Below are 72,089 nucleotides of genomic sequence, written 5' to 3' on the forward strand. Positions count from 1 at the left end.
AGGCTACTATGATAGAAATGAGCAAATTTGGGTGCCTAAACGTAAAATGTGTCCTTCCCTATCGACAACAAACCCATATGAGTCAAACAGTGTAACGCTAAATCCAATGGCAGACCGTGGGAAGGGAAAGATCACAGAATGCTACACACCTAGTCCAGAGCTAGTTTGGGCTCCAAGGCAAAACCAATTTATTCCACCTCGCTCAGGAAGGGAGGAGTTCCATGAAGCTTCTAGCTCCTCATGTAATACATCCATAGAGGTAAAAACTTCTACACAGCCTCCATCTATAGTAATGGACCTCCATGAAGCTACAAAAGAATCCACACCTCCCAGTGTTCAAGAATCACCTGATGAACCACTTCAAGTTCGATCCTGGGAGAGTACCTTACCACCCTTGCAACTTGACGAGGCACCTAGGCTAATAGAAAACTACTGGCAAAAATCCTCACCTATTACCAACTGGAAAAATTGGTTTCAAAGGGTGACGACATCATTTCAAACGATATGATCTACCCAAGGAAGGGGGGAGTGTTTGTGGACATCCATCATTCACTTGCTTCCCTCTCAACCTTTCTCCCTGACCTCTTAATCTCCGATCTTATGGAATGTATATATAAAGCCTTATACTCACAAAAACAAGATAAAAAAGTAAAAGAGCAAGAGCCATAACACAAATCATAAAAACAAATTATGCACAAGAACAAGACCCTTGTAATATTTGCACTCTAACCATCATCTATTTGCATGTACAGATATGGCTAGTACGCTAGAGTCATCCACTCTTGCCTTTGGTGAGAGGTACCCTCGTTACTTTTTACAAATATTTCACATGGTCTTTCCAGTGCTTGCATGTGAATGGGATTTGATAGGTACGCTAGCATGTGAGAGGAATTTTGAGGAGTTAGAATGGCTGATACGTCTCTTGACCACGTCTGATCTATACTTAGTAGAGAGCGTTTCTCCCATTGCACAAGCCTACCCTTTTGACCAAGATGACTATAGGCGTCTAGTGACCTTCTTAGTAAACATGGGCACCTATGATGAAGAAGAAAATTTACACGACTACACGGATGGCACATATGGTCTCATGGATGATGACTTTGTTTATCTCAATGACAAAGATAGGGGTTTACCTTAGGGTTTCCCCCCAACCTCTACAATATCCTATTCCCTTGACTCTCTAGGGGGAGTGCAAATAATTAGTTTAGGGTTCCTTATGTTTTTTGTTGTGTTCAATAAGTGTTGGTACCTTTTTCCACTAATGTGCCTTCTGGAGGTATTCCTTTTGTTTCCTAGTGTGTACAGGAGCGTGTTGCTATTGGTAGGATTTGGACCTTCATGGAATCTTTATCTCGACTCACTCTTCAAATCAAGCGCGACCATCGACACAAACAGGTGTTTCTTGTCCATTAGCATTGCCCCTTATCTTTTTTGCATCTATGATTGTCAGCTTTAATTGTGATTGGTAGCCTAATATTCACCGCATTTGCTTAGTATCAAACATTTAATTCAATGTAATTTTTTGTCATAATCACATGTCTAGTTTTAAAAATCAAGCAGTCCGACAAACTAGTTTAACCAAGTTAGGTGTTAGAAATCTTCTCTTAATACCATGGGGAATGCCTTCCTAATAATTAATGGTTACTTAGGTTCTTAATCCGATTTAGGCAGCATTGTGTGAAATGTACTAGGGATTTCTAGTGGGCTTGACCCTATTGACCTTTAGCTTAAGTATTATAAAGGGATTTTATTGGTGTGATGAGCCTCGGGAGGTGTATCAGTGTTATATGACCCCCCAAAGTTACAAAATTAAAATGCTGAAAATGAACAAACAAAAAATCAAAGTGCCACACTGTAAAATCTTAAGCTGGAAGAGAAATCTCAGCTTGATTTGGTACTTCACTCACATGTATTGCCTATGGTACTAGAGCCCTAGAGGTTCCCAGTATGGGCGCTTTTACTTGAAAAGCAAAAAACCCAAGGCATACAAAATAAGCACACACATCAAAATTGATTCACTGTGAAAAGACTTTGGGGGGTCAAAGAAAAAGTAATCAGTCAGGCGATGATTTTATGAAAAATTACTTTTATGGTAGCTTAACTACAAGGTCTTCTAGATATAGCCTCTAGTCAGCCCTCGAACATGAATACTTGGCTCTCGCGATTAAACAACTTAATTGACCACAGATAATTAAGAAGCTTACCCATGGTATTAATATTCGATCTCTAGTGCCTTTCGACCGTCAAATTAGCGACCCCAGACTTGTTTAATTTTTTACCTTTACATCTGTTTATGCATTTGATTACATTACATTTAATGTTCATTGCTGACAAATTGTTTGAAATTCTTTTACCAATCAATTTGTCTACCTAAAACTGCATATGCTTTTTAATCACTTATGAGAATGCAATTACTGTGCCAATGTTGTTTGATTTTGCAGTGACTGAAGAAGGCTAAGGACCTTCATCTCAAATGCTCTTCCACCTCAACGAACGAGCTTCAACTCAATAGCTTCCGAGGACGGAGTCTACATCAGGAAGGGGGGCATGTTAACCCTCACGGCTCACGGACACCCCATCACCTACGACGGACGTGTATTATGTATTTGGTAGAGTCAGGTATCGGGCTTGTCGGACCAATAGGAAAAGGGTAAGAGTGATCGCCGATGAGAGGCGCACTCTAACTGGGACATTCAAGGGATTAGTTGGCTAAGCATGGGCGCCCAAGTGTGAATGGGGTGTGCTCGTATAAAAGCCAACTAAACCTAAAATTCACTCATTCTCTCATTTGTGCAATAGAAGAGTGCTCTTGCTCCATCTCCATCTCCATCTTCTTCTTCTTCACCTCCTCGTGTGTGTGTGTGTGTGTGTGTGTATGTGAGAGAGAGAGAGAGAGAGAGAGAGAGAGAGAGAGAGAGAGAGAGAGAGAGAGAGGGAGGGAGAGTGTGTGTGCGATCGAGCATTACGAAGGCACGGCGGTGGCGAAGCGGTTGAGCGCGGCACGACTGCAGCTTCTTCTTCATCGCGGCGAGGAATCCTCCACGGCAGGAGCATAGAGCGGTGAGTGACACACCATTTCCCTCTTCTGAGCTTTCTAGATTAGTCTTGTTGTGTGCTTGGATCCATTTGTGGCTCGCACACGGTGTATCGGCAAGTCCCTTGCTTTGACAGTGCGGCAAGGAGCGCATAGATGCTCATAGTAACAATGAGGCTGAATATGCTACTCTCGAAGCTGGATTACACATTTGTTTGAAGCATGGGGTTCAAAGGTTGAGCATAAAAGGTGATGCCTTGTTAGTGGTGAAGCAAGTGCTGGGTGTGTGGAAGAGCAAGAACACCTCATTGAAGGAAATGTGCTTCAGAGTTAAAGGCCTATTAAAAAAGTTCGAAGCATGGAGCATTAGACACATTGAATGTGCTCTAAATGGAGAGGCACATGAAGCAGCTCAAGGCATGATTGGGGAGCTATTTGTGTTGAGGACCACTTTACCTCTTTATCATGGCCGGGAAAGTTTGGCTCAAGAAGAGGAGTTTTTGCTAACAGGAATCATTCCAAAGGAGATTCAGAAGTCTAAGAAGTATGGTTTTGTGCGTAGAGCATACAGGTACAAATTGATTGGTGATGTCTTATACATGAAAGGGGCTGATCTCGTGTTGAGACGTGTACCTTGGCGGGAGGAGCTTTACAGAGTGTTGGAAGAGAATCATGAAGGCGCATGTGGTGGCCATTTTGCTCTAAAGATCACCTTGCATAAGATTTTGCAAGAGGGGTATGTATGGCCTAGTTTGCACAAGGATGTTCACCATTGGTGTAGGTCTTGCAATAGGTGTCAAGCATTTGGGAAGAGAGTGTTGAAGCCAGAGCTACGAAAAAACATTATGGCGTTTGATGTGTTTGAAAAGTGGGGGATTGATGCAATAGGCCCGTTACCTATCACAAGCAGGGGCAAAAGCTATATTTTGACTGCAGTGGACTATCTTTCTAGATGGGCAGAGGCTATAGCAGTAAAACAGATCAGTGCAAAGGATGTGGCAAAATTTGTGTATGATGAAATATGTTGCAAGTTTGGGGTGCCATTAGATCTAATTTCAGATAAGGGGCCAGGATTTAGAGCTAAACTGCTAGACTTCTTATGCGCAAAGATGAAGATTAGGCACCAGCATACCACTCCTTATTACCCACAGTGTAATGGCTTAAATGAAAGATTCAATGGTGAGTTGGTACAGATTCTTTCGAAAGTGACAGAGAACCAAGGAAAGAATTGGGATTTGGAATTGCCTAGTGCATTATGGGCTTACCGTACTTCGGTGAAGACAGGTACAGGGTTTACTCCATTTCATTTGGTATATGGAAAGGAAGCACTATTGCTTGTGGAGGTAGACTCAGTTTCCTGCAATAAAGATGCTAGAGAAGCTACTTGGGCCGTCTAGTAATGCATTCAAAGAGAGGCTCTTACAGTTACAGGAGGTTCAGTTGGATAGGATGAGCACGTTGGAGCATTATGGGCAGATGCAGGATAAGGCTTTGGCAAAGATAAATGAAAAGGTCAAAAGTAAGGGTATCAAGAAGCATGACTTAGTTTTGCGCTACAACAGTAAGCTGGACAACACCTTCCAAAAGAAGTTTCAAATTAAGTGGGAAGGCCCTTTCAAGGTAGTGGAGTGTTTCTCGAATGGTACATATCAGTTGGCTAACCTGGATGGGGTTCTACATAAGTCAAGGGTAAATGGATTGCGTCTTAAATTGTATCATGCTAGATTGATGATGGTGGAGCAGGATGAGCTGTCTGTGGAGCAAGTGATGTCTGTGAGGGATGAGGAGACTTGTGATGAGGCGAGGCTCATATCTCTTTTTGCTGCTGCTGATCATGAATGATCTAGCAGGCTAGGGGATGGGCAAATTATGCCAGGAGTTTTCTGGAGTAAGAGATTGTGCATATGTACATACACATACATGGTGCATCGAATAAAGGATTGCCCAATTTCCATAGCCAAGTGGTTACGTGGGGCCACGTGTGTACAGGTAGGACAGGGTGTACATAGTGCAACGATTTTCACTATTATCAGTACCAGTGTGTTTTTTCTACAATAAGGAGGAGTTGGTAGCACGTAAAACTTCTCGAGGAAGCTATCCGCGGGCTGACGACATGAGGTAAGCAGGTGCATCAGATGGCATCGAGTGGCGTCAGGAGGCCGAATGGGGTCAATACTTGCACGTGGATAAGTACAGACACAACGTGGGTGTTTTCTTGTGAGAGTTATGCAGAAAGGTCATCATTAGGACCACTTTTTGGGGACACTTCACGTGGTTGCGAGACGCATTATTGAAAAGAAATGAGTGCCAGGTGTGCGGATGATGCAAAAAGGTGACAACTATGCACTGCGAGGTCAGGTTTTGGCATGTTCGGGGTCCGTTTGAGGTCATCTAAAAGGCCATGGGTGCCCAAATAATAAAGCTAAGTGTGGGAACTGAAAAAACAGAGAGAAGACCAAAAAAACGTGGAGAAGAGAGGAGGAACAGCCGCAAGTGTGTTTTTGCTGTTTTTGGAGCATTTTTTGCCCCTAAACTGTTCATCCGAGGTCGGATTTGAGCACTTTGACATTGTAGACTGGGGTTTTTGGGCGTTCGGGACGCAATGGAGATATCCATTTTGCCAAATTCTTCACAGATTTTCTGCTATTTTTTTGTGTAATCTTCTCTGGTGAGTGAAGCCTCTGCTTAACTTTGTGGTTGTATCTGGTATATTTCCTCAATAGTGTGTAAACTATTTGCCCCATTGGTGTTGGGCTAAGCTTCATTGAGTCTAAACAACAACAATTTTCCTCCTTTGATCTGAATTGAGAGTGTGTATGTGAGTGTGTATGTGTGAGTGTTGAGTGGGCAAGTGGGAAATCTCTCTCTTCTCACTCCGTCTGTGTGTTTCCTGTCTCGGCCAGGCTGGTTGTGTAAGCCGAGTGGTGCCCCATAATGAGTGTGTGTATCATCCAAAGAGTGTGTGTCGGGTCATTATAGAGGCTTTGTGTGTGTTTCCATCCCACTGCCAACGGGATAAAATTCAAGTCAAACAATGTGTACAGGGGCTGAAAGATATTGAAGCTGCTCAAAGGTCTTGAAGAATTTGCATCAATTTAATTATGTTTATAGGGTAATTAAACTTCCAAAGATGCTTGAAAGCACACATTGTATATCATGATGTAGCTCCTAGAAAATGACTTTTGTAAAGTTTGATAATTATGAATGTAATAGTGCACGTATATGGTGTTGTGGGTTTTGCCCTTGTACCCCCAAGGGTTCTTTCATCCACAGTTAGGGGCTCCTATTTGAGTGGGGGTGTTGGAGCTATATAGAGAGCCCAAACTTATGCTATATATAGCTAGGAGTCCCCACTATATATGTGTACTCAGTGTGTGCTCTCCACACACTTTGAGGCTTGAAGATTTGGAGCCGTCTCACTCTCTCTTCTCCCTTGTCTCATATCTCATCTTCGATTTAACAATGTTAGCCTTGCATATTCTTCCGGTAAAGTGTTATTGAACCTTAGTAGTTTACTGTTTAGTTTGTAATTAGTGAAGAGATTTGCACCTCTTCATTATTCCTAATAGTTGGCCTCACACTTGATGGTAGTGTATTGTAAGAGATGAAGATGATGAATGCAAGACTATGGCTATGAAGATTCTGTGTTTCTTTGTGTATTTTCTCTTCAGTTTCCATTCAATACCCTGATTCTGTTTTGAACCTGCACAGGTACTGAAACTCATCTGAATCTGTAACAAGATGATCCACTACCTTAATGGTTGATTTAGTTGTTATTCACACTCCCCTGTGCCTCAACAACAAACAAAATGGGCGTTGCTTGATTTGTAAAATGCAGGTCCTTCGAGTATCTTTCTTGGTATGACATACAAAAAACTTCAGTATGCCAATATGACTTGCCATGTGAAAAGGTGCTACATCTCTCATTGAGTGGACTCCCCCTCTGTGCTATTATGTATTAATACCTCCAAGAGCATGTCGAATCACTTTCCCCTAAAGCTTTGCATAGTCCAATTCACTAATGGCGCTTCCTCCCCGGAGGGGAAGAGGAAGAAGTTAGTCTCAGGGGCTCATATCTTTAAGGAGTCTCTTTTCATATCCCTAGCCAAGTCAGCTCTTGGCAAACTAAGGCAAGATGTGGAAGCAGTTGACCCTCAAGCCTGGTGTTGACCGCTGGGTCAACAACACAACATAACTCAAGTTTCGTACCAAAGTCTTATCTTTTGCGAGTTATGAAATGCTGCGGATTATGGCCATAAACGTCATTTGTAATGGGTAGTTATTCTAGTTTCAGAAACCGGGGTGCAATGGCACTTCCAGATTGTAAATACAAAGTCATTTGACCCTTTCAACCCTTTTTGGTTAAACCTAAGGTAGCCTTAGTATATAAGGTACCTAGGTCATTTTGTAAAGAGACTTTTATCATAATCAAAACATAGCGCTGCCGTCTACTGTGTGTGAGAGAGAAAGAGAGTAAGCGTGAGCTTCATCCTCTCGCTATGCCCGGCTCGCTCAACACATTGGATATCCGACTGCACCGTTGTTGTAGGCTCGAGGAGAGCTACGCGACAACGCCAAGCATTCCACGCGAGACGAAGCGCACACGCCGACGCATCTACGAGCTATTTGTGGCCGTAAGTGTATCAAACGATGTCTGTTTTTTGCGTGCTAGTAGTCTATAGAATTGTGGCGACATAAGCTACGCATCGGTACTCATAAATTTCAGTTTTGAGCACTTTCAAAATTCAGCTCTGTCATCCTACGCGTTTTCCGCAGATGGGTTTAGAGTGAGGGCTTTGAGTGTAGAAGCTTAGGGACAGGTGTATCCTAGTGAGGGGATGGTGTTCCTTTAAGTTTCGTATGAATCTGGCATGATTATGTGAGTTGCCTTCTGTATGTGTGTATGTGGCTAGGTGGTGTAGTTGAGAGCAGTGAGGTTTTCGATTGTGGTTTAGTTGGCCTTCCTGAGTGTTGTATGTGTAGGATGGTCTCAGCCTGACAAGCTTAAGAGATTTCCTCCGTGTGCCTATCGTGTCATCTGTGTCCTCGATTGACATTATGTTGATCTAGGTAGTTTTTGCATGCACTTCATGGGTGTGTGAGTTGCTCCCCGTCCAACATTGGCGCCGTTGCCGGGGACACAAGGACCTAGGTAGGTTTCCTACTAGCACTCGTGTGATGGTTGCTTGATTTAGTTTCGGCTAAAGAAAGCGTTTTTCTTAAGTGGATCTGGAAGAGGATATTCCACGATCAAGTGGATAGCCATGAAGCGTGTGTCTTGCCGAGGGTCTGCGACTAGATAGGTTTAGTTAGGATCTCTGGATTAGAGTAGTTGTTGGTGGTCGAGTGATTTGTGAGGTGATAAAAGCGTTTACTAGTCCGTGTGTGACAGTGAAGCGTTTTTCTACTCATAGATGCAAAACCCCATATAATTTGTAGGAGTAGCTTTAGGTAAGTGATCCGATTCTGATCTAGAGCTATTCATCACTGAATTATTTGCTAAAGTGCTTGATTGCATTTGAAATCACGGAAAAGGGTGCTTTTGAGGGTAAAAATGCATTAAACAAGCTTTTGTGGGTATTTTTGTATGACTGACTGATGCTGTGTATATAAAAGAGCATTTGCAAGGGTTCTGTGAAGAAAACCTGCAATTCTGTAAACATAGACATCCTACGCGTAGTATGTCTCAAGGGGGTTCTGGAGACCAAATTTGAAAATTTTGACTGCACTAGTGGGTTCAGAGGGTAGTTTTACCCTAGTTACATATTGACTTGGGTATTTTTCCCTATTTTTGTTGACCAAAACCCAAAAGGCGGAGTCAGAAAAAGTAAAATTTCAGCAAAGGCTTAAATTGAGTGATTTTAGCATGGTTTTGCAATTGTGAAGCATACTTGCACTTGTTGAGAGCATAAGGAAGCATCAAGGACACTTCAGTCTCAAAAAATCAGTAGTAGACATCCTACGCGTAGGATGTCTACAGGGTGATCTGGTGGAAATTTTGAAAATCTGAGGTTACTAGTGTGTTTAGAAGGTAGGTTTTACCCTATTTTCACCTGGAAAGTGGAAATTTGACCAAATTTTGACAGATCAAAGCCAAAAGACGAGAATTGCCAGACATCCTATCCAAATTGTGTCCAAGGACTAATTTTGAGACCAAACCATAGGATGACTTCATGTGCATGTTATACATGATGTTTTGAGTGCATGTGATAAATTTCATCTCATTTGGGTCAGTGAAAGGGAAGATTGAACAGACTTTAGCATTTTTTACTAAAAAGGCAAGAACAGCTAAAATTTGGGACTTTTGAAATCCAAACTAAAATCAAGCATACCACTGGGTTACTGACATCAAGGGGAAGCTGTGGGACAAGTCAGGGGTCAAACAGGCCAAAAAGACATCCTACGCGTAGGATGTCTTCTGTGTGATTTAAGACTCTAAACTTAATTTTGAGCATACCACAGTAATCAGCACCTTAAGGAGAGTCTGTGGTTCAAATTTGGGGCAATTCTGAGCAAAAAGACATCCTACGCGTAGGATGTCTAATGCATAATTCAGAAACCAAAATTCTACTGTGACCATACCATGCTGTCATATAGCCTTACGCAAGCCTCCTAGGCAAATTTGGTCCAATTTGGAGTTGATTTGACTTAGGAATTCATCAAAACAGACATCAGGCTTTTGAAACAGATTCTTGATCATTTGACCAACCTATAGGTGTCAGAATCAAAAAGTAAAAATAGCTGTAAGATTAGCACATTAAGGGGAAGCTACAGTGCAAGTTTGAGCTGAAACAGAGCAAAAAGACATCCTACGCGTAGGATGTCTCTAGCTTGATTTAGGACTCCAAACCAACTTATGAGCACATCACTGTGATCAACACATCAAGGAGAAGCTGGGGTGAAAATTTCAAGTCATTCTGAGAAAAAAGACATCCTACGCGTAGGATGTCTCAAGGCCACTTTTGACATCCAAACTCAAATCTGAGCATACCATTGTGTTGTTGGACTTAAGGGGAGTCTTGGACCAAATTTTGTTAAATTCTGAGCATATAGACATCCTACGCGTAGGATGTCTCTAGGCCAGTTTTAGCGTCCAATTGTACTTTTGACCATACAGAAGTGTTCACAGTGTCAGAGAGATCCCAAATCTTTTTTTAAAATTGAATTTGGACTCATTTTGACCAGTCTAAACTGCAATTCTCTGTTTTGGCCATAACTTTCACAAACGGTATTGAATCGGAAAAGTTTTTATATCAAAACGTAGCCTGAGAGCGGCTCTATAGATCTTAGAGCAAAACTTGAACTAAATGCATGTCCACGGCAACTTTTTAGTTCAAATTTGAAAAAAACATCGTTTGAGGCCTCAAAATTCATCCGGAAGTCGGGGGTGTCTAAAAGCGACAATTTGCGAGAATTGTGACGAAACGGTTGCGGTTTTGGACATAGTTTCGACTTTTCCCTAACCAAAGCACTTGAACACAATGGACTAAGTCTACTTGAACCAAGCAAAAGCTCTTAAGCCCAGAAATCATGTCTACCCTAGATTCAAACGCAACTTACACAAGCTTGGAGATCCCGATGATAGAGGAATATCCTCCCACAATGGATCTTCCAAACTTGCAAGTTGAGAGAGTTTGGATGATTGGTCATGAGAGTGAAGGACTATATAGATACATTGACGACAATGAGGTCAATCTTTATAGGTGTTCAGATCCATACCTAGAAGAGATAACGGATTACAAGCTCTTATATGTCTACACATATGGAGTCGACTGTCAATGGAGATCTATAGTTGTCGACAAGTATGGACGAGAATATAGAGTTGTAGAAAGCACAAATCCACAGACTGTACTAGAAAGAGGTGGATACTTGGTCAATGAAGGACCACAAATGCCTCCACCAAACACGAGAATTCCTATAGGAATTCCAAGAAGAGAGCCACCAGGATTCCCTTCAAGAGAGATAACGAGAGAAGGATTGGGAGAGTCTCGAGTTAGACTTGTAGACAATCAACGAGTTAGACCATCCCAAGTCCAGAAATGGGTAAACAAAAAATACTCCGGAGATAAAGATCAGAGAGATCATGTAGCGGATTTTAGAAGAGTGGTTAGAGCAGAGGAAGTTTCAGATTTTGCGACACAGTTTGCGGGATTTGGATTGACCCTAGAAGATGATGCAGCTACTTGGTTCGACTCGGTGGAAAAATGGGATTTTGAGACCCTAGATGAGCTGTTTGAGGATTTTATTGAAGAATTCTCGCCAAAAGGCATTGCTCACAACACGGTCTCGCAAATCCATAGATTCAAACAGAAAGATAATGAATCAGTACGCAAAGCATCATTACGGCTCAAGAGATATGTTAAGCTCTGTCCGAGAGCGGAATTACCTATGCAAGCACGACTGATGCTGATCTTTATCCAGGGAATGAGAGATGAGGGCCTTCAGAAGGATCTGCATATGATAAGAAGGATGACGCTAAATGAGTTGATCAAAGAAGCTCTTTATCTAGTGGATAACTGTGAGGCATACAAAGAAAAGGACTTAAAGAGTCAAGGAGATGACACATCCTCTCAGTACAGTGTTTCACAGATAAGTGAGTCCATTGCCAAGCCAACGACACCTATTGATCAAAAAAAGCTTATCCACGACTTGGTCAAGAGGTTGATTCCTCTTGTAAGGTCTGATTCAGGAGAGCTGAAGTGGTGTGAAATTGAGAGAAAATGGACAAACCATACGGGGGAAAAGTGCTATTATAGCATAGAAAATGCTAGGGAGAGGTATGTACAACCTGTTCCAGAAGCACCTACTCCACCTAGATACATTACGGGGAATGCGCCAAGATCGGTAGGAGTTTTAAGGCCACAACTTGTCTTAGGACAACAACCTCCACTGCCAGGTGCTAGAATGCCGGTAGACATGTGATACATGCCAATGATGGAAGCATCAAATAAACCAACACCAGTACCAGCTACAATGTGGTATAGCAACCAAAGTGAGTACTACCCTTCAGAGCAACAAAATGTGAGAGAAAAACATGGAGTGGTGAGGCCGGTACAACCTCCACCTCCTGGGTTTCAGTCGAAAGAAAGAAGGTATGAAATGGACGAAAGGACATTGCGATTCATTGCAAATAACGGCTTATCTAGGTCAAAGCTTGCTTATAGACAAGAGGAAATGCTAAAAGAATCTCCTCAACAAGAGACAGATTGTCACAAAAGTCGTGACAACCCCTTGGTCAAACAATGTCCTCATACGGAGATCACTGAAGTAAATGCCTATTGTCTTGAGTGTGGCATCACTCACTTGATCCCTGATTGCCCGAAAAAACCAAACCAAATCAGGAAAATCACGACAAATGTGATAGGGATTGTTCAGCTACCTAGTAGCTCAGAAAATGAAAATGTCGTACAAGTTCAAGTGGTTACGGGAGCACAAACTCAAAAGAAAGCTGATGAGAATCCAGAGACAAAGAACACCGAAGGTGACATGAGTCCAAAGACAGATAATGGACCAAAGACAGACACACCTAGTCAGAAAACCAAGAGCAAACGAAATGGTTGGAAAGCTAGAAAGACTAGGATGAAAGCACGCAGGGAACGAGAGCAAAAATCCCTAGCTAAGAAGCTTACTGAAGCTGAGGAGAAGATAAAACAACATGAGGAAAAGGAGGCACCTTCTCTTACACAGATAGTTAAACCTCTAGAAGAACCATCCACGGATGAGAAACCGAGAAGTGCTAGTTCAGGAGATCTGTGTTGGAAGAGAAGGTTAATGAGACATTAGATGCCCTCTTGAAAGCCTATGATGCGAGGCTCAAAAACAACCAAACCCAAGAACACAGGTGGATGACATATCCCTATACGGAACTAGAAAATCAAAGGTTTGAAATGTGCAAGAAAATGATTCAAACAGCCCAAGCTTTACTAGAACCACCAGTTGCAAAACGTGAGGATGTGATCCGTGTAATGCCTACACAACTAATCCCACCAAACCAGGAACTAAAAGAGCCAGATTCTAGTCATAAGAACAGACCAAAACTCAAAGACCCAGCATTAGAACAAAGGATAGTACTGAATACCACGGATAACTCTTCCGAGGGATTTCACCAAGCTATACCTGCAGATTGTAAAGAGGTAGATGGTCTTGACGAATTGTGGAAACAAGTCAGAGAGGCCAATGAAGCCGATGACCTAAGAAGACGAGTAGACAAGACTGGTGATGAACAAGGAGTGTTTCTACCACCAATAGAGGAATTTGAGACTGGATCTCAAATGAATCTAGACGTGCGATCGTATTGGGGCGACAAAGGATCTGTACAATCTATGGATAGTCAACCCCATTCGCTAAGAACACTACCGTCCTACATGGGAGAGTATGAGACCAAGTCAGATGTGGTTGCAGTCCCATCACAGAGACTGTCTCCCAACCGGGCCATCGATTCAAAGGGGCTAGTAGATATTCTATCTACCCCAGTCACCTGTACAATAATGTTAGCCAAGTTACTCAGAATAAGACCAAACATGTGGGCTAATGTGGGTAAATGTCTAGAGAAATTTGGTGTAAAAACCCCAATGACTCAAATCAAGGAACGCATCAAAGAGCTTGAAATGCCTCAACTAAATACTAGGCCAGTGCCATTAAACAAGGTAGGCGAGTATTATGAGGGAGAAGATGGAAACACCACCCTTCCTATGGAATTCAATGGTGTAAAAACCATGGCGATCCTTGACAGTGCAAAAAGGTTTGGAAAAAATGGGGAAAACGTGCCTTGATATCCACACGAATGACCCTACAGCTCGCAGACGGACACAAGGAAAAGTCCCTAGGACTGCTAGAAAAAGTACTTGTTACTTCTTGTGGCATTGAATATGAACACACTTTTGCTGTTGTTGACTTTGGCAAGAAGAACAACTATGACATCATTCTGGGAAGACCATTCATGCGACAATTGAAAATGGTCCAAGATTGGGGATATGACCATATATACCTGAGACATATGGAAACCATAACAAAGATAAACTTGAGGGACCATAGCTATAGGGATGTGACGAGAACACCGGTTGAGGAGTTTAATTCCATCACAGTAGCCGGATCAGAACTTCCAGCTTGGTTAGGTAAGCCTAAAGAACTGTGGATGTGTGGAGCTTCACAATGTGGTAGCTTGAAACGTGAGGAATGTATCCTAGAGCGGGTTATAGAGGATATGGACTATATCCCAGAACCATTTCCTGAAGAAGAGTTAGAGCCTTTTGGATGGGAACACATTTTGGCTACTCTGGACGTGTGCGCCGTGGAGGATGCTCCCACAACAAAGTTTTGTGATGAAAATGACTATGATGTCGTTCCTTATTTTGCAGTGAGTGTAATCCAGGATAACGAAGAGATCCAGACATCAAAAAGCTCTCAAAATAAGGAGCAAACAAAGAAATGTGGAGAATCAAAAGATGAAGAAGACGACGAGTTCTATGACTCTGTAGAACACTTCGAACTTCAAGAAGATCAACAACCTGGGAATCAATGTCGTCGCTACATGAATAAAGTGCATCAAAAGTGGATTCCAAAGTCCTCAGTGAAGACACAACCACCACAAGCATCCTCATACAGGGATCCTAATAAGGATGCAAAGACTCAGCTAGGAGGAATGCGACCAAAGCAACCAGCTAACAATGCTCTAATCAATGGGCTAGAAAAGTCCTCCAAGAAACTACCACCCACGAGCAAATAGACAATAACTTTCCACTACCAGCCAAAAAATCAAGGGAAAGTACAAGAAGTCAACCTTGTTGAGGATAGTAGCGATAGTGATGAATCTTACAACATCCCCTATCATCAACTCAGGCCATCACTATCACCAACCCCTTCAGCAACAACCATGATAGGTCAAAAGAAAAGGACAACAAGTCAAAGCCAAAAAGCTCGACAAATCTGGATACCAAAAAGCCAGATCGGCCAAAAATAGATATGGATCAAGAAGACAAAGATCTCTAATGACAAATCACAAGATCCAACACCAAAACAAAAGCAAGGAAAGCGTGCACGAACGGGTAAGAATATCACAAAGTCACAAGCTTTCACAACTCAGGTTTGGGCTCCAAAGAAGTTGATTCAAGCACAAAAAAGTCAGGAATTCATTTGGATTCCAAAACAACCACAGTATCAACTTTCAAAGCCTGAATCCCGTCACCAACCAAGCATACAAGGGCTGAAGCAAATACCACTGTCAACTCACACAACAAAAAGGTGGATCCCAAAGAAATCTCTTCAAACACAAACAAAGCACGGGCAAGTATGGGTTCCCAAACGAGCGTCAGCAACAAAACCGCCAATAATCGCAAAGAAATGGGTCCCAAAGAAGAACAACAAAACTGCTGTCAGTGCATCGCTGCTTGAATTCTTACAATTCTTCCTACGATTACAGTACAATTAGAAGAGAGCAAGTCGCTTCAATCAAGCAATGATACAGGAGCTTCAAAGACCATTACATTGCTTAGAATAGGAAGCCTCGCCAACAAATTCCAATAAGAAAATTGCTTATACCCACATCTTGCACAACATAAATCTTTTCCATGCATTGACTGTGTATGCATAATAGGGCTACATTACAAGGCCTGCATAGGCACAACTTTTAATTGCCCAAGCACAACACATACCCTTTGTGATACCCTGTCGTAAATGATGACTCCAAATAGGAAGGGGGGAGGCATTCTGAATGCGGACCTAACATTATGACTATTAGAGGGAAATGTTTTGTGAGATGCATTGAATTTTTGCGTTTTATTGTGATAATTTTTTGATGAAATTTAGAATATATGCCCTCATAGTAGTGTTGCAGAGGAATATGGGGACAAAATCCATATATGAGCCCCTAGGGACATGTGTATAGTGTACATAGCATTTAGATTTCTATTTGAATGATTTTTCTTTTGTTGGGTTGTTTTAAGATTTTCTTTGTTTATTATTAAAAAAAAAACCATAATCCACATGAAGAAAAGACTGATGAGAGGCCTGAGCACTACAAAAAGAAGAAAATACAGGGAAACGATGAAAATTCACGAAGTATGTCTCAGCAGCCACTACAACAGCCGAAGAACTTGTCACAAAGTAGTGTCAAACAATAGGCAACCGACAAGTCATAAAAGTCAGAGTCGAGTAGCTAAGCCACAAAATGAGTGAGGTATTAGTCCCAAAGCTTCAAGTAATATTCTCTGTGGTCTAAGCGTCTTAGCTATTCTAGGTACTGCTCAAGCTGGAAGAGTTGAGAATATTTACGTTGTGTCGCTCATGCTGGTATAGGTGAGCAAAAGAGTCGAAGTCTAAGTACTTAAGTCTGGTGAAGTGAAGGAGAAGGTCCAAAAGACACTCACGTACTGAGCACAGTGAGATACGAGTGGAGAAACTTCTATATCGAAAACCCTTCTTGGAAAGGTGGAAGCTATTGAGACATCTTTTGATGTCACATGTGCTACATTTATTCCTCGAAACACCCATCATCTCCTTTTTTCACATTGCATGCTTTTGTTTACAGATTTCTCATATGCATACAGAGTGTCCCATAATTGGCACTTGCATCAAGCACTCTTTCCGTGTTTCACCCAAGCACTCACCTTTCATGAACATGTACTTCACGTTCAACTGCTCAACTCCAATAAGAGCGTATACCAAAGGCATTTTTTTCCCACCGGGTTTTTTCCCTTTGGCCATCCAGGTTTTAGACCCTAATCTAAAGACACCTATCACCATCCTCTTGTACATACTCCTTCTACATCAAAAATAAGTAAATGCTACTCAAATCAATTGACAAATGAATTGGAGCACCAATTTTAGATCATAGCATACTTCTCCTCAATGGCGAGTCGAAGAATGGCCTACAATGACAAAGCTGCAAACAACACTAACAGCATGATTGCACAGGAACAAAGAAGTCCCCAATGAAGAAAAGCAAACATAAAAGTAATCAGAGGATCTCAAAAGATGAATAGTTATGATGATAGATGTCCGCTCTAATGGATCATAGTTCTTGTTGTGGTTCGACAAAGATACAAGCAGTGCAACAGATGAAGCCAAAACAACAGCAAAGTGTTGACCATTGGGTCAACAAGACAACATAACTCAAGAACAAAGAAGTCCTCAACGGAGCGTGGATGTGAAAGACATAAATTTTGTCATCAATTATGATTTTCCCGAATCATGTGAAGACTATGTACATCGGATTGGACGAACAAGACAAGCTACTGCAAAGGCTATAATCTATACTTTCTTTACAACAACAAAACGAAAGCAAAGACCACATCCCCATCGACAATCAGGTCATGCCGGGGACGACATGAATGCAGAAGGGGGGAATGTTGACCGCTGGGTCAACAACAGAACATAACTCAAGTTTCGTACCAAAGTCTTATCTTTTGCGAGTTATGAAATGTTGCGGATTATGGCTATAAACTTCATTTGTAATGAGTAGTTATTCTAGTTTCAGAAGCCGGGGTACAATGACACTTCCAGATTGTAAATACAAAGCCATTTGACCCTTTCAACCCCATTTTTGGTTAAACCTAAGGTAGCCTTAGTATATAAGGTACCTAGGTCATTTTGTAAAGAGACTTTTATCATAATCAAAACATAGCGCTGCCGTCTATTGTGTGTGAGAGAGAAAGAGAGTGAGCGCGAGCTTCATCCTCTCGCTACGCCCGTATCACTCAACACATTGGATATCCGACTGCACCATTGCTGTAGGCTCGCGGAGAGCTACGCGCCAACGCCAAGCATTCCACGCGAGACGAAGCGCACACGTCGACGCATCTACGAGCTATTTGTGGCCGTAAGTGTATCAAACGATGTCTGTTTTTTGTTGTTTGTATTTAGAATCGTGGCGACATAAGCTACGCATAGGTACTCATAAATTTCAGTTTCAAGCACTTTCAAAATTCGGCTCTGTCATCCTACGTGTTTTCCGCAGATGGGTTTAGAGTGAGGGCTTTGAGTGTAGAAGCTTAGGGACAGGTGTATCCTAGTGAGGGGATGGTGTTCCTTAAGTTTTGTACAAATCTGGCATGATTAGGTGAGTTGCCTTCCGTATGTGTGTATGTGTCTAGGTGGTGTAGTTGAGAGCAGTGAGGTTTTTGATTGTGGTTTAGTTGGCCTTCCTGAGTGTTGTATGTGTAGGATGGTCTCAGCCTTACAAGCTTAAGAGATTTCCTCCGTCTGCCTATCGTGTCATCTGTGTCCTCGATTGACATTATGTTGATCTAGGTAGTGTTTGCATACACTTCATGGGTGTGTGAGTTGCTCCCCGTCCAACACCTGGCCCTCCTTGGTGCGTAGAATGCAATCAGTTGGTGACGATAACACATGCAGGGCCCAAAGTAGAAAAGGCTCAAGAAATTGCAAACCAAAGGTTGAAAAAGTAAGTAGAGGAGCTTTCCAAAATAAAGGAAGAAGAAAGAGCTATTGAGAAAGAGCACAAAGGATGGCTTGAGGCCAAAACATATCTTGTTGATTTGCAAGCTGAAGAGATCAATAAGACCCGATTGCTAGCCAGAGAGCTTTCCCTCAAATCAAACCTTCCAACTAGTCTCCTTTCTTTAGAGCTCTCAAAGTCAAAAGAATAAGGGACTCTATCTCATCAATCATCGAAAAGAGGGGAAACTAAGTACAAGACCAGAACCTTATGGCCAAACTCATGCTCGATCAAATAATTGGCCAGCCAAAATTCTCCACTCAGGGGGTTGAGAAGGCCAAAGACCATTTGCTTGGTACGGTAAAATGTGATATACTCCCTACTGAATCAAAATCATTAGACAACCAATATCTATTGTGATGAATGTTGGATTTCCTTGCAGGTAATGGGGAAGGAAATGTCCCATGGGTGAGGTGGACTCACTCCATAATTTTTCATAGAATTTTAAGAGGATCTCAAAATCTAGATAGCACAGCTAGCTAACAGAGCTCTTTTGGAGGGGCAATTGGATGCCAACATTAAAAGAGGGCTGATCAAACTCATACCCAAGTTGGTTTGTTGCTTGCTGCAAAAGCACTGACAAACCTATCTCCATGATGATAGTTGCATACAAGATCATCATGATGCGCTAAGACTAGCTTCAACATTGAACAAAATCATCACCCCCCCACCATCATGGATTCATCAAAGGGCGGTCAATTTATGACAACATCCTCACTGCCATGGTTAGCATTGAGTATTCCTCTAACACAAAGCAAGAATTAACTTGCCCTAGATAAGTCCTAAAGTAGAATCACATGGTCTTACATCGAGGCTATCATGAAGGATGTGGGCTTTGGACCCAAAATGTGTTCTATCAAGCAAGGTTGCCCACTTGCCCCACTGTCTTTTGCAATCCACTCTCAGCCTTTAGTGACCTCTCCTGAGGACAATGCAAGGAAATAAGAAATTCAAGGTATGTCACTTCCTAGAGGAAAAACAACTCTTGCTAAGCTATTTGCAGATGACTCTTTGCTCTTTCTCAAAGCCAACTCAAAAATGCTAAGAAGAGCCCTCGAGATTGTGCAATTGTTTGATTCTGCTTCCGGCTCAATGTGTAGTATTGAGAAATCAAGATTGATTTCTCTCTCAAAAAGCAGCTTGCTTGACCCAACAGAATGGTTAGGAGAAGTTATAGATAAGGGAACTGTGTCCAGGCCCTTGGGAACTCCACTTGGGGTGGGAATCATAGATAAGAAAAAATTTGATTGGCTCTTGACCAAAATAAATAGAAGAATGAGAAGGTGGAAGTTTGTGATCCTCCCCTTTCATAGGTGATCAATGCTTTCATAATCCTCTACATCTCATTTGTTTCACCGTTGCTAAAACAGAGAAAATCCAACTGAAAAAAAAAATTCAAGCCTATCAAACGGTTCCTATGGAAAAGCAACGTAAAAACCTCAATCCTTTGCCAATGGGGGAGATGTGATTGGGTAGCAGTACCAAAGAATCAAGGCAGAAGCGGGATTATTAACCCTATGGTACATGCAAAAGCTTTGTGTTCCAGACTAGTGACCTTGTTGGCGGACCAAGAGGAGGAATGGGCTATTATGACATGGGACATGATTAATGAAGAAAAGATTATCTCAAAAGGGGTCACTTGGAAGAATGCCACAATGCATGATAAGATCTCGGCACCCTCTTGGACACTCCTAAAGCTTGGAGGCTACAGAGGGAAGCTTACACAAAAGTGCAATAAAGTAGATTCTACCCTAGAGTGGAGAGAGAACTTTAGATACTTTAGGGATTCCCCTCTCAATTGGTCCCCTTGGCTCCCCAAACTTGGAAAGGGTTCCTTAGACCCCCTCCTAGAGGGAATTTTCACGCATGGTGAACAACTAAGGTATCTCTAAACTATCTCATCTTTGGGATGACAAAATATTGGGTTGGAAGGATGTGGATCTCATAATGATGCAACATAACTTGGGTATGTACAAAAGTATTTTGATTGGTAGACTCTTGGAAATGATTATTGCCTCACCTTCACCTGTCAATGGATCCAAAATTGATTGGAGAGCCTGGCATTGGCCAAAACACAGAGCGTTCTCCTTGCCAAGACCCAATGTATCTATAATGTGTTAATATCTAGAGTAGATTGGTTTGACTCACTCACTAGAATCTTGAAGAAAAACTGGTCAAAAGAGCACTAGAAACAAAGTATTAAGGCCATTTGGGAGACTAAATGTCCGCCAAACATGAAGGTACTCATCTACAAGGTTCTTTGGGGAGCCTTGCCTACTGGGATCAACGTGCATGCTAGAGGGCTCGGTTCTAACAGCTGCGCTGGTTGTAGGTTTGCCTCTAAAGACCCCCTTCATATTTTGTTCAACTCTCCTACTTCACACGGGCTAGCCGCCAAGGTTTGCAAATGGGTAAAAGGTCCTTGGAAGATCATATTTTTTATTGATGACCTAATTTTAGGAGGGCATAGATTCCAAAGCCAAGCCATCTTGGCGTGTACCCAAATTACTAGATTTTTCTACTTAAACTAGGTTTGAAAGTCTAGAAACCTTCATGCTTTTTAGTCCAAGCTGGATGTGGCCCCTTTTGATGATGTCGTGCGCATGAGCACTAAGCTCGTCCATGGTGTTAATGCAAGAAGAGGGTTAGTGGACAAGGATAAAGAATGGAATCATGCATTGAGCTGCATAAGACACTTGAGAAGGTAGGTTCTTCATCTTTGGTACAAGCCTCTGTTGGAACCTAATCTTTGTTTGTGTACAATCCTCAGTTGGAACCCTAGTCCCCCCAAGGCACATGTAGTGCTTGAGGGAAATTGTATTATTTTTTAGTTAATATAATATCTCTCATCTGACAGTTGTGAGTATGGGAGAAAAACAATCAAGGCTCCCACATAGGTGTGCCCTCCTTTTTATCTTGAATAGAGAAAAATAGAAGGCCCTATAGGGTTGTCACAACATTGTAACAACCTCAAGAGAAGACAAGTTGGTCCCTGAAGGCATGGATTTCATATCTACATAATCGCAAATTTTTTTATGTGATCACACTGTTAATCAACCAAATTCTCAAATTTCAAATCGTCACATTCACAAAAAAATGACAATGTGACTTGAAAGGAACCTCAGAGGCCGACTGGATTTGCTTGCAACTACAATTCCCTCATCAAGATAACTACTTGGCTCAATTTGTTGACCCTCCAATGTGCCTGATGCATAGTCCGGCTAGCCCTCAAGGCACTATATAAGGAGGCCACAGGAGCCCCCATTCTCTTTGCAATTCCCAAGCTTTCTAGCCTTGAGAACTTTCAACCTGTTCTAAGATCTGTCAAGACATCACAAGCCAAACAAAAATAAGCAGTATAATCCTTTGTTTAATATCATGTATTTCTTGTGTGATTTTGGTATAAATATTTTTTCTTATTTTTTAAATGTCTTGATCTTGCCTTTCACGTCAGCATCGGTCCTATTATTGGACCAAAAGTGTCATGAACTGTTAGACCAACAATCACTCTTTTTATAAGTAGTTAATCAATTTATTTTTGGCATCGGTTCTACTTTGGATCGGTAGTGTCATCATGAAAATTGATGAGACTACTTTGTTTTACAGCATGAGTTATAAGGAAGCAAGGGTGCATGTGATCATCAAAGCTTGTTCCATTCGATCTATCTCCTTTGTGATGTTTGATGTAATTTTTAGCCTTGCCTTGCATTTTTGGCATGTAATCATTTCATGAAAACCTTTTGGTTGTGTCAATTGTGTGCATACCAATGCATAGGTTTAGAACTTGTCATCTTCAAAAATAGAAAATGCAAACAAGTTTCAAGGCTTGAAACCATCCCTTTTGGAATTTATGTTTATAAGATATAGCTTGTTTTTTACAAGGTACATGTTATGCATTCCTTGTTTCCATGGCATTCATTTGAGTATGCGTGTGCTTGTAAACTCATAATGGACATTGCTACATAGCTTCCCTATGAAATATATCATTAACGTGGTCACAAATATGTGAACACATTAATAACGTTGAGTGATCACATTTCAAAATTCATGATCAATATTCATGTGACTTCCCCTTAACCTATAGAAATTTTCTAATTTGGTAAGACCGCTATGATTTTTGTTTTCTTGGTGGGCCCAATTTAGCATTCTTATAGTTTCCCAATGGGCTCGTTAAAAAAAACACATACCTCGATGGGGTTTTGGTGAGTTTTCATGTCACAACCTATTGGTTTTTTTGTGATCACATTAATTGTGATTATGTGAATGTGATAATAAACATTGTTATCACAAGAAATTTCACAAGATTATGTGAATATTAAATCTTGTTCCATATGCATGGTCTTGTTTTCCCAATAGCATGATATGTAGAAGATAGAGATATGGCAATTGTATATTTTTCATGTGATAAATAATTGAGGCTAAACTATGCTTTGCAAGATTTTTTTTCCATCAACAAACCTTGATCAAGGACCCATTTGCATCTTGAATACGGTTAATGCTAAAAAACATATCATATTCTCTTTAAAAGTAATAGAAAGTTTGTGCCTAAGAATACAAGTGGTAAGCAATATTATGTGCTCATTTGTGGCTGTAAGAGACATGTCATCACCAAACATCCCTAGAATGCCTTTAGTAGTGTGACATAGATAGATGTTATCAACAATAGCTAATTGCTCACGGTCCCTAATATACAATGACAATTGTTTCAAACCATATCTCAATAAAGTATATCATTCTTTCCGACCATAGGTGGATGTCTAAATTTTGCAATATAACAACCCTCCCCTTGCGGAATTTTCTCTCTAAGCTCTTAATATCCATTGGAAAGTTGTTCTTATGGAGTAGGCCAGACTCATATTGCAGAGTGTTTATAGTTTCCTCCACACACAAGTACATCTCCTCCTAAAAGGATGTCAGTTTTTTAAGCATCCAGCACAAGAGGTTTTGTGCACTTGTGACAACAGTAGCAACTAAAATACACGAGGACATTTCCCCCCCCAGTGTCACTAAAAATGTTGTCATCATGAAGTGTCCATTCTATCCAAGAAGGTGCAAGACCTCTAGTCGTGAGATTTTGTTCACTATGGTCAGGCCAACAATCCTTCTCTCTTCTCTTTGTGTGCCACACTAATGCACATTTATAACAGTTTAATGTATTTCCTCTCTCTCTCTCTCTCTCTCAAAAATCATTAGTTTGGGCCTGCTGGATGGCTACCTCCTCTATCTCTCTTGCTCACGGCTACAAAACAACATCCCCTCTCACTCTTCCTTGCTCTAGTTTGCACAAGCTATGGCAAGCTAGACACTTGGTAAACCCCTTAAGAGTGAAGAGAAAAAATGGTGATCTTTTATGTATACACAAGAGCCAAACTTCCTCCTGCCCAGTTCCTTCTAGGCACCCCTCCTTCACGTATTTTCCCTTTTGCTCCTCCAATTAGCTTTTTGTATCAATAATCAGCCCGTTGTTTGTATTTTTAATTTTGTTTTGACTTTTAAAAGGGTTGTTCCCATCTTGCTCATTATTGGCAGGCCTCAATTGTATGTTCTCATGGCTTTGATGTTTACTGCCTTCTCTTCTATGCCAGTGTTTGCATAATATTTTCCATCAGAACATAAGATTTCCCATCACTTTTATCCGGCTTTATTGCCCGTTGAAAGGTCCCATCTTCCCACATTGACATCTGCTCTTTTTTTTTGGTGCAAAACTCACAATTGTGAGTGGATAGTATTAAGAACATCAGAAATATACACCAACCTCGAGCTCTGGAGGGTCAAAGGATTACAAGTTTTCTGTTTGACAAAGAAACCACAACTACTCCTAGGCTTTACTTATTACAAGATGTCATCATGATATGTATTGTTCTAGACAAGTCCTCTGAGGCTTGTTTACGTATGATCATGTGGATCACCACTCTTCTCTCTTGTATGATTTCACAAAATCTTTCCACAGCCAGATCCCCCTCAAACACTCGGTGGTTCCTTGCTTGCGAAATATGGTGAAAGAAGTAGTACCTGATTATTTGAGTGTAGACAAGCAGAGTAGGACATCTGCTCTTTTATGATAATCATCCAAGAGTGTATCGAAAATAACATACTAGGGTAGCAATTCCTGGTTCAAGGATGTCCTTTCTCTTTTCCGATCATGTGCTTCAAGACTTGAAACTTATCACCATAGCACTCTAGACTTGATTTTCCACTATGGTCGAGGTGCTCACATAATATTCACAAAAGGTGCTTGACCCACATATCCTAGACCTTAGTAACCAATAACCATTGAAGTGTATATCACTACATCTGGAGGGAGTTCTATCCATGGCCATCACATTTTCAATTGCCCATTATTCTAAATGTCTACCCAAAACCTCAGTGCTACTATCAGGCATTTGTCAACACAAAAGTAAACTCAAAATAGAATGCACCCTTTCAAGTATTCACAAAAAGCTGACACTACAAGCCATATGTATAACATGTACATCACTAGTAGCATGCCCATGTATCTGAAACCATTTGAGTTAGTGAGTGAGCATGCTTTCTTGGCATGGATGTGCCACAACACGACATCCACTCCCTCAGAACTTGCACATACTCCGTCATGTGCCAACCTCATGGTATCCTGTGACAACAGCAACTATAATCTCTGCAATCCCATGACCTCCTCCAGGATCATATGGGTTACTCAAAACTTTTATTGTAGTAAGCATTGATATTATCTACATCTTTTAATTCCTCCCAAGATCATAAGGAATTATTATATACACTTGTCTTCAAAACATCTGTAAGGAATATCCATTATGCATAAAATATTCATCAAGGAGAGACATAAGTTCCTTATCCTCCTCTTAAAAAAACCCTACCAAGATGCCTGTAATATACTCCAAAGATTCTTGAAACTTCACTTCAACCTTCTCACCAACCTCTAAATCCATAGGTACCTCTTCCTCATAAAAGCCTGAATCTGCATCTTCATTCTCAATAGAATCCTCTAGATAGCCTTTCTCATCACCAAGAGAAACCTCAGATATATGCATGGTAAACCTCTTGTCAATTCCGTCACCTTTTACCAAATACCTCTGCACCTTATATCATAAAATATCTGCAAACCTCTCAAATATGGTGTCTATTTCCCTTTCCAAACCATCCTGATAAGTATGCTCATAGTCACTTGTAACCGACTGCTCAGAAATCTCCTTATAGTTAGTCCTTGACACAATATCTTCACCCCTTCTTGGCTTTTGAACCATCCCTAAATTATCTTGAACTCAATCATGTCTCCACTCATCTAGGGAGAACCCTTCTTCATTACATGACTCTGGTGTCATCATAGAGCTAGCATTGTCTTCTTGCTTCAAGTCATCACCCTGTATACCTTACCTATCCATAGCGTATAGATGCTCACAAACCTGCTTGCAATTTATACCCTCTGACACAAGACCTAAATCCCTGTTATGCCAATTTCATGTCGTTTAGGCCTTTCTCTTGCAGATTCTCTTCTCTACTCTCTTAAGCTATGGTTATTTGATGTGTACTCTCTAATCTAGTCTCCATCTCTTACACATCTCTTACACTCTCTTACAAGCATGTCTATGTAAATTTTATGTTTACTGTGTGTGTGTGTGTGTGTGTGTGTGTGTGTGTGTGTGTGTGATAGTCTAGGTGTGTGTGTGTGCTTGGAAATTGGGAAAAGAGGTTGACAGGTTGATGGCGATGTCTGTGAGCAAGGTAGAATGTTTTAAGAAACCGGTCTCCCCCTTTTATCCCAACAGTTATATGAACTGCTTCAGCCCAATATGTTAATGGCATATTCATCTCATTCATCATGGCTCTTGCAATCTTTGCTATGACTCTATTCTTTCTCTCAGCAACACCATTTTGTTGTGGTGTGTATCTGCAAAGTAATCTGTCTTCTTATGCCTTGTTCATGTAAGTAATCATCAAAACTATGTGACATGTACTCTCCCCCTCCATCTGTACGTAGGCATTTAATTTGACAACCATTCTCTTTATCAACCATAACTTTGAAATCCAAAAATACCTCAAATGCCTCTGACTTTGCCTTTAGAAAGTAAACCCATGTCATTCTGCTGTAATCATCCATGAATGTGATAAAATATTGACAACCATTTGACGTAGCATGATCACAAGGTCCCCAAATATCTAAATGAACAATTTCCAAAGGACTTTGGCTAAATCTTCCCCTCTTTGGAAATGGTAAACGAGATTGCTTTCCAAATTGACAAGCTTCACAAACATGATCAAAATTCAATTTACCAAACTTTGGTAATCCACATACAATTTGATTTGATTGCATATGCTTTAGTCTTCTAAAATTGACATGACCAATCCTCTTATGCCATAACTCTGCCCAATTATCTTGAGTGGCTGATTTGTTTGCATACATACCACTGTGTAAACATGGATCTCCAGCTTCCAATGAGAACAAGCGACCTTTCTTTCTTCCATGTGCCAATATCTTGCCTAGTCTACCTTTGTGAAACTCCTCTATGAAGCAGCCATAACGATTAAAACGGACTTGCAACCCTTGATCTGTCATTTGTCCAACTGATGCTAAATTCTTTGTGATTGAAGGCACATATAGAACATCTCCCAATGTGTTGTATGTCCCGTATTTTTCTAGCAATGGAACTGAGCCAACATGTGTAATCCGATGCATAGTATCATGACCTGTAGCAACAAACTCATCCTCTTCTAATTTCTCTTTTCTTTCAAACCATTCACCATGATATGTCATATGATTTGTGGCACCACTATCTAAATACCAATCATCTGTATGATGTGGCTCCACCATGCTTCCAACAACATGCTCCATAGGAAATAAATTTCCACTTGATCTATTGTCATATATATTTTGATCATGAGGATTGTATCCAGCAAAGTTTCCTCCATGTCTGCCATAACCTCGGTCTCTTCCACCACGATCACGATTTTGATTTATCCTTGTGTAACATTCTCTTTCAAAGTGACCATAAATGCCACATAAATATCCATCTCTTTGAGGATGTACAAATCGTCCACCTCCACGTCCACGAGTTCGGGCTCTCCCCCTGCCTCTTTGGCTATAATCATTGTAACTTTGACTTTGTTGGTTTTGCCATAGACCTCTTCCAGCATTGTTTCCACGACCATAGTTTCCTCTTCCACCTCTATTGTTTCCACGACCTCTAGAGTAAAAAACCTGATCTCTGGAATTGTTATTTGATGTAGAAGGACCTGAATTGCCTAACTTTACCTCTTCTTGCAAACAAAGGTTTACTAACTCTTCAAAATCAGGCATGTGTCCTCGAACAGATATAGATGTATCCAATGACTTGTATTCCGGTCCCAAACCATTCAATGTCATTGAAACTAAGTCATCATCTGGAACTTCAACATTAATGCTCACAAGATCTTCTTGTATTTGCTTTATTTCTGTCACATAATCTGATATGGATCTATTTCCTTGCCATACACAATGTAACCTTTGCTTCAAGTGAACTTTTCGTGGTTCTGTATTGGAGCTGTTCATTCTTGCTAGTATCTCCCATGCTTCCTTCGGAGATTGAGCCTTCTTCACATGTGGTATAAAGAAGTCACTAATGCATTGTGAAATCCAATGCATCACTTTCCTTGAATTCTCGATCCACTTCTTGTAAGCTTCTAGTCCTGCTTGCCATGTTTTATGTGCTTCAACATTCTCTCTATTTGGTTCCAAACCAACCTCGGGACACTCTTGTTCACCTGTAATATAATCCCATAAACCTTTGCCCATGATAAAGTTCTCCATCCTGTAAGACCATATGATGTAGTTCTCTCTGGTCAGCTTCTCTCCAACAATCTGTGTGACTTGAGTTAAACTTTCTGCCATCTTCACTCTCTCAATTTCTTCTAAAGGATTTTGACAAAATTTCGGCAGAGTTTCGTTTGTATTTGGACAATATCTCAAGTGACAATCTCAACCAAAGTGCTCATAAACACTGACAGAAAATCTCTCACTGCCAAGGGAAAATCCAGTGACTCACTCAGTACTATGCATAAATACTCTAAAACAATGTCCACATGGACCTATATGCAAATGAAATCCATACGCTGTCCTGTACCACATATCCATACATCCACCTTCTTCCCATAGTCGTAAACGACATATGAGGTCTTTCACGGGGCTAGTCGAGGGTTCACTCCAGTACCTAATTCACCTTGCCAAGGTACCAAAGCTCCCAAGGCAAGGCTTCAAAAAACCTCACTCGAACCTCACAAAGGCTGCATTTTTCCAAAATACATTGACCTCATATCTATACATAACCACAAAGTACTCAATCTGACAATATAACCGCCTCAACTTCTTCCCACAACCTTTCTTACATAGGAGGCTATCCATAATGAAGCCACAACAACCAAACATAATCTTTGATAACACAATATCATGATGCAAAAGCTCTATGTCGCTCTCCAAAACCTGTGTAAATGCTGAATTCTTCACCTGTAACCTGTAAATCTACTACCGAGTGCAAAACTGGACATCTCCTATGCTTGTGTGAGTTGGCTGTTTGCTACAGAAAACTATAGATTATGGAAAATCTGAGTATGCCAATGCGTCCGGAATTCCCAAAAACATAAAGATAGACTCCTGGATCACTGTATTCCGAGTTTGGGTGAGGGAGTTATGACCAAAAAACCTCTCTTTTTTGTTGTTTTCCAGAGCTGCGGAAACCTGTGTATTGACTGTAGCTCCTTAAACTGAGCTCTGATACCACTTTGTAGAGTGCGCAGGTGATGGAGAAGGTAGAAAAGAAGACTACGCACACACACCAACACACATCGAGACACACACACACAATCGTTACGCTGCAGCAGCCATTCAACGAGCTGCTCTTCTCTTTTAACTATTATCCAAAGTATATTTACAACATAGTATAGTTAGTGTCCAGCCTCCCATAGCACAATGGACATATTCTTTAACATCATATTCTTCAACAAATTCCTGGTAGCTCATCCATTGCCAACACCTTCACAGAACCTCTCTCTGACTCTTTCTCCATTGGGTTAACCATCCTCTTCCATTGTCACTTTAGCTTAGGCACCATCTCTATAAGCTTCCCAAAAGTAACATCTGCCTTCCTGCTTGTCAGATCCTCCTTCAAGTCATAGCTTAATTGCCCATCCCCTAGTGGAAAATCTGAAACATGAAATTTGCGACGAGCTCTCCTTTTCCTCTTGGCCTTGACATCCTCGCCTTCATGACTCTTTCCCTTCTTCTTACTAGGACCTGGGACACTTCTTCCTTCCTTTTTCTCTGTGGTCCTCTTCCCAATAGGAATCACTAATGTATCCTCTAGCTTTGATGCCTTCTCCAAGGTGACTACACTTAGCACTTTTGTCTTTCCCTATTCCTCCTGGGTTAGTTCACTAGTTCCTTCGTCTCCCTTAATTTCAATGCCATAATCATTTGACCTAGTTAGCAACGAGTGTGTTTTTTTGGCAAGTTTCTGATTTCGAGCTTTTGCAATGAAAACCATTTTTGCGAGCTTTTTGACTATAAAATTGGATCCTTTTCTAACAACACAAAAGGGTTAACCAACAAAATAGATATTACTCATACGAGACACACCAAAAAATAGGTATAAGTTTCCAAAAGTCCTAACTTTGAGTTTGAATATTTGGCAAGATATGAACCACGAAGTATATCTCTATAATGAGAAGGTTTTCAAAAACGACTTCATAGGGCGGAGAGAAGTAATTTCTACAAACAAAATGGGGTATAATTTCTTTATTAAAATTTGCATCTAAGTAGTTACAACACATGTTAGTATGCAAATGTAGCAGTACAGGGCATACATTCATATTGCTAATGATTATTGGTAACTTTTTTTCATATAATATCCATCAATGTTTAGGTCCACTACAATTTCAAAATAGAGCTTGCAGTGTCTACCCAAGCGATCCAATGCAAGCTCCCACCCAGCTCCTTGACGTTGATGTTTCTAGTGCCACTACTATCGTTGGGGCCCAATTCCAACTTGTAGCATCGGAGAACACCCACTTGGTGTCTGCATCCTTCAAGCATGTCACGATGAATCAAATCTTCTTAGTCCTACTCAAACCCTTGGTGTCGCTACCTGTGATGAGTCCCTCATGTACAACCACCCTGCTCCTGAGGTCCAACCGGCTCAAGCATGGTCCGTTACCGGCAATTCCCACCCATCCAACCATAACCTTGCTTCTCCAATTATCGCATCGATCCAAGCCATCCACCCTACCCGGCCCCTTGCATGCACTGCCAACCTTCCATGAGATGTGGTTTATGGAACCACAAAGCCTTCCTTGACGCAACCGAGCAAGATGTAGTCCAAGCTCGTGAAGACTCTCATTCACTTTCTCTTAGTGCAACCAAGCTTGCATCCTCTCTAGGCTACCAAACTGCCTCTTTTCTGAGGTCAACACTCAATCTCAACAAGTAAGGGGTTGAGCAGGAGCACGCAAGGGCTCGCCAAGGGTGAGGCTCTCTAGGAACAATATTTCATGGGTATGTGGTGGGTGGAAGTGGTCATGCATTGTCTTTGATGCGGAGCATAAATTAAAATGATTTCTATGCTTGTAGGGAATGAAATTTAAAAAAATGAATAATGTTCACAATTGCAACTAGAGGCAGCAACAACTGATAATACTCGAGTGGCCACATGCGAGAGTTCCACTTTGTCTATAGAGTACTAGTTACCAACCTACGATTATATGATTTTCCTTTTTCAAGAGTGACCATTGAGCATCATTGATATACATAATCTACCAATAACCTTGCTATCAAACGGACCCACTAGCATACCCCCATAGTTTGAGTCGATGACTAGGGCCTGAAGGATTCATTGCCTTGACAACTAGGTTCTCTTTGACATGTTCTAGAAAGGCTAGGATGCTAAAGAAACTATGGTCAAGTTTCATAGGACGTGCATTTTAGAAGTTCATTCTCCATGTCATGCTATCTCTAGTTGTCCTTTTTGCTCAAGTGACAAGTTTGACTTTATGACCAAGTCAAGCAATATCATGAAGATGATAGGAAGTTATACGACCATCGTCTGCTATGTTTGGCCAAGTGTAAACACGGCACCCATCCTAATATCTAGACCTTAGCAATAGGATGGCATACTAATGAACTATATACATCAATAAGACACTCCTTGTTAGTCAAAAACTTCGCCTTCACTACGAGCTGGCATGTAGGACAATCACCTTTGCTTGCCTTACCGCCAATTACCTGCTCTCCAATCTCATCTCTTGCTCTAGCTGTTTGCAAACTAGACGAAGAGAAATTTGCGTATGAATTTGTCCGCTCATGATCAATGCCAATAATATTGCTCTTACTTGCTATCTGATCAAGTAGGCCTTCTCTCTCCAGCTCAAGGTCCCTCACCTTGCTCTCCAGATCCTTGACATAAGTCGCATGCTACTACACCTTAATGCAACTATATTCCCCCTCAAGACAATAGCAACATTCTTGGATAATCTCATATTGATATGATACCATGTAGTGGCGGAGGTTGGTGGACTGGAAGAGCGTTCAACTGACTGACTAGCGGACCCAACGAGTTTATGCTCCTCTTATGTTGTAAGAAGGTTATCGAGAAAATGCAGGTGCCCTAAATTTCTATATGGCCTTGACTAGGACATGTATAAACCTAGTGCGTCCCTAAGCTGCATGTTTGACATGCATTCCTTTTCTACAGCAGCCATAAGGTCGTCCACCTGCCTTGCAACCTCTATCGAGGCGTAGGTGCCAATTTTCCTCTGCTTGGTTACGTTCTTAGAGATCTTGGAACCGCTAAAGCCTTTTGCCTCTCCTTAGAAATCTCGCTCTACTCAGTTGTGTCCTCACCACGTCAAACCTTTGCATTGCAGTTCTGAGTTTGTACACTAGTGCATGCATGCATTTCCCTTTGCGCAACCTCAGCCATCGACTGTATCAAAGGGACCGCGACTGGTGATGACAATTTTCTTGCTGTGCAGCAAGAGGATGCAATGGTCTCACCCTCCCTGGACGTACTTGCGTAGCCGTTCTCAGCTGTCGCCTATATTGGGATATGCCCAATTGGGCTAACCTTGTTGGTACCTCTCTTCCCCGGTTCCATCTTCCCAACTACTGATGACTTCTAGCTTCTTCCTTGCTCCATATCTTTTGACTACAAAACCTGCAATTTATCTCGCGATGACCACCTTCATCATGGCCCGCCAATGAAACCTTTCTACTTCCTGCTCATGTCTGGTTGGTGCTCACCTTCTCTTGTATTGGTGCTTCATTGATACAGAACCCTCTCTATGTGACTTCCTTTAGCATGACCCCCTTACGAAGATCTCAGTACCTCTTACCTTTCCAACTCTTCCACCTTGCCCTATCAGATAACCCTTGCTCATATCACTCATCCTTGGGTCCATCTTCGAAACCACTGATGACCTCTAGTTTCTTCCTTGTTCCATCTCTTTTGATGACAAAACCGACCATGTCTGTTGTGGTGGCCGCAAAGCACTCATCTATTAAACAGAAATCTCTTGCACACCTGCTACAAAATTCTCTTGCTACTTGTGCTTGTAGCTTAATTTAAAAATGCCCATTGACAATAGAGTTTCTGCACCATTGCTCGTGCTCTTACCTTGCCAGCTCTACCCCCTTACCTAGCAAGATAAACCTTGTTCCCACCTCTCCTCCTTGATTCCGTATTTAAATCGTTGATGAGTTCTAGTTGCTTTCTCGTACATCCCTTTTGATGATATGGTGCCTGCCTTCACTTGTCTTGTTGCCTTCACGCCATCCCTATGTGAGTGTCTTCAGCATGGCCCCTCTGCTAACACCTTGATACCGCCTACCTGGACAGCTCTATCGTCTTTTCTAGCCAGACAACCCTTGCTCGTACCTCTCCTTACCAATCTCTCTCTACTTAGTTGTGTCTTACCACACCAAACCTCTGCAATGCAATTCTGAGTTTGTACACTAGTGCATGCATGCATTTCCCTTTGCGCAACCTCAGCCATCGACTGCATCAAAGGGACCGCGACTGGTGATGACAATTTGCTTGCTGCGCAGCAAGAGGACGCAATGGCGGAGGTAATTGTGTAGCCGTTAATCTCAGTCGTCGCCTATATTGGGATATGCCCAATTGGGCAAATGGGCAGCACCAAGTTCTTTTTGGCAGATGCAGAACAAGGGTGTATCTGCAAAACTCCACTCTTTCCCTCTCTCTTGATCTCTGAGCGCCAAAAAAAACTGGGAGGGCCAGGAGCCCCCCCATCGTCCGCGCGCGCGCTGACGATGGATGGGCTCTTGGCCCTCCCATTTTTTAAACCAAAAAGTAAGGCCCTGTCACACGTCCAACTAACAAGCGTGAGCTGGTTGCTTGTGGAGGGCTACCTTTTTCATAGCTCAAGCCGTTTCCGCTCATTACAGTCACACAAGGAGTTATCTAGCAAGTGATCGACAACCTGCTTAACCAAGCACATGCATTTTTCTTTAGACAGACGAGGGAAGAACGGCTTTGGGGGTGGCCATGACTTGGCTACAAGCTTGAACGCTACTTCTGTGTCCACCCAATGGGGTGTCACCCACCTCAATAGTAAGCTTGTCCATGTGGATGCCATCTGACACAGGCCTAAGTGTTGTGAGATATTGACAATAAGTGTTTTCTACCTTGTATAGATATTGGATGGAGAGAGAGAGAGAGAGAGAGAGAGAGAGAGAGAGAGAGAGAGAGAGAAATGAAGTGAGATGAAACGTTATATTAATGTCTTCAAAAGGCCAAAATGACCTATGACTAGAGATATGGCTTAGAAGATTTTTATTAGATTAAAAGGGGGTGAGCTAGAGCATTCCCATCATCGGAGCGCACGCGGATGATGGGGAGGCTCTAGCTTTCCCCCCCTTTTTTCTAATGCAAAAGACCCATTGAGGCCCATCGGAAGATATGAATCAAAATTTTGCCAAACAAAAAAAAAGAATGTACATGCTCTATTAAGGATCGGTAGGAAAGTATAAATCTATATTTTTGAAAAAAAATGGGAACAAAAGCCCCCCCCCCCCCATCATCCGCGTGCACGCGGATGATTAGGGAGCTCCCGCACCTATTTTTTTCTCCAAATTTTTAGATATTTTCATTGTTTACATACGTGAAAATAGTTTTTGATAATATATAAATCAATTTGTCGAACATATTTGTTAAAGATATCTAGTTAAAACAAACTGTAAAGAGATTTTGGTTTCTCAATTTATATATTAATGAAGAGACTCTATCTATATTTGAATTTCCTGTGACCTATATTGTGCGCACAAGCGGGGTGGCAAGGGGGTTTTGCAGTGTCCTGCTTAGGACACACGCAAGAAAAGTGTGATGGAGTTCAAAATCACAAGAACTAAAGCACAAGAAGCTCTTACATGGATTTCTATCTGGAACATCTTCACTTGGAACATGTTGATTGCAAGATTCACATGGATATGGCAAGGAAGCTTTCGGCTATGTTCGGCATGACTATTTTAATCAGATGCAAAGGGATTCTCAGACTCCAAATACTTTCCTCTCCTACACCCTCGTCTCTTGTCACTCAGATGAGTTTCATCGATGGTGTGAACACTAGCTCGCAACAGTGACACGTTCACAAGAAAACGGGGGAAAGAGCACCCTTATCGTCTATGCACCCAAAAACGAGTTGGCCTAGTGATCATATCTTATTTTTACTTGGTTGGCCTATCAATGAGGCGGTCCGGGGCGGGCAACAAGAAGAGCGGCCTCTAAACACCCTTCGAGTCTCCCGTGCTGCTCAATCGGGGTTGGGGCAAGCACAATCAGAGACAACAACAACCCACAGCCAGAAACCAAACAAGAAAAGGGGCACCACCTAGTTGTAGATGCGAACTAGGATGCACGTGATATCTCCTTGTACTCAAACACACAAAGAGAGGGGAATGCAAGATAGCCACACACACCAAACACAAACATTCACCATGCCAGAGAGAGGTAAAGCGCACAAATCAACTTGAGCAACTCGTTCTTAGCCTTAAAGACTAGATTCACACAAAGCTTGATGAGAAATAGAGAGACAACACAAAATTTGACCTTGTTGCCAATACACAAATTGTCTTAGGGTCACGGGAGCCTTCTCACTGAGCACCCTCTTACAATTTACCTTTTAGCAAAACAATTCAACAAGCCCTCAAACCACCAAGCATGAAATGGCACAACAAACTTCAAGGACAATATACCTTCAACCACCTGATGAGCCAACTTATCAAGTCAATTTGGAGAGAAGAGTCGTAGTTACAGCATACAATTGCACCCAAAACTATGAATCTTATTTATGGACAAGAGTAGGCTACAAGTGTGATTGCAGAGTATAGTATCACTCCACTCCTCTAGATGGCATAACTAACTTCAAGATTCTCCATGCACCTATGTGTAATGATGGAATAGAGTACTCACGATGCACACACTCTACACAAGTAGGCTTGAAGAGTGGTGTGTTATGTGTTGAGAATGGTGTGGTGTAGTGTGATCATGTGATGCTTTACAAGGGAGAGAAGGGCTTTATTTATAGGTTTTAGAATCCCCGATTTGGATTAGGCCTAATCAAGTTTATTTGAAGGAATAAAAGATTATGCATATTTTTATTTTTATTTTAATGAGGGTGGGTCTCTCTTGTCCTTTGAGTCACATGGATGTGGGCTCAAGGGAAGAGAATTTTTGAGGATGAAAGGAGAGAGGATTGAGTGAATAATTTGGGAGTGCCTACTCTAGTAGAGGGTGCATTTTACAATAAGGTTAGTGGTTAGTAGTTAGTAATTATCACAAAAAAAATATTTACAAAATCATTCACCAAATGGTGAGATATATGATGAGAAAAGTTAGAGAAGGGATAAGCTTGTAAAGCAAGGTTGAAGCTTGGAGAAGTTGACTTTCACCTCTTTACAGCACCGGTAGAAGAAGCGGTCAGCATAGCGAAGTAATGCGTGTCGATGAAGCTATGTTTTCTTCAAACCTTGGAAAATTCATGATAAAGCCTTCATTTGCAGAGGTTAACCTTGGATTTTTGCTGATTTTTTGAAGTTCTTTACAAAGCTGAAGAGAGTATGGTAATATGGACATATATGTAGATAGAAAGGGGGACACCTAGGGTGTAGAAATGGAGGATGAAGGCTATGGAGGTGTGAGAGAAGTGGCAATGGTGAAGAGGGTGAATTAGGACATGGGAGTTGCAGGTTTGGGAGTGGGAAGGAGAGGGAGAAGTGTGTGTGAAAGAGGAAAATGATAAAGTGGAAGAGGGAGTGTGGCTGCATAGCATGGGCAAACTGGGGTCCACCAATAAAATCATAGCTCATAGCTCCTAGCTCAAAAAAATATGAAAACATTTGAGGTGAAAGTTCAGCTCACGAGCTACAACTTTTGTTTGTATCACCTTTCCAAATTCGGGGAGCATGTGATCTTTAAAAATTCAGCAAAACCGACTGTTTTTTCCACTGCACAACGTCCTTGTGAGGTCCTTCTTTGGATGATTCTTTTGAATACCTCCAAGAGTGAGCTCCCCATGGTGCATGCATGCATGCCACATACCGTTGACCTTATTTGGCAGGTCTATCATTGAAGATATTGTTGAGATCATGATATAAGTGAATAGTACAACTAAGAAAATCAAATATTGAGGGGTCTAAAAAAATATGTACATGTCAAATATAAATAATATAGGTGGAAAAAATATAAAGGGGTCAAAATAAATCTCTCTCATTATAAGTCTACCATAAAAAGATGAATATTTTTGGTGTTCTAATTTATGAGAGTAAAAGAGAATAGATGTAGGAAGGAAAAATCACAATAGTGAAAAACATATACACATAAATAAAACTAGTTTTTTTGGATTTTTGTTGGGATGGAGTTACACCAAGAATAAGAGAATCTTGGATGAAATTATTTTTATATGGAATAAAGAGTATGCAAAATGGTAAGAAAAAATATGGTAATGGTGAGTCAATGTACATAGCATAAATAACACACACCTAAGTATAAATATTTAAATAAATACCAAAATAATTATGAAAAATCCTTTTATTTAGGCCCTATATTCAATGAAATATTTACACACAAATGGGTCATAATATATTTTATTTTATTTATTTTATTTAGTTTTTTGGCTCAACTAGCCCAGTGACTAGCTAATTGAGGGTTTTTAAGAAAATATGGAGAAAGTCCCCTAACTCACACACGCCTATGTACAGTGAAATGGTAGGGATAACCAAAATGTTTGAGTGATTTGATAGGGTGAGGTAGCTTACTATGGCAATTATGGAAAGCCGAAAAAACGGCTATCACTAATATGGAACTATAGCTTCAAAAGTGTTTTTGGGGAAAGAGCCACGTGAGGACGAGGACCCTATCATTGTTTACTTGGTTGGCTATTGAGTGTATCAAAAGCTCTTTATGTAGTGGATAAGCCTCGACTTAATGTAGTTGATGGTAGTGGGAGCATTAGAGATGTGTAAAAGGAGCTTTATCATGAGTCTAAGTTGAAAGAAGAGGACCAACAAAAAAGTAATCGTGATGGAGGACATGATACTAGCATTGAAAATGATGGCAAAATTCATAGAAGAGATGAACATGGAAGGGATCATAGCCACAAGGATGAGGATCATTGATGACAAGATTCACATAGATCAAGATTATTGCTAGGATAGATACAATGGATATGCTAGCAAAGACAATCATGAAACACATAGAGACCCAATCAGGAAGGATCAAGGTGATAAATACTTGAGCCATCCTAGGGTTTCACATTTTGTGATCATGGCCATTTTGCGTAGCTATATCTAGTTGGGTGTTGACTCGTCCATAACAACACTCTTCAAAAGAAAAAACCTCTCATTATCCCACTATCTCTTCCCCCAAAACCTCTCATTAATTCACTTTATCTTACCCCTCAAAATTGTGCACTCTCTCTTTGAGGGAGTTAGTCTGTTAGTAGCCAGCGAAAGGAAGGGTGGTGGTCCTCATAAGGTGACACTTCCCACCTCACACCTGTAGTTGCCAAGAAGCACTTCACCTCACATCACTCACGTCATCTTCAATGGGCTCATCTATCCAGGTTAATTTCTTTAGCTTTTTCTCTGGTCTAGCATCAATAACAAGTAGGATCATCTTATGACACCTTCATTTGGTCTAGCATGATGCTTTTTCTCTGGTCTAACATCAATAACAAGTAGGAGCAAAGTTTAGAGAGAGAGAGAGAGAGCTCTTAACAAGAGCCTTAGTTGTAGGCCTACCTAACCTTTGACAAGCATCACACTGCTTGGCCAATTTCTTGGCATCTTGAGACAAAGAATCCCATCATAGTCCCGTCTGACAAAATTTCATATAGGTGATTTTTCTTGGATAGTGTCCTCGTGAATTTACTTCATGTCCTATTGTTAGAATGTAAGAATTTCATCTTTATAGACACAATGTCAAAGAACCCCATCCTTCTCTAGGAGATTAAGGATGTAGTTCATCAAAGAAAATTTCTATGTGGTACCAAGGTCCTAAATTTGAAATAAATCCCATGTGGAAGCCCAAGGTGGGGTGGATAGTTTGTTTTGAGAAAGTGGTCTGCGTATAAAGGAGACTCTGACAACATTTTTAAAAATTATATGTCCTCTTTGTTAATCGTTTGTGATTCTATATTAATTCTATTTGCATGTGCTTACGAAAGTCGATGGTGCATAAAACTTTATGTAGATTGATTGTGTAATTCATAGAGGAGCCGTAGTTGGATGCAACCCCAATATTCACTATAGAGTGGATTAATGTGCACAATGAGAATACCATGTACTCTCCATATTTTCTTGAGATAAAGGTGATAACCTAGGAGGTAAATTTTTGTCCTTGGTGACTGGACTATCCAGTGGGCGTAATTCCAAAGCAAGAGATAAAGTTACAAGAGCGTAATTACTTCAACATGCGTGAATTTTATATGGGGCTTGTATGCTATTGGTCCACTACTCAGTGTGACCCTTCAATAAGTGCATGGTGACCGTATGACATGGACATGGAATTTTGGTGATCGTGTGACAAGATAATGTGATTAGAGGTTTACTATGATAGTATGAGATGCATGCTACACTACCACTTGGAATGTAGTTTGGTTTCGAGGCTCCTTGAGTTGATTTGATAGGCTACTCTCTCTAGACATAGCATTTTGATGTTTTGATTTGTGTGTTTAGTGTACATGGTGGCAACATGATGTGGACATAGAATTTTGGTAGTTGTGTGACTAGATTATGTGATTGGAAGTTTACTATGTAGTATGATATGCATGTCACACTACCACTTGGAATCTTGTTTGGTTCTGGGCCTACTTGGGCTGACTTGGTAGGTTACTTTAACACTATATGTGTTTTTTGGTATTATTCAAATTCGGATATTCACCGAAACTAATTACAAATGGTGCTTTTTACAAAGTTACATTTTAGTCTAATAATAGAGTGCTTAAGCTTACATCCCTTCAAGCATAGACATGCATGTATGTCACATTGAACGGTTTGGTAATTGAAGAAATGCACAATCTAGTGTAGATTTTTTCTCACGCCACAATGATATTTTAAGATATCGCTAGTGTAATGCGGACGTTTAAAAGCTCGAAAATAAACTTTCAATTGCAAAAGCTCGCAAATATAAAATCCCCGTTAGCACCTGTCTTGGCAATGGATACATGTCTCCCCCCATCCTTGGTGGCTTATCACATTGCGGGCTGATGTGGCCCAACTCTCCACAATTATAACATCTGGGCGTCTGCCTCCAGAACCTATCATTACTTTGTCCAACACCATTCCTGGGTCTTTCTTCACCTCCTAGCTGATTTGCAAACCTCCCTCGACCTGGATTATTTTCCACTTGACCTATCATGTGTAGGCTGAGATTCTTCATTAAATCTACCACTTGCCTCATGTCTTGCCTTAGCCCATCATCTTGCACTGCTGTAGTGACCACTGCTGGCGTAACTTGAGGAGTAACAAAAACCACTGGTTCATGATGAACCCGACCTTGCGAAGAATCCATAGGCTGAAATTCATACCTCATGGGCAAAGACTCCACCCCTAACTGGCTCATTTTTCTCAACTTCCACTCTTTGTTCCTTGCTACCTCTAGTGCATCTTCATATGTCCTAGGCTTCTTTAGTCCACTCTCCAATGTATATTCTCCCAAAGACAAGCTAAGAACCTGTCCTTCTTCATCATGTCAGGCGGGGGTACCTCTGTTGCTAAGGCCTTGCACATCCGCTCCCATGCCAATGAGAACTTACGTATGTACGCATCTACTGGCTCACCTTCCTTTTGCACTAAAGCATGTACTTCTTGCCACACTTTTTCAAGATCTTCTGTCTTCACAAACTCCACTTCCAACCCATGCCTTAGATTGTCCCAACTCAACCTTACGGGTGGATCAACCACACGCAACTCCTCTTCAAATGCTTTGGACCAAACTCGTGCATCACTCTTCAAACAAATTTGGAGAAGGCGTAATATCTGCGTCGGGTCATGAATCTGGTTGTTAATGCATGAAACTTCCATCTTTTCTAAAAAGTCTTCCACATCTTCATCACTTCTTCCATGAAACTCCGGATAAGAGAAAGCCATGGCTACCCAAGTTACGATGCTTTGAGAACCCCTTTGAAGACATGTGCAAGAACCTAAAACTTTTGACTGACTCAATTTCCAGAAACTTCAATGGAGCTCAACTTTAGATAAGGACGAACACATGCACATCAAATGAGTTTTCATAGTTAATCATCGGAATTACAACAGGCAAAGGACATTCTAGGATCTCTCATAATCTTCTTGGCCCGAACATAAAGACTATGCACTGCTAGAAAAAAATCTTCCTAGACACATGAAAATTTATCTGGATTCTCTAAGTTAAATGAAAAGGAGTGAATTGAGGGCCATTTTGATCATCCATTAAAGTCAACCATGAAGCTCCCAAGAAGGCACACCTGACTTATCCTTTGATTTTGCCAAGATTTCAACAGCATAACAGTATAAATGGCTTAAAAGACCAAAAGACCATCCATCATAACTTGGAAAATTTTTGACAGAGTTTCCCCAGAAGTAGAGCAATAAGAACCCAAAATATAGACTGTATATGTATGCATAAACTGCCAACAATAGAACCCGAGCATCAAATAGGAATCACTAATACATAGCCTATGGCGAGGTCATGAAAACGGTGCTCCCGCTACCTTTATCACCGAAAGGATCTCCACATTTGAGAATCCCGCAGCTCAATAAAACCTAACGCTATTGACCCTCACACGAAGGCTAATGCAAATTGCGTATAGTCAAGTCTCAGAAATGACTATCTTCCAAACCAAGTCTCAAAAATGGCTGGGATTGCCAAATAAAACCAAGTATGGCTCCACAAAAGCGTACAATGGCAGTTTCCACAAGTAACGTACAATACCAACAGACAATGCGCTCAAACAGGCGCCAACTGATGCATATCCACGGCAACTGCAAGTGACTCCCACTTTCAGTGTATCACTCTACTCCAGCTACCTATACCTGTACATGTCCCTCTAACCTGTAACCTGTAATCTGCAACCTGTAATCCCGAATCTTGAAGCTTGAAGCTCGAAGCAGAAGGTACTCGAAGAAGATCCTCAGTGGGGCACCAAAAGAATGTGAGAGGGATGAAAAAACACACAACGCCTCTATAATGACCCGACACACACTCTTGGGAGGATACACACACACACTATGGGGCACCACTCGGCTTACACAACCCACCTGACCGAGATAGGAAACACACCAATGGAGTGAGAGGAGACACACACACACACACACACACACACACACACACACCCAAAAAAATCAGCTCAAAAGAGGATTTTTTAATGTTTAGATACAACTAATCTTGGGCCAACACCAATGGTGAAAATCGCTCACACAATATGGGTAAAATATGCCAGATACAATCACAAACTGGAGCAGAAGCTTCGCTCATAGGAGAAACTTACACAGCCAAAACAACAGAAATAAATTTAAGAAATTTGGCAAAATGGACAGAGCCATCACGTCTGAAACGGCCCAAAACCTCAGTCTACAATGTCAAAGTGCTCAAATCCGACCTCGGATGAGCAGTTTACGACCAAAACAGGCTCCAAAAACCGCAAAAACACAGTTGCGGCTGTTCCTCCTCTCTTATCCACGTTTTTTCTGGTCTTCTCTTTGTTTTTTCAGTTCCCACACTTAGCTTTATTACTTGGGCACCCTTGGCCTTTTACTTGACCTCAAACGGACCCCAAACAGGCCAAAAACTGACCTCACAATGCATAGTTGTCACCCTGCTGCACCCATCCGCACACCTGGCACTCAGCTTTTTCCAATAATGCATCCCGCCACCACGTGAAGTGGACCCAAAATATGGTCCTCATGATGACCTTTCTACATAATTATCACAATAAAACATCCACGTTGTGTCCGTACTCATCCACATGCAAGTATTGACCCCATTTGACCTCCTGACGCCACAAGATGCCATCTGATTCACCTGCTTACCTCATGTCATCAGCCCATGGATAGCTTCCTCAAGAAGTTTTACGTGCTACCAACTCCTGATTATTGTAGAAAAAACACACTGGTACTGGTAACGATGAAAATCGATGCACTATGTACATGTTGTCCTACCTGTACACATGTGGGCTCCACATAACCACCTGGCTCTGGAAAATGGGCAATTCTTTATTTGATGCACCATGCATGAGTATGTACATATGCGCAACCCCTTGCTCCAAAAAACTCCTGACACGGTTTATGGGATAATTGGGCCCGGGCTTTGGCGAATGAGATTCCTCCATCCATGTTAAAGAAGGACCATTTTGTGGCAAACCTAAAAGAAAGTCTGAAGTTCAAAGTTGAGCTAAAAAGGCCCGCCATCTTCGAGGAGGCAGTCACCATTTCCAGAGAGAGTGAATGGAAATCTCAAAGACTTAATGAATATGGAAAAGCGGTCCCTGAGCAAAATAATGAGAGCCAAAAGGAGGAGAATTGGGAAAAAGCTAGAGGCCAACATATTCAAAGGGCTGCTAATACGGAACAGTTACGACGAAATATGCAAGAGATAATGACCATGATGCAGGAATTACAACTTAGTGTTCTTGGGTGGTGGAGGTGGTCGTGGTCGTGGACGTGATAGAGGAATGGCTCAGGCAGGTGAAGCTCGGCCTAATACGAATGCTGGTCGTGGATAAGGCGGTTTTGAGCTGTAGAGGAGGCTCATCCCCACTTGTTATAATTGCAGTGAACTTGGTCATATTAGCATGTATTGTTCAAAGCCAGCAAGGATGGGAGGGAATATGTTTCCACTTCCTCAGCAAATTCCTAACAAAGCTTATGATTATGCATTGGATATACAGAGAGATCAAGGTAGTGGATAGGAAAATCAGGCCTCAACCTCTGGTGTTCATGTGGGTATGGTGCGAGTTGAAAAGAAAGAAGCAGATGTACTGCCAGTAGGAAAAAGAGAGAGGGAAGGCTATGCCGTGCCAGGGCCTAGCAAAAACAAAGGGAAGGAAAAGGAGGGTGAAGATGCGAAAGCCAAGAGGAAAAGAAAACCTCGTAGACAACTTGAAGTGGTATATTTGCCTTTGGGAGAAGGCCAAATAGCTTACAGTTTAAAGAGAGACCTGATTTGGAGGAAAGTAGATTGTACTTTGGATAGTTGATGAATGTGGTGCCAAAACTTAAAAGGAAATGGAAGTCATTAGTGAATTCAAGGAAAGAGCCAAAACATGGACAAGTCAAAGTGTTGTGTGTGGGAGAGTTACACGCCATCTGTCTTGTGGTGAACGCTTGGCACAGAGGTGTGGGCATGGGAGAAGCCTACATCGATGGAGGTTCTCAAGTTTTTGTGATCACACAATCATGTGTTGAGAGATTGGGTCTCATTACATGCGGAAGCTCTAGGTTTCGAATTTGACTAGCAAACCATGCCAAAGTGAAATGTTTGGGAATGATCAAGAATTTAGAAGTTGAAGTCTTTAACGTGAAGGTTAATATGGTAAACTTTCATGTTATGCCAGCTGGTCTTGGAGCCTTTCCTCTCATTCTGGGATGACCTTGGCTGAGAGCAAGATTGGGGCAAGGGCACAATTGGTGTGCATGGCAAGAAGGGTGAAAAGAGAGTGTTTGATATGACTACCAAACAACTATGGCACTTGAAGAGGTGAGTGAGAATGATGAATCCAAAATTACCAATGATGATAGTTTTGAAGACTCAGAAGGTAGCCCTCCTTCGAGTTCAAGTGATGAGGGTGAAGTGTCATTTTTGTTGTTGGACGAGGAACAGAGAAAAGTTAGTGAAGTGCTGCAACTATTAGGAAATATAAAGCCGTTTAAAGCAACTGGAGGAGTTGATGCAAACAAAACAGGAATTTCCAGTGAAGAAAGAGTTAATTCAAAATATGATGAGTATAGATTGGACACAAGGAGAAAGAAGGGAGTACTTAGCAATGGTGGATAGGTCTCCAAATCTTTTCATCACGTCATACCAAGAAATAAGGGGTTTTGTTGGGGATCCTATGAAGATTGATCTAGTTGAAGGCGCCAAGCCAATACGACAGAAATTAAGAAGGATGGGTAAGGAACAGATGAATGCTTTAAAAGAAGAAGTGGATATACTATTGGATGCAGGGTTCATTGTGTCAATTGATAATGTTGAATGGGTGAGCCCTGTAGTGGTCACTCCGAAGAAAGATGGGCATTGGAGAGTTTGTGTTGATTACAAGCCGTTGAATGCAATGACCAAGAAAGATCCTTACCCTTTGCCTTTCATTGATCAACTTCTAGATGTAGTGGCTGGTTTTGAAAGATACAGTGTCTGTGATGGTTATTCATGATATTTTCAGCTTATCCTTGCTCCTGAAGACCACAAAAAGACTACTTTTATCACGCCATGGGGTTGTTTCTACTTTTGCTGCCTTCCTTTTGGGTTGACAAATGGGCCTAGAGATTTTGAAAGGAAAGTGGATTGGGTCCTTACCCCGTTCCTTGCAAAGTTTGTCAAAGGGTTCATAGATTATTTCTACATATACAATTCAAGGAAAGAGCATGTTCAAAAGCTTGAAATGACTTTTTCCAGGTATGATGAATGCGGGGGTTAGCTCAATCCTAAAAAATGTCATTTGGCACATCCACGAGTGAAGATTCTTGGGCATGTTATTTCAAAAAATGGGATTGAAGAAGATCCAGAGAAAGCGGAGGCTTTGTTGTTATTGTTATCTCCAAAAGATACCAAACAGTTGGCCACTTTCATGCAGAAAGTTAAATGCCTGTCTCCTTTCATACCTTTGACATCACAGCTATTGTAAGAATGATCCCTTGGAGTGGTCTCATGACTGTGACGATGTTTTTGACAAATTTACAAAAGTTTTGAGTACGTTACCTATTATGCAAGCTCCTAACTAGGATAAGGAATCGTGATGTCAGCCCATCAGTGGGAGATGATGCCATTGGGGCCATGTTGTTGCAAAAAGGAAAGGAATCTCAGTATATGAAGCCTATTCATTATGCTAATAGAGTGAAGACTCATGAAAGAGATTTTTTTGAAATTGAATTGATGATGACCAGTATGGTTTATGCTTGCAGATGATTTAGACACTCTTTCTGCAAAAGTCATTCACCTTTCTCACCAATTATTCATTGCTTCCCCAGTTGTTCAATAATTCAAATTTATCAAAAACATTGATTAAGTGGGTTATTGAGCTTTAGGAGTTTCAGTTCACCTTTTTGGTGGAGGAAAGTACTCGGGCTACCCTAGCAAATCTTCTCATTTATAAGAATACTTTGGTTTTGGTCAAAGAAGAGGTGGTACAAAAAAAGAAATTCGAGACACTTGCCATCTCTAATGCTTCACTATTATACTTTAATGGTTCTTATCGAAGAAGCCATGATGTTGATGTGCATGAGGCATGTTATTTATGATGCACAAGGGAAGCTTATGCCAAAAGTAACAATAAAGCAAAATACATGGCTCTTGAAGGTGGTTTGTATATTTGCGTACAGTTGGGAATTAGATGCTTGCAAATTAAAGGAGATTCTTTGTTGGTTGTGAAGCAAGTGTTGGGAGTATGGAAGAATAAGAACCCTAAACTGAAGAATTTATGCTTCAAAGTGAAAGTGTTGCTCAAAAAGCTTGAAGCATGGATTTTGTAGAATATTGAGAGGTCTCAAAATGAAGAAGCTCATGATGCTGCCCAAGAGACGATCACTTGTGTGTTTGTGGTAAAGGCAAATACCCCTTTATATCATGGGAGGAAACTGTTAACAAAGGAAGTGGATTTTTTGTTGACAGGTGTCCTACCTATAGGTTTACCATCTTCCGAAAAGAATGCCTTCATAAGAAAATCCAGGAAATACAAAATTCTTGATGATGGGCTTTACATGAAAGAAAGTGATTTGGTTTTGTGTCATGTGCCTTGGAAAGAGGAAATCTACAAAATTCTAGAAGAAAGCATGAGGGATCTTGTGGAGGCCAGTTTTCCATGAAGATCATGTTGCATAAGGTTTTGCAAGAAGTTATGTATGGCCCAGTGTTCAATGGGATGTTAATCATTTGTGCAAGTCGTGTTTGCCTTGCGAGAGGATGGAAAAGAGAATTTTGAAGCCTGAATTATGGAGACAATTTTAGCTTTTGATGTGTTTGAAAAATGGGATCTTGATAGTATTGGACCCTTACCAATGACTAGCAAAAGAAATGCTTACATTTTGACAGCAGTGGATTATTTGTCACAATGGGCAGAAGCCAAAGCTGTCAAACAGATTACTAGTAAGGAGATGGGAAAATTTGTCTATGAGCATATATGATGCAAATCTGTCCCCTATAACTAGTTCTTGAAAGAGGACCAGGACAATAGTAAAAGGACCTTCCCAGCACTCATTGGCTTTTAGCTGAGCCTTCCTTGACACTTCCTCATAGTAACTCAAAGCTAAAACTCTATCCAATTGCAAGCATTGTAAATCCAATAACCTTTTTTGCCATGCATTTGTTTGCTCCTCATCTTCCAATGACAACAACTTGCGAGCAGGAATTTCCACTTCAGTTGGCAATAAAGCTTCCTTGCCATAAACCAAGTGGTAAGGTGAAAATCCTGTGCTCGTCTTGATAGCAGTTCTGTAGGCCCATAATGCACAAGGAAATTTGAATCCCAAGTCTTCCCATGTGTCTGAGTCATTTTGGTCAAGATCTTTACCAACTCTCCATTGAACCTCTCATTGAGACCATTGCATTGTGGATAATAAGGAGAATTGTACCTATGCTATATATTCAGCTTCTCGCATAAGAAATCAGTTAGCAGACTTAAATGGTGCACATCATAAATATTGTGTTAATTGTTACAGATTGAAGAAGTATCTGGCACGTTTGATGACAATTGTGACTGAACAAATGCTATCAGTAGAAGGAGACAATGTGGAAACATTTGAAAATTTTGATGAGGTTTCTGGGGATGACATGCAGCAGTTGTTCACCCTAGACACCTCTGCTTGTCATGAATGATAAAGCATGCTAAGGGGGGTTGTCAAGCTTTGTCAAGAATTTTTTGGATGAAGATAAAGTCACTAATCCATGCTAAAAAGCTTGCTCACTAGCCTCAAGTACATAGATGTACATAATGCTTTGAGTTTTCAGAGTGCTCTTGTAAAATTTATGTATAAAGGCTTGGTTCTTCTTAGGCATTTGCAAGAGTTTCGGGTTGGTCAAACTTCTAAAGGTGGTTTTCAATGAGTATTTTCAGTCGTGCTTGATAGCCTGTGAATCGGCTCATACATCATAAGTTACATGCATTTAAATTGGGCGGTTCCTTACTTAGAAAGTGGGTGTGGATGCATGTGGGGAAAGGCAAAAGGGCCAATTTGATAGATTTAATTAGAAAAGGTGCGGTCAAAGAATTTTGGAAATGCCCAAAGTGATAAGCTCCGAGCCGGGCTTTACAGTATTGCATTTGGTGCTCCGAGTCACCCGCCATGCCTTCGTCAAGATTGCTCGCTATGGGGAGCAAAACACGAAATTTATGTGCTTAAGTGGGGAGGTGGGAGGATGGTGCCAAGTGGCAATGAAGTAATCCCACATGGAGGGGAGCAAGTGGAAAATGGAGGGTATAAGGGGGGGAGTGGGTACCCCCTAAGGTTGTATCAAAGGAGAAATGGTGCTCTCATGCCTTGCTAATGGGGGCTCATGGGTGTTAGGGGAGAGAGGGGGTGCCCATTTTGGGTTCCCACCAGCTGGACAGGCGCCTGGGCTTGCTTTTGGTCCTCCGGACACTTCCCCTCCCCCCTTTTCCTTGGTCAAAAAGTGGCCGACATGCCATTTTCTACCCAAATTAAGCCCAAAATGAGCCAATTAAAATGGGACTACAAGGGGGATCATGTCATCTAAGAGGAGAGAGAAAAATACCTTGGGATAAGAGACAAAAACTCCCCCTTGTTAATAGCTACAATTCCCTGCACACCTTTTTGGCTTACAGAGACTAGCTTTTAGATACCAATTCTTCGAAAGCTTGTAACTCTCTCGTCTGTTATCGGAATCAAGCACATGGATACTCGACGGAGGTCTACATGACACAAGTGTCATCTTTACATCTTGGTTTTCAGCAATTTTAATCATGGTTGTGTTAGGTGTATTTCCAGCCCGACTTTACAGGTGTTCCTTCTTGTAAGCTAGCCCCAATGGTTCCCCACAAAAAACCTAAGGGGAAAAGTCTTAAATGGAAAAAAGCCCTAAAAACCTCACATTTACGTCCTTTTATAGAGGGAACTAAACCCAAAAAAAGGAAAAAATGCGAGTTCTCTTGCTCGTGCAGTTGTCTTTGAGCTCCTTTTGGAATTTCCCTTGCATTGCTAGCACTTGGCACTGTCCACTTTTGGCAACCATTGTATGATGCACACTTCTCTATCCACCCGACTCAACTTGCATTATCCGGCCTCTTTCTCTCCCTCTCTGCCTTTGCTTGCCGTGGTACATGCATGCCCCTTGAAATGCTTTGGACTTGGGGGGCCTTGGAACCTCTCAAAATGCTTTCTCTCTCTCTCTCTCCTGCTTCACCATGGGGCTGCCCCTTTGAATTAACCCTTTAAGCCCACTCTCTTGTGCTCCAAACTCTCTCTCTCTCTCTCTCTCTCTCTCTCTCTCTCTCTCTCTCTCTCTCTCTCTCTCTCTCTCTCTCTCTCTCTCTCTCTCTCTCTCTCTCTCTCTCTCTCTCTCTCTGGCTTCCTCTCTCTCTCCTACTCTTTTATATGGGCCTCACGACCTAGCCTTTATACATTGTTTGTCCAAGTGCTCGCCCCCATGTGGGATTTTGCACACGCCACGTGGCAGCTCCTAGGACATCAAGCCTTTGAAGATTCTCACACGACCTCCTTAAGCATTGCACTTTTTTTCCTTTTTGCCCTGCTTGCCAACTGCCGAACAATGCTCCACTCGCCAAGCCGCAAAACCCAATCGTAAGCTTATTTGACTAGCTCCAAACTCATCCGACCTTTCCGCACTTCAAAATTCCCCGAGAACCTGAACCGAGGCCGCAAAAAACAAGAAAATCATATGAGGTCAATTTTGAGTAAATGCACCCAACTTTCCGGCTTCTGTAACTTCCTGCTTCGGGCTTCATTTGACAAGCAGTCAACTCTTGCTAGCTCCATACATCACAAAACACCTTCTCAAACCCTATTGCCACTCAAAAAAATACCAAATGGCACGACTTCCCATGTGGTCAGGTGGGCACCAACTTAGCCCCAACAAAACTTCAACTGGCCATAAACTGCAATCCGTAGCTCTAATCTACAATCTAAAAAGATGCATATGCTCCATAAATCAAGCACTATGCACCTATACCATAATATCCACTTGGGCCACCTGTCCCCAACTGCCCTATCCGACAAGAATGTGCAACACATCATATCTTCAAACTCCAATAACTTGGGCTCCGTAGCTCGGTTTGAAGAGCCGTTTGGACTGCTCCTTCAGCACTTTAAGCTCTATATTCTTGGACCCAAAGACTACACCTTGAATCTCCTTCACCTGATCCACAAATTAGCCCCTCTTGAAGTCTTTCTTTGCCTGTAAACTGCATGAGTCATACATCTCCGCTATTACCTGTTAGTCCATTACCTGTATAGCTACTCCAACCCTTTTCCACGCTTCTGCTAGCCTGCACATACCTGCCCATGCCATCTTCTATGGTCGACACACTTTGGTTGTACCAACGATGCTCCAGAGCAGTGGTGGTCCTTGTACCACCTCCTCTGCTTGGGGTCCAAGGAAGAAAGAAACTGGTCATCATCCATACATGCATTAAATACACGAACATGAAATCTTAATGGTGAATGGAGAAGAAAATTTAAACAAGCTATAATTTGATTAATCACAATTTAAATTTCACATGTTTAGCATAGAGACAAGAACGGACAAAACTCCACATGAATACAATATATATTATAAAAAGGAGCAAAATTGCTCAAATACAATATCTATGGCTTTAATAGGTCTCTCTCTCATCCTTGCATAACTCAACATAACTCCCTATGTCTATATAGAGATCTCCATTTAGGCATTTGTCCTCCGTTTCATTTTGTAGGTCCTCCGCATGCATCCCATAGAGAGTAGCAGCGCCAGACTTATCTGGCACCACCTCATTGGTTCTTGAATGAGCGTTCTCTCCGATCTCTCCATTGATGTCGCTGTGATTGGCACATTGTAGCCCTCATACGTCCATGCACTACGAGGGGCTACCTCTACTACCTCTATGACATACCACCAGTTTGGTGCAAACTTTGTAGGATGAAATACCACTTGCAAGAGACACATAACTTACATGAGTGCTTCCAAACCACAAATTCTCTAAAGCAGGATGTTAAATATATACAGACTTACTTGTTCACAATGCTCGGGTAGTACGAAAGTGTCTTGAAGGTTGGTCCATTTTTTGGTTGAGTCCACCTAAAGGAAACCTAACTCTCCTCTACACACAGTAGCGATGTGACCCTCCATGTTTATCTTGAACCATTTCATGTCGAACAAATCCACAAAAAAATCCTCTATACTCGATCCTCAAAATCTCTTGTAGCGTGCCAAAGTAAGTGAGTTCAGCCACCACAGGATCTACATCAAAGGACCATCATCGACTAGATTGTTTGAATTTTGCCACAATTCCACAATCTTGTGTAAAATGATTTTTGTCGATCTATTCCACCCTTAACTGTCAACCTTTACACCATGCTTCTGTGTATGACTTACACTACAACCAACAAAGATTTTGAGTGTCTGTCCAAACATCTAGAAATCCACGAGTCATACATTGCAAACATACCTTGCTTGCAAAACCCCGTGAGTACTCCCACTCCTCCTCAGTCACCTGTTCACGATGCACTATTGTGCGCTTTTGAATTGGTCATGCAACCATCTTAAGCTCATGAATGTTGGTAGGCTCTCAAGACCCGTCCGATAATGCATCGATGGTCATCTTCCCCATCTCCACTTGATTTGTGCCCTTTGTCGCTATTTCTTTGCATCCTTGTACTGTGAAATCCACTTTTGCATCACTTGATTGTGAAGCATGCAAAATCGAATGATCTTAGACTCTAGATGTTTTGTCATTTTCTTTTCAACATTGAGATTGCACATGACAATCCCAGTTATGCACTCATCATCTATGGTTCACCAAAGTGTATCTTTGACACGATCAAACCCGTCTAGCCACTCTCTAATGTAAACTAGGGACTTTCAGTCCTCTGAACTGCTACTCTCTGGACGTGCCTTCTGATGCACATGTCCCTTGAGCGTTTTCATGAAACATTCTAAAAAGAAAATCCATCTGAAATACAGAGTGCCTTCTATTTCTCCCTCCTCAACTATGTGAACAAGAAGATGAGTTAGCATAGTAGTACAAAAGTGTTTCTTGAACATGCATACAACCTCCACAACATTTAGTTTGGTGGATGGTATGGAGTCTACATGGGTCTCCTTTTGGGAGATCTATTGCACCAACTTCAAATGTTTGTAGTTTGTGGTACGGACGCTAGGAGACAAACAACCCTCAATGGCCACCAGGAAAAAAAACTAAAAAACACGTCTAGCAATGTTATGAAAGTCCACACATGGATATGCTACACAATTCCCACTATGATCTACTTCACTTCAAATATACTGATGCATTTTATGCCAGTTGTGTGACTTCAAATTGGTCATTAAGCTTCCCTTCTTTAGTGAAACATGTTCAGAGCGAGTGCGTTATGCTAGTGGCATCGCATGGATTGAATGATCTCTTTTACTTTGCGTACTTGGCATCCTATAAAAATCCATGGTTCTTTAGGAAGTTTTATCAATCCATCGGGTGATGTCTGCAGCCAGTATTGCTACATACAATCCACATTTCTAAGGTCAATTCTGGCTCCCAAAGTATCTTTCTTGCCGATGAGATGGTCCCATAGCAGATTACCCACATTCTTGAATATGTGCATTGGATCAAGCAAGTGATTGATCACGAGTCTGGGCCAATATAATAATTTGTACCATAGAGAGAATCTGCTCATTCATGGGGGCAAACCTTCATCACACATCTCCTTCTACCATGTGCGAGCAAACATCCTCGGCGGCTCTCTTTCCAAAAAACCATCACGTAACTCATGATTCTTTGGAAGGTACACTTGATGACCTTCATAGATTTCTTCTTTGGTGAGGACGCTTGACGTGCATTAAGTCTAGGTCCACATGTGATGCATGCTCTGTATCCACTTGTTTAGAGACTTGCATGCATACACATGACAATAGATAAGCATGAGAAAAACAAAGGTTTATAGTGTTTGAGTTTGAGTATATATCACCTGAGTATTCTGTTAGTCCGGGATAGTCATGCATGGTCCACATCAGAATGCCTCTACTCAAAACATTGCGTCAACCTATGTGTCGGATCATATCCACCACGTCTCTGCCAATCCACAATTGTTCTAGATCTTCCAATAGTGGACAAATATTCACATCCATATTCGTCACTTTATACCGCCCCGACACAATGAAGCTTAGAAACAGGTGCTTCTTCTTGGTACTCGGCCACGCGGGAATGTTGTAGTTGACAATGACAATTGGCCATACACTGTAAGATGTTGATCTCTCATCAAATGGATTTGCACCATCCACAGCCAGTCCAAGGTGCATTATTTGGGCTTCCTTGGAAAAATCTAGCCATGTATTGTCTATATGCTTCCATGCCGTGCAATCTGCACGAATCTGTAGCACACCATCCAAAGATCTGTTTTCCTTGTGTTATATGCTAGGGCAGCCATGGAATTACATTCAAAGAAATGCTTGATGTGAGGCAGCAGAGGAGAGTGTTGCAAAACCTTCTGTGGAATTTTTGTTCGTGGAGATCTACTCGATATCTCTTGAAACCACATTTTGGACATTTCTCCATGTCTATGTATTCCCTCTAAAAAGAATGCATCCTTTAGGACAAGCGTGAATAGAATTGTAATCCATCCCCAAGTTTTGCAAGATCTTTCTTGCTTCCTCTTTTGAATTTGGCATCACAGTATTAGAGCTGGCATTATGTGCTCTTTACGCAATCTACTTAGCAGAGAAATGCGATACACTTGTGTAAGTAATTTGGTACATTATATATTTGGAGTTTTTAATTGAAGTAAACACATTGTAATAGATCACCTAAAAAGTGTTGTGATGCTAGTGTCACTCCATCCAAACTTTGCCTGCATGTTGAGAATAACCAAGAGCGCATTCAATCTACACACACGTGCTCCACTATACAATAGCGTATCGGCTTCGCTTTTCATGTCATTGTAGATAAGATTTCTTGAATCCATGATTGTCTCAATCATTTCATCGATCTCGGGCTCTGTAAACATAGCCCCATTGGGAATGTGCTTTGCATGATCACCATCCGAGCTGTGAGAGGCTGCATCTTGTGGCCTCACATATGGTGCTTGAGTAAAGCGCCTACGAACACGTCTATTGGGTTGCAAGATTGCTTCCTGTTGGCCAGCATCAGCATTTGACAATCTATAATAGATGGTTCAAACTCGCCAAATTCATGAACATGCTGTAAAGAAACATGTATTGTCCATCGCACAACATGTCTGCATTGATTACAAGGACATAAGATCCTTGTTGAGAGATAGGCGTTCTGGTTGGACGGCCCCACATCATCATCACTACTCATAATGAATGTAAAAGCCTTATCATCTTATATTGACATCCTCCATCTCTTATCTCTCTCTCTCTCTCTCTCTCTCTCTCTCTCTCTCTCTCTCTCTCTCTCTCTCTCTCTCTCTCTCTCTCTCTCTCTCTCTCTCTCTCTCTCTCTCTCTCTCTCTCTCTTAATCTCCCTCACAATCAAGAAACCATAGATCATACTGTAAACTACCTCAAATTCTCTAGCCATGTCTGATCCCCGCAGACCTCGGTGTAGAGGTGCATGGAGATTAGAACCACCAGTTTATAATCTCATCTTTATTGGTCAATGCCTATATTTGTGGGTACGAGAAATCCACACACTCACGTCTACATGACAATGCATGTAGTGGACAAAAACCCTTTGCCGCTTGTTCAGTTGTAGCCATTCACAGCAGCTTAACATTAGGAAGAAGATGGTTTCTAGAAGGACTCTTTATTTCCCATGAGATTATGAAGGCGTTTAACATTCTGACAAATAGATGCACGCCATGTGTGCAAGAATAGCGGGTATGTAAGAGTGGTCAAAGGATGCACTTTTTTCCCCAAAAAAGGGGGTGGACAATTTTATGATTTCCAGCCTTCCATAACTCCTACATATAATCTCCAATTTGAACGGAGACTATAGATCTGTAATCTACACATCAATCTCTTTTCGCAAATATGTTACATGATATGGCTTTGCCCACACACTAGATTTAAAATTTTATTTTGGGAGGAGAATTTGAATTTTAATAAACTAGTTGTTTTGTCTGTTTGAATTCAAAAGCTATCCTTTGATTGCTTTCTTAATACAAGAGGTTTGAATCCCTTAAATTTCCAAATAAAGAGGTTCCTGCTAGAGCCCATTCTCTTCCTAATGACATTTCTTCACAGCAGCTCCTTGTTTGAGGGATTACTGTGCACATTACTTGTTTGCCTCTATTCTAAGTATCATGCCTTTGAAAGCTTTCCAACCTAATGTTGCATCCGTGGAGAGAAAGAGAGGGAGAAAGAGAGAGAGATGTTTGCACTTGTGAGCTTGCAAACAACTACATACCTAAACTCATGTGAGCTACATGCAAACTACTACAAACAGAACCATAAACCTAACTCTAAATTTAGATCATAATCCTAAAGCTAAACTTTTTCCACCTACTTCCTCTGCCCGCTAATCGTTTCCTCGAGCTCCGATCATCAAGTTGTCAAGCCTTGGTGAAAATACCATCTTTGGCTTAAGTCTATATAAATTTTAACACGACTTGATCTCCCTGGGTCTGCAAATTGAGCCGCCCAAAAGTCGAAAAAGTCATTTGGCATTGCCCTGCTGCCTTTTGGCACAAAATTCTGACCGTAATAACTTGGTCCTCGAGACTCCGTTTGATGAGCCGTCAATTTTGGCTAATCCCAAACAATGCATATAACAATTTAGAGCTTAGTCAAGGCACCAAACCCTCTAGTTGGCATGCTTTCCAATGCATGCAAGTGGGCCCATAACTGGCCCCCAAAAAATATTTGACTGACCATATCTTTCCTTTTGGAGCTGTGATTGACAATCCAAGTAGACTCGCATGCTCCATAACTCAAGCTCTTCAATATTATCCACAGACACCAGCTTTGGCCATTTGTCATTATCTACTCTTCCCATCAAGCATTTGCAAAACTTTTTAACTTTAAACGTCAATATCTTTCACACTGGCCCTCCATTTGAGCAGTCATCTAAACTAGCTTCTAGAGCACATTGAATACTACATTCCCGAGCATTAAAACGTCCCTTCAAACACTTAGGCCTATTTTCCCAATTGGCCTTTCTGGATCCTTTTTGTCCCGAAAAAATACATTATGCATACATATCCATTGACCTTTGCCTACCCTGGCCTCACATACCAGCTTAAAAACCCTCAGTCCCACAGCTGTATGCACCCTTTGCACTACTTATCACCACTTTCTAGCTCCAAATAGATTTGCATGCACCATCATTTCCCGCCCCCCTGTTGAACATTCATCTTCAACCAAAATCAGCTTTGATAAACTTGAAACCTGTGATACTTTGCTAGCACTCAAGTGCATTGAAAAAGCACAATCGTATGTAAAATAGGTACAAAACTATATGTCCATTGCAGTTGAGCCTCTGCAGTGGGTTGGCCAACTCCCTAGGCCACAATTGGATTCAAATCAGACACCAAAACCCTATTGAAGTACAACTTAAGCTGCACCCCGTTCTGCCTATTTCTAAGAAACTTTCCATTAGATCTCATTAGTTGATAGGTCTCGTTTGGAAAAGCTTTATACACTGTATGGACTTGTCCACTCATTCTTGACCTTATTTTGGAAGCTAAAATTCAAGTAGCTCTCGTACTTCAACACCATATCACCTTTTTATATCTTCTTATCTGGCAAGTTTTGGTTAAACTTAGCAACAATCGACTTCTCCTGATGCTTTACATAAAAGTCCGATGCTGCCTTCTTTTTCATTTGCAAAGCTTTGAAATTGACAATTCAATCCTATAGCATCCCCTACTATGTGGCATTGAATAGCCACATCCCTTTCAAAGAGCCTAAATGTGTATGTACTAGTAGAACCTCCTCCTTATCATAGACAACCTCGAATGGAGGAAAAATGTTCATCACTTTGTAGGACGTCCTATACGCCCACAAACATTGTTTGAGGTTCGATTCCTAGTGTGTTTCCTCTTGTAAACATAATTTGTTAGCATCTTTATGATTTGACCGTTTTCACTCTCCACCAAACCATTGCATTGGGGATGATAAGGTGAAGAAAATTGGAGTTGGATGCCTACTTTCTCTACCAAAGCCTTCACAAGCTTTCTTTTTAAACCATGTCTTCTATCTGCCACGAGCACCCATGGTACTGATAGCCGTTTTTTGGCTCTCTGTAATTTCCATAGTGAGTTACCTCACCCTATCAAATCACTCAAACATTGTGGTTACCCTCACCTTTTCACTGTATATAGGTGTGTGTGAGTTAGGGGACTTTTCCCATATCTTTTTAATAAACCCTCAATTAGCTAGTCATTGGGCTAGTTGAGCCCCAAAAATATATATATATATAAGTATATTATGGCCCATTTGCGTGTAAATATTTCATTGTATATAGGGCCTAAATAAAAGGATTTTTCATAATTATTTGATATTTATTTAAATATTTCTACCTAGGGTGTGTTATTTATGTTATGTACATTGACTCACCATTACCATATTTTTTCTTACCATTTTGCATACTCTTTATTCCATATAAAAGTAATCTCATGCAAGCTTCTTTTAGTTTTTGTGTAACTCCATCCCAACAAAAATAAAAAAAAACTAGTTCTATTTATGTGTATATTTTTTCACTATTGTGATTTTTTCCTTTTTACATCTATTCTCTATTACTCTCATAAATTAGACCACCACAAATATTCACCTTTTTATGGTAGACTTATAATGAGAGAGATGTATTTTGACCCCTTTATCTTTTTTCCACCTATGTTATTTATATTTGACATGTACATATTCTTTTTAGACCCCTCAATATTTGATTTTCTTAGTTGTACTATTCACTTATATCATGATCTCAACAATATCTTCAATTATAGACCTACCAAATAAGGTCAAGGGTATGTGGCATGCATGCATGCACTATGGAGGGCTCACTCTTGGAGGCATTCAAAAGAATCATCCAAAGAAAGACCCCACAAGGACTTTGTGCAATGGAAAAAGACAGTCGGTTTTGCTGAATTTTTAAAGATCACTTGCTCTCTGAATTTGAAAAGGTGATACACACAAAAGTTGTAGCTCGTGGACTGAACTTTTGTCTCAAATTTTTTCATATTTTTTTGAGTTATGAGCTGTGAGCTATGATTTTATTGGTGGACCCCAGTTTGCCCATGCTATGCAGACACACTCCCCCTTCCACTTTATCATTTTTCTCTTTCACACACACTTATCCACTCATCATCCCCACCTCTCTCACCACTCTTCTCTGCACCCTACTCACCTTCTTCTCAACCTTAAAGAATAAGAGAAACCATGGTGAACTCATGTCTCCTACACACACTTCCATTCCAAAATTGACCACCTAGTCTCATTTTTCCTCATCCATATTACCCATATCTATAAAAAAAACCACAAAATTCAGCCTCTTCTCTTGAAAGACAGCATCATGGTGATTGATTACTCATGTTCACTTACCTTGGCTCCCAAGGAAGGTCAAGAGTGGAGAAAAAACGTACCGTCAAAGCTAGTGGACCGTCAACAAGTGTCAAAATTGATCCTACTCAAGACACTTGGAGCATAAACATTGTAAGAAATCCATATTTTCTTACCTATTAAGAGTTTTTTTTCTTCCTTATTTGTATCCTACTTGGATACTCCCATTGTAAATATCCAATTCCATTTGTAAATCAATAAAAATACTAACTCTACTAATTTACTAACACTAACCTACTATGAAAAGTCCTATCACCTCCACTTCTCTCCTCTCTCTCTTCTTCATCTATCCCCACCAACTTCTTGATAATTCCAATGCAAAAGAAATTAGATAAGTGCTGAAAATCTAACCCAACCATGGTCAGAGGAGTAATCCTAGCCCTCAAAATTGCTATAAAAGGAGGGTGTAGCTAGCACAAAAGGGGAGAGCCATAAGCAAGAGCACTATGCTATAGCTTGACAAGCCAAGCTCAACCTCTTGAGAAGGAGCTCTTGAGTGGAAGCTCATTGGTTTATGTACATGCATGTGCTGTATTAGGAGTGATAGCAAGGGATTTCTATGCCATTGTAAGAGAGAGTGATCATTCAATTGAGAGGTGGAAATCTATCATTTCTCCTACTAGTGTAAGCCCAACATTTGCTAAATCAAGGAGGGTGGATTTGGACTAAGCATGGATACTTTGTCTCTCTTCCAACGTGAAGTCATGGACAACAATGATGTGTAAGTGTCTTGGTGTTTTATTTAAGTTCTTGATAGCTTGTCTCTAGGTGTTGTCATCAATTTAGCCATAAATCCCACATATTGTAAGAGGGCGACAGGGTGGAGAGGACTCCCCTGGATTTAAGACAGTGATTGGGGCGGCTTTTCTTGTGATGTGTTGTGGTGTAATTTACTCAAGCTATGTTGAACAAATACTAATCTCACTTTGATTGGTCATGACAGATTTGTAAGAAGGTGTTTGCAACAAGCAACCCCCCCCCCCCCCCCCCCCCCCCCCCCCCCCCCCCCCCCCCTCCCCCTTCTCTCTTTCTTACATATATAATTGTGTTTGCTTGATCATTGCCGATACATTTCAAAGCAGCCCGAGAACTATCTCTCTCTCTCTCTCTCTCTTTACGTGTCCTAGTTCGCATCCAAAACTAGGTGGTTCCCCAAATTTGTGTAGGGTTAGGTTGCGGGTTTGTGTGTATGTTTGTTGTTTTTTCCAACCCCAACCCAAATTGAGCAGCATGGGAGCCTAGAAGAGTGCTTAGAGGCCACTCTTCTTGTTGCCCGCCCCGGATTGCCTCAAATTGGTGCCCCCACTGAGGACGGCTTGTGTACGTTTTGTGTAGGCTCAACCTTTAGCATAATCCAGTAGCTTGCATGAATCACGAGAATTTGTATGATCCTTTTATTCCCCTTGCAAGGCAAAAGGTGCACATAATTGTTAGTACTAAGTTATAATTTCAACGAGTAATTCGTAGAATTTTGGGCCCTTGTAGGTTAGCAGAGATAAACGCTTCAGTAAATCCTTTTCTTTTGCCTCTTATTAGGTACGACCTTAGTTTGAACGTCTATATTTTTGTTTTGTTTTAAGAATTAGGTCATGCATAGACCATGGATAATGGCCCAGGAATAGAGGTTTTCCCCTTCCATTTCACTCCACACATTAGAGTAAACATTGCAATTAGTAGAAAAATCCATTTTCAACAACGTATGGTGTTCATGTTTGGTGCCCAAAGAGTAGGAGAAATTCTCGCGTCACCAAACCCTGTCATCCTACCTCTTATTCATTATCATAGGTCATTTGATGTGAGTATTTTTATTTTGTGGTAGAATAGATTGCAATTTAGAAAATATTATTGAAAAAAACAAAAACGTGTGTCACTTTGGAATCAATTCAATGAAGAGCCAACGCCAAATGTTTGGATATCCTCTTTTCTTTGGAGAGCCTGGAGAGGATGCATAATTATTTTTGGCGAATTTCAAGATGTCTTGCCGTATCAAGAGGATAGTAACTGATCAAGAACGTATAGAAATGTTTGAGGTGGTCCTTAGGAAAGATGCTAGCACTTGGTTTGACTCTTTGCCTGAGGAAGTTAAGGGAATTACACAGAAGTTTTGAATCATTTCAAGAGATACTTCTTTGATCCCCAAAACACTCAAAAACTATGGCAAGACATTGTTTCTCATAAGCAAAAAGATTTAGATGACTACTACTTGTATAAGAAAGAGTTTTTACGTCTTTGGGCTCTATGGATACGAAATGTTTCTAACCCTGGTGATGGTGCAGAATTTCTAAAGAAAGAGAGATTCATAGCTGGACTCTTTCCTGATCTTAAGGTGAAGGTGGAGGCGGATGCACTTGCTACCTTTGATGCAGCTAAAAATAGGGCTGCTGAGAAATATAGGAAACTCAAGTGCTTAAGGGGGGAGGTTCCAATAGAAGGTCTTAGACCCAAAGGTAAGTCACAAGCATGAACATCTAGGGAGCTTCCTGAGGTAATGGCGGAAGTGATTGAGAAGTTAAACGAATCTTTAAGCAGCCTATCAATTCACCTTGCACAAGCTGTAGGTCCAAAGGGACAAGCAAAGAAGTCTGAAGAGCGAGATTCACGACCTAGGAGAGTCTTGCAATGTTGGAATTGCGGTGAGTCTGGACATGGGATGTATAATTGTCCTTGGACCCGTGGGGAGCCAGGGAGACCTAACTTGAATTACCCAGTGATGAATGCAGGTGAAGGAACTAGTTAGCAACCACGGCTTCTACAAAGGCCAAATGGAGCAAGACCACCTCCACAAGGAGTGGAAGGAGTTCCACCTTTACCAGACCCAAATGTGCATGTGGTAGAGGTGACAAATTCAAGAGAGGTTGACATGGAAGCAAATGACATTAAACATGCCCGAGGGAAAGGTAAGGAGAAAGGAGTTACATCACAAAGTGACCATGGACGAGAAAAGAAGGCAAAGGAGACCAAGGAAGCTAAGAGGACTCGACGCCGTATCAACCTCCAAGACTTCCCTCTTGGACATGGTATGGCTCCATATAACCTGTTGGAAGACATGAGAGGTAAGGGTCCTGATATCTCATGGCCTCAGTTTCTTGCATTATGTCCACAAGTTAGAAGGGATTTAACAAAGGAAGTTAGCACGAGGAGAAAGGTAAAAGAAAGTGTTCCTGTTGTAAAAATTGCACATGCTGAAATGAATGAGGATATTACACATGTGCTAGATTGTTACATCAAAGGAAGATTAGTTAGGAAAGGTCTAGTGGATGGGGGTGCACAAATTTGCATCATGATAGAGGGACTCATGCAAAAACTAGGCATGCACATCCATGAGACACCTGAAATTAAAGTCAAGATGGCAAACAATAGCAAGGCTAGGTGCGTAGGCATTTGTAAAAATGTTTTTGTGGAGGCCTTTGGCATTAAGAAGGCAGTGGATTTCTATGTCATGTCTACCAAAGGAAATGGTTACCCATTTATCCTAGGGAGACCATGGCTAATGAAAATGCGAGCTTTGCCGGATTGGGAGAGTGGAAAGCTAATTTGCAGGAATGACAATCATAAGAAGGTTGTCTTTGACATGAAGGAGCAACGCCAAGAGGAGCTCCATGAAGAATCATCTCAAAGTGAGACGGAGGAAGGCTGGACCGATAGCACTTCAGAAGGAGAAAGTAGCGGCAGCATTACTGAAGAGGAGTCTTCCATCGAAGTCATGGGGGTAAGGTTTAAGACAAACAACCAGGAGACCTCTTGCCCAGGTTTGGAAGAGGTAGGTTCCCAAGAGAGCCAAAAAGTGGAAGATGAAAGAATGCTAGAAGGTATGTTATCTACAACACTTACAAAGGATGAAAGAGAGGAGCTCAAAGGTGTGTTAAGAAAATTTCCTAGGCTTTTTGCTAAAGACTACACCGATGTGCATGGAGTATATGTTGTTCAACACAAAATTGAGTTGAAGCCAGAGGCCACACCTAAGGCTCAGAAGCTACGAAGGCTAGGAGTCATCAAGGAGCAGGCTTTATTCAAGGAGGTAAGAAAGCTTCTAGCAGCAGGTTTCATTTATCCAGTGGAGAATTCAAAGTGGGTCTCTCCCGTTGTTGTCACTCCTAAGAAAAACGGCAAGTGGAGGGTGTGTGTGGATTACCGTCCACTTAATGAGGCAACAAAAAGAGATCACTTTCCCCTCCCATTTCAGGATGAGATACTAAATGAGGTAACTGGTCATGAGAAGTACACTGTGTGTGATGGCTACTCGGGTTACTTTCAAATAGGTATCGCATTGGAAGATCAATTGAAAACAACCTTCATCACTCCTTGGGGTTGTTATGCTTTTAGAGTCATGCCATTTGGCCTGACAAATGCTCCTGCAACTTTCCAACGCTTCATGAACATGGTGTTTCAAACATTCTTTGGAAAGTCCATTAGGGTTTTTATTGATGATTTTTGCATTTATAGCTCAAAATCATTGCATCTACAAAGGGTAGAAGAAGGTTTAAAGAAGCTCTATGACATGGGAGGTCAACTCAACCCCGACAAGTGCCACATAGGTGAGGATGAAGTGATCTTGCTTGGTCACAAGGTTTCCTATAAAGACATTGAGGTGGATCCTTCAAAGGCAAAGGCTCTTATTGATCTCCCATCACCCAAGAATCTCAAAGAGGTCATCTCATTCATTCAAAAGGTGAAGTATATGTCACGCTTTATTCACTTAGCTTCGGAGTTGCTTCATCCTCTACAAAAGTTGACACAACAAGTAGAATTTTCATGGTCTGATGAGCTTGAAGAGTACTTTTGTAACATTAAAGTCATTTTGTCAGAGCTACCAACACTCATGCCTCCTTGTTGGGAGTACACATTCTTTGTTAGATCTAGTGTTGGGAAGGAAACAATTGGTGCAGTTTTATTACAACAAGATCCCCACAGTACCAGGATGCGACCCATCTAGTTTGCTAGTAGGGTCATGAATGCTTTGGAGAGAGGCTACACGGAGGCAGAACTCATGATGCTTTCTCTCATGTTTGCGGTGAGAAATTTTAGATCCTACTTGCTACCAAAACCTTTTGTAATTCTCACTGCAGAAAATTTGTTTCCTTGGGTGTCATCTCAAATGAATCTTAGCACTAGGATCTCAAAGTGGATTATGGAATTGGAAGAGTTCCAATACTCTTTCAAGGTAGAAGATAGTGTGCGTGCACAATTGGCAGGGATCCTTACTTATAGGGTACATGAGAAGGAGATTACGGTGCCTGAAATAAAGACCCTACCATTGCCACCACCAAAAAGTATTCCTAATGCTTTTACCTTGTTCTTTGATGGAGCTTTTCGAGGAGCCATTGGCCTAGCAATTGCTTGATGACCAATAGAGCATCTCCTTTCACTACCAATCTGGAAATACCAAACTTGACACATTGCTTCAATCCAAAGTGAAAAGTGAGATACTCCACCTCATTATTGGTAGGAACGTCTTGCAAGTCATAAACCTTTGAAAAAAGCACATTGTCATGTGGATCCCGTATCACCACACCTCCACCTGTTTTTTGTATTACCCTTCTATATGCACCATCAAACCACATGGTAAAAGCTCCCACCAAATCATGTTCCTCTGTACCTTCATCTCGCATCACTTGGGATATATTGGAAAATCAACAACCTTGCTGACCAAGTTATCCGCCAATTAAGATCGACTCGTATGGTCGATCTTGAACTTAAACTTGAATTTTTGTAACTCTATTACCCATTTCATGACTCGCTTCTCAGGCTTTAAGTGCAGCACCACTTCAAGCAAAAAATTATTAGCAATCAGCACATAGAACTTTTGTACAATGAGATACACCTTGAACTTCTTGCAGGAAAAAACTACAGCCATGACCCACTACACCGCTTTGGTGTAGGTCGCCTCTCCAAGACTTATTACCCAGCTTTCAAAATAGATAGACTTATAGCTCCTTCCCACCTTTTGAAGCAATATCTCTCCAATGGCCATCATGCCTACCGTCACGGCAACATAAAAATCATCTTCTCCATTGGACGGACACACCGTTGGCAATTGACACAATATTTCCTTCACCCTATCAAAAGCCTCTTGAGCTTTTTCGTCCCATTCAAAGCCATGTACCTGTTGCACCCTCTTTTGAAGGGGGTATACATACTACAACAACATTCCAAAAAACCTTGATAGATACTTCAACCTGTGCACAAATGATGTTGAACCCTGAGCACTAGAAGAAGGCTCCACCACGACTAAAGCCTTAACCAAAAAATTGCGATTTTCTCTTGTAAATGAGGCTAGAGGACAAGAATGTGTATGATACTTCATCAATGTCTTTGACTAATGTGTTTAAGCTCTTGAGTGAATTTTGATACAAATTGAACATCCAAAAATGAGTCTTTGGCCAAAACTTTACCTTTTAGGTCAAAAAAGTGTCAGAATAGGACTTGAGACCACCAATTGGGGTGAAAATTGGCCCAAGTACTCTTGAAGAAGGGTAAAACCCTTGGGAATTGACCAAAAGCAAGAATTAAGGAGAAAGCCGTGATTTTCTCCTCAATTTCTGCCAGGAAGAGATTTTTTGGATAATTTTCATACCAGGGTTTCTTCTCAAGGTATGCATGACACTAGAGGAAGTCCCCAAGGTAACTAGCACACTTACAGATACAAATATGGAATTTCCCTCTTGTGCAGGGGAATAAAAGCCAAAATCCACTCAAAAAGCAGTCTAGAGGAGGTCAAAGGGCTCTTGACACCATCAAAAGGGTCAAAACTTTGAATTTCTTGCAAATATAAGTTGTTTGGAATGGGTAGTAAGCCTTTGAAACAACTAGAAGGAAAAATCACCTCAGAAGACCATAGGCATTAGAAAGTCACAATTTTCTCCCACAAAGTGTTAGGATCAACATTTTTCAACAAACTTGGTTCCACTTTTTCAAGCATGACCTATAGGGAATTACTAGGTCTGGAGATCATTGAAATTGTGTGTGAAGCCTATAATCCTGACCAATTTTGTGTCTACATCAATTTCCCATCTGTCTTAACTCCATCTGTGTTCAAGTTTCTATTGAGCCTTATTCAAGAAAGGATACTATTGCAAAATAGGAGTTGAAGTACGAAAGAAACCATAGAGGACCCAAACACTTCCAGGTAATAAGCCAGGTTTGAAATAATTAGAATTCTTCATGTTCTTGAATTCGGGAGCTTGGTATTGGTCAGGTGTCAAAAAACACAGAGACGAGGTAAGTAGCGGATCCATGGAAGAGAGTGTCAATAAAGTGAGCCTAGAACCCTTAGCAACTATGCAGGAGGAAGTGATCTCAGACACGTCTTCTAAATCAACCTTCACCATGCTTATGGTAGAGAAAGCAGTAATGGTAAGAAAGCCAGGATCTATGTGGACATCCAACATAAGTGCTATGTTTGAGAGGACTTGGGGACTCCTAAGTTCAGGGAGCAAGTTAAGGTTGTTGACTATGAAGATTGATGTATGGATGAGAGAGGGGTTGCATATCTTAGGACGGACAATCCTTGACCTTGTTGATGCTATGGGGATGACCGAGACCAAAGACAAATTTTACGAGGGAATTGAGATACCTCCACTAGAGAATGACCAAAGAGCTAGATTCATATCCATGAAAGAACTGGAAAGAGTGCTTGTGGATGATCCTACCGTGGGATTGTATAAGTTTATGACCAAGAAAAGAGAGAACTATTATATTAGGGAAGACGTAAGTCCTATGGAGCTTACTGATATAAACCAAATGTAGATGTATGTCTATTAGTTCAAAATGGGGAAACGACCTATTTTGCTGGAGAGTAAGGGATCTGAGTATATGTATCCATACACATTGAATACATGAAAATTATTTCCTATTGGGGAAAACCCTTTTCTCTCCTCTACCTAAACCAGATGGCTGCTAAAAGCGGATGGAAAAGGAGGTGAGTTTTATGGGATTGAATCATTGAGATCCACCCCATGTAGAAAGTGTTTGTAGAACAGGACCAATCAAACCTAAATCCCAGATCCATGAACCAGATCCTATCAAAGGTGGTTATACGATCATTACAAGGTTATCTAATCCAAACCATACTGAAAGGGAGAGGCCAAATGTACATACAAGGGAAGAACAAAGAGCCACACCTAGAATGACAACCTCTCCTTATGTGGAAGCTTTCACAGGAGCTCTTGGAATGATGAGATATGTCACTAAGCCAAGGCCCATGCACTTATCCCAAGTTGCAAAATGCATGGCTTCAAAATACAATGCATCAAGGGATCCCCATGCTCATTTTAATCTTTCAAAGAAAGTATTGAGAGATGAATATGTCCTAATTTCCACAACCAGTTTGAAGGTTTTTTGATTGACCTTGGAATGCACCACCCGCACTTGGTTCCAACCTTTGAGAAGGGAAGCCTATGAGAATATAGAAGAATTTCTATAGGATTTTGTAGAGGATTTTTCCATAGAAATCAAGCACAATACCGTGTTGTAGATTCATTCCTTCAAGCAAAAAGAGGGTGAGAAAGTTTGAGAAGACGCTTTGTGATTCAAGCAATACATTGAGATGTGTCTACCATGCAAGAAATCTCAGGAAGATCATCAAGTAGTATTGTTCATCATGCCACTCAGGAATGCTACTATTATTGATGACAAGTTAGAGAAAGGCCTTATCCACCTAACCCTCAATATCATCAAAACATGCCAACAAACCCTCAGTATCCATCCAATAGTCCAGCACCACCATCTCCAAGATACGCCTGAGGGCAAGTGAGCCCACAACAAAGAGTAGAAAGACCAAGACCGGTGCTAGGCCATCACGCACAACTATTGGGGATGATCAAGTAGTAGTGAGGTATGTATATCCATAACAATATCCTAAATAAAGTGCTAGTACCAGTATAGATGTTTCATGAGGAGGAACATCATGGACACTGTCATCATAGTGATCCTTATCCACCAAGGGGTATGGAATCCTATGACCAAGAAAGTGTTGTTTCGTCTTCTAGAGACTTAGAGTCAATGGAGAAGGGTTTACCCTAAGTAAGGGGACGTTGATATTCATAACTGACCAAGGTGAAACTAGACCTAATTCATATCCTTAGAGGCTATATGCACAACAACCTAAACAATAAAGACCCCCGAGACCTTGCTTTAGATGCGGTGGAGACCATTAGGCTAGAGATTTCCTAGAGGATCAACCAAATGCGGTAGTCAACACTTCTAATGGAAAGAAGAGTGAGGGAGGATGTTGTGGGGGATGGGGAATTGAATACTTATACCTAGACTTCCTCAAAACCCAGAGAAAAAAAGGAAAGGTGATGATGAACATTGTAGAAGCTTTACCATCTTCAAGCGGATCAGATTGAGAGACAAAAATACCACTGAAAGTCGTGATGAAAGTGCAAATGAAACAAAAAAAAAAAAACCAAAAGGAGGATTGTGACTCCCACGAATCTATTAGTGCAAAATCAATGAGGAAAGCCACTCAAGATAGAGTGAGAGCCTAATACCATTGGAAGTAAAAGGATATTATAGCTGAGCTATCTCATGCTCAAGAGTGATCACAACAATCATCACAACCAAAGACTTGGGGTATTCAATGCCTTCCCTCCTTGCATATTGAAGTGTTACAAGACCTTCTATATATATTTTTCTTGAGATAACTCAAGAATACCACGTTTTTTATCTCTCTTGATGTGCATACCAAGCAAGTATTTAGCATCTCCCAAATCCATCATAGAAAAATTATTCCTTCAAATTGGCATGTCTTTAGTGGATTTTCTAGCAATTATCATATCAACTATATACAATACAGATATGATCAACCATCACTGAGCTTCTTCGTGTACAACCAATGATCCTCTTGGATCCTTTTATATCCTTGAGACCGTATACAAGCATCAGACTTGTGATTCCACTACCTTGATCCTTGCTTTAACCCATATAGAACCCTCTTTTGTATAACATTGTTTTACTTCCTATGGTATCAAGCCTAAGAAGTTCAAAGGGGGAGCTAGGACTCACCATCCCCTTGTCTACCATCATGCACTTTCCTCATAATCTCCTCTTGTTCAGCTTAAGAAACTTTTAAGGAGGTTTTTTTGGCGTTGAGATCCCAGGTAGAAGCTCTATCTTATGGTCAGAATCCCTCATTTTGGAGGGATGTCATCGATAAATACATCTTGGAATCTATTTAGAAAATTAGACAAGTCTAATTCTTCTTGATTCCTTCCACTTTGTTTTGTTAAAACATTAGTATCATTAAGAGACTCTTTGACAAAAATCATGTATGAGGAAACCAAGATTTTCATTGGCTTACCAAAAGCCAGTGAATATACAAGAGGTATAGTATGATGCACTCATTAGCATCTATATACATGCTCTTTTACCTGTAGGTGAAGTAGATTTTCCTTTCAGGGCACTTCATGCTGGCAGCCATGCGGTTGAACCATGGTGCCCCTAGGATGACATCCTCATGTTGGAGAGGGGAGATAAAAATTTCTTCTTTGTTGACATTGCTTTGGACATGAAGCCTCAAATTTCCAATCAAGGGAGTAGCAAAGGCTTGTTGTCCCTTGAAAGCTCCATGAGTAAAGCTATAGTACCTCCCATCTCAAAAGCTTGTATGCCCTACTTTGTGGTCAACTCCATTGATATGGAGTTGTGAGTAGAGACATCTCAAAAAGGATAAGGCATCATGGTCCCTCACCTTTCCCCATGAGCATAGGAAAGGGATGACCCTTTGCAATGAGCATCCTCTTTTGGAGATTCAACCATGGAAGCTCTAGGAGTCTCATTGCATGCATTTCTTTTGGGTCAAGAACGATAGCCATGTCGTTTCTCCCCACACTTTAAGCATTTATGATTTTTGCAAAAATCCTCTAGCTCTTTAGGAGAGAGTTTATTTTACCTTTATAGACTCCCTTCTCCTCGGTCTTGTTGTTGTTGTTGTTGTTGTTGGAATTTCCTTGGGAAGAACTTTGAGCATTGTTCTTCCCCTTTGAATCATTTTGATCTTTTTTTTCCATGGGCTTGGAATTCCTCTTAGCCCCTTGTTGGAATTAATACAAGAAGCAACCATAGTGTGGTGGATAACTTCGGTGATAGAACCACGCCGTTGTGAGTTGAAATTTTTTGGCCCTTTTTTCAGGTTATTCCCACACAAAATTGTTGCTTTTTCTTGGCAAAGTCTATCTTTTGAAAGACTATATTTTGAGATGTAAATCCCAAAACTTGTCCACATATTTGTGGATAGACTTGTTGGAGAGTAGCTTCAAACTCCGCCATTCAGAGAGCACTTTATCTTTGGGGTCGCTTACAAGGAATTGCTTCATGATGGAAACTCGTAGATTTTTCCATGTTTTTGGAGCTTTGTTGTTTCCACAAAGGCTAGCCCACCATTGACGAGCACATTTTTGAAGGTGCATAGCCACATGACGTATCTTGGAAGATTCAGTGAAGCCCTTGTTTCCAAAGGCCACATCAAATTGTTGGATGAAGGCCAATACTTTGTATGTAGCACCAAAGGTGCCCTCATAGGTGAGAAAGAGATAATCTTTTCTCCCTCTTTGAACTTCTTAAGCTTGTGGAACCTTTTCCAAGCAAGATAGGATTTGCGATGTCCTCTCCACTTGTATTATCTAGGAGAATAGCCACTGTTTTCATCGGAAGAGAAGGAAGGTGATGATGAAGAAGAAGAGGGTGACCTCTTTCTCACCTTTTTCTTCCTTTGTTTCCTCTCTTCCCTTTCAAAGTGATAAGGACAAGGACTATAGGATGATCTTTTCCTCTTGGCAGGAGTTGGGGATCATCGAGACCTCCATATTTGTGGATCCACATCTACAGAGGAATTCAAAGATTCACTTCTTTCTCATTCATTGGATTCCTCTTCTTCTCTTATCGGAGAGAGACTTCTTTTGGAAGTCTCAACAAGTGGCTTCCTAAGATCTCTCTCTTCTTGGAGAAATAGGGAAATCCCATAAGCACAATTTTTTTGGGTAACTTTGGCTTGCAAGGCAGGGTTGCCCATAGCTTGTTGCAATCTAGTAACAAGATAGTTCACCAGCATTGGGACATCATTAGCAACACTTGTATGTGCAAAATCAAAGTTGTCAGTATTCAATCTACTCTCTTTATTATTGTTATCCATGCTAACTAAATTTATGTATATGCTACTTTATGCTTTGGTACCCTCAAAAACCTTAGTTGCTAATCTTCTTAACTTTTGAAAATTAGCTCTCAAGCAGCCACACCCATGGTTTAGAGATTGTTGATTGTTGCAAAGAGTAGTGGAGAGGGTCTAACATTGCTCGGTTGATTATAGTTCTTATCGAGCTTGCTAATAGTTCAATAATGGTTAAGCCGAAGGCAAGCCCCAAAAGACTCCTATAGTACCCAATGGTGTACCTCAAACTAATTCCTTTTCAACCAAGTTAATAGATCCATGTTCCGCTTACCCTCTTGTAATGAGCAGGTCCAACCTTTCATGGAAAACTTAAGGACCTCTCTTCTTAAGCAAGAAAAAAGAAACCAATAGCTCTGATACCAATGTAATGGAATGGGACTATGAACATTGAGGATAGCGGAATTTAGAGAACTGTAGTTAGCATTTTTATGAAAATACTTTGAGAAAATAGAGAGAGAACTTGATTAGAGGTAGCAACATAACCATCATACTTAATTAGTTTGGCATGAGTAATACTTTGCAAGAGAGATAATTAGAGAACTTGACAACAATTGAGGACCAAATTTATGTGGATCCAGTCCCTCCTCCAAAAGGCTTTTGTATTATAGCTTCTCCCATAAAGAGAGACTTGGTACATTACAAGCTTTTTGTTCCTTCAGACATTCATCGGGCAATGAAGATAGAGAGCTTCATGCACCACAATTATGTGCGTAACTTAATCTAATGAAAGCATTAACTTGTCCCCATACTCAGTCCCAAGACCTCAAACACCTTCAAAGGTGGAGAGAGATAGTAGGGAATGAGGGTAGGGAAGAGGAAAAAGAAGTAACATATGAGAAAGAAGTATTGTCCTCTCATACTATTACTCATAGATCTTAGCATAGCATAGTAGCATAGTAATGGAGATGAAGAAGATGGCAAGCATAGCATTGAATAATGTCTCTTGGTTGGATTTTCATTCCATAGCCAATAGGATTGGTGTAGACTCACCACTTCTCAAGCTTGGAGAAGGAGATGACTGTGTGCACA

Source organism: Adiantum capillus-veneris, chromosome 15 (assembly GCF_014529385.1).
Source record: "Adiantum capillus-veneris isolate H3 chromosome 15, ASM1452938v2, whole genome shotgun sequence".
Taxonomy (NCBI): domain Eukaryota; kingdom Viridiplantae; phylum Streptophyta; class Polypodiopsida; order Polypodiales; family Pteridaceae; genus Adiantum; species Adiantum capillus-veneris.